Below are 71,936 nucleotides of genomic sequence, written 5' to 3'. Positions count from 1 at the left end.
GTTTTCCTTGTGTGGGTGTCAACCTTACAGACTGGCTCATAATTCCAAGGAACTAAAGTTCCCCTGGAGCCCTTTTTAAACATTGGCATCACATTTGCACAGGTTTTTTTCTCTGGCGACAACATAGTTCTAAGCAAGAGATTACACATCATGTTTAATAATTTTAGTATTTCCTTTAGAAGTTCTGGATGAATACCATCTGGTCCTGGGCTGACCTGGATTCAGCATCTGCTGGTTCAATTGCCAGACTAAATGAGTAAGAATTTGCTATGAACTCTTGACTCCCCTTTTGGAGTGGATTTCTGCATGAAACATATTAAGATCAAAGAATTTTGTTTTTCTAGGCATTTTTTTATATAGATTTACTCAAAGGCACAGCCAACAATCTTAATGTTTGGACAGTTCTGAGTTGCCTTTTTAACATCACTTCTCTCCACTGCATTTAGCTAATTGCGTGACAGATGACTCTCCATGCAGATCAGTATCATCTCATCATTTCCCTGCAAGCTTTAAGAGAGAGAAAAAAAGGATGCTGTTTAAATGAAATGCTTGCTAATCACAGAAGTAATTTTATTATTTAGGAGAAACAAAAACCTGAATGTCTGTCCCACTTGAACTTAATCATGCATTATTTGGGATGTTGGAAGTTTTAGGCAAGAACTTCCTTTGAGTTGGCTGCTTTATTAACAACACTAATTTATTAATAAAATTGGCTTTGTAAATTAAGAAATAATTTAGGTACCATAGTGTACCTGTGTAGACAGTTCAGAGAAAAGTATACAAAAAATTTTTTTCCCTGTATTCAAAGAAGGGGAGGCCTGCTAATCCATGGTAACAAAATAATCTGCCATTTTAATTTTTTTTTTTTTTTTTTTATTTTAGTCGTAATCCTTTTTTCCCCCGTAACATCAAATACTGAACACACTGGCTTTGCAGCCAAAACGGTTGCTGTGCTCTGTCATTTCATGCTGTGTGTATAATGCTTTTCTCATCCAAAACCAAACCACATCAATTTACAGTTGCCTCATTCTTTTTCCTGAAGAATAAGCATCTGTTCTCTTTTTTCATTAATTTGACAAAGATCTTTACTTAAATTTAAATAGGATCTCCACTTGTAAAATGATGAATTCGGAAAATCTTATCTTTATCTTGCGTCAAACCTACAAATAATTTTGGGTTTGTTGCCAGGTCTTTTTTGTCCTGGCAAATGAAATAAAATAAATGAATTAGAAGAAATATATATGGAAAGTCATGGTCTACTTCTGTTCTCGCTTGCCAGGTTTATGCTGGCATTAGGCCACTGATTCAGTGGAGTTACTCACACAGATACAAACTACAGGGAGATCTGGATTGAGCCACACTTTTGGAGAGCACACAAAATTCTTAGGAACACATTTATTCAAGATTTTTCAAGGTGATCTGAGCTTGAGTTCTATCAGTGTCTCACAGTAACTGCAATTAAGACCAGTTTATATCATACTCATCTGAACTCAATAACATAAGGGTGAAATTTACTTCAGAACACGTTGTTGTACCATCAGTGGTTTCTGAAATAGCATTTGCCAACCGCAGAGGGGATCGAAGGCAAACAAGGTGCTCTTGCTGCCCCTGCAGTGCATCTCCAGTGGTCATTTATGACAGTGCTGTGGCATGTAGCTTAATAAATGCCTGGAAGGCTCCACGGGTCTTGATAGATGATACTCCATCCGGACACATCTCAAGGTATCTTTTAACTGATTTTTGGCAGTGACCACTTTTCTGTCTTTTGAAGTGCCAGCTCGTAGTATTTGAACTTCTTGGATGTTTGCAGTATCATCCACCTGACCTACCTTTGAGACACATTACAGCTGGCGTTGATAGGAATCATAAACTTTCTATGAACAGCAGTCATCTGATTTGACATAAATTTGCACAAGTCTGCACAAGAAATTGAACATAAAATTTGCTTATATTTTGATGAATTCTCTGTTATTCAGTAGCTAAAGGGGCACATAGCCTCACTTTTTTCAGAGTAACTAACTGGCGAAGTCTCTTATCAACAACTGAATTCTGAGTATGAATTTTAGTCATTTGAGACAATTCAGACCATGAAGTGAGGGTAAAGAATAAGAAAAAGAACACAGGAAATAAAGTATTTGCAGTAGGGTATCTGGTTATGAGTTAGCTATCCAGAGCTATTTCTAAAAATTTTAGGAGATATTGCAAAATGTCTCTCCTTTAGAAGACCTTTCTATCATTACTACTGGTACAACATAGACAGCTACTATTGTCTATAAACCCCTACCAGCAATCCCTACAAAGAAACTATACTCCCTCCTTGAAAGTACTTAACCCAAGTAGGATTTTGATCTAATAAAAAGAAAAGCAAAATATTGCGTGATGTCTAGAATTTTGCTGGTTTTCCGTCATCATGATTTTGCATGGAAGGGTGCTCAGACAGTGTGACGATGGGTTGTCCTCTTCAAGTTCTGGGGCTCCTAGAATGAAAGTAGGATTTTAAATTAGGCTCAGGGCTATGCATTTCATTGTATGCAATTAAGAATTTTATTGTTTGACTCTTGTTCTTTTACTGTGACAATCTCCAGGCCAGTTTTTTGGTTAACTGGAACTCTGCTAGCTGACAGTTTGGACTAATTATTGAACCAAGTAAGATTATGTACAGGGAGACCATTGGGAGCAAAGACAATTTACCCCAGCTGAAGTTCTGTTTAGGTCTTCATTTGTGGAACGTTTATTTGTAAATTAACCAAATTATCTTCACATTTTGGACTTCTTTGATAGGTATAATGCTGTCCAATAACTGCCTGTAGAAACCTGTCAGTTATAATCTTTTGAGAAACTGAGAGAAGCAGGTCAAGCCCATAGTGATAACAAATACTCTGATTTATTTCAACTGCTGTGCTAACCTGTCCTGGGAGTATTTGATAGTATTTCCATACAGAGTGATTTCAAAACATTATTCAAACACTGAAACACTGAAAATAATAATTTCCAGAGTTTCAGCACAGATGGGCTGTTAAACGATAGTATTATTGGCCTTACTTGCCACGTTTTTGTCTATATAATTCTTAAGAAAACACACTCCAAGGAACAATTGCCGTAGTTAGTTTGGACTATTTGCCCATGTTTATACAATATTCCATTGTGCAGGGAGTTAATGTGACTGAAAGCACGCAAGTTGTAAATTCATTTTCATTGTTTAGTCTTTGCTTACATTACAAAACTGCTTTAAAGCTGCCAAGGAGAAGACTCAACTCTCAACAGAAGGGAGAAACAAAAGTCCAAGGACAAATTCTGCTCTGAATTCTCTATGCTCACTTTTTGATAAAGCCAGACTCAGTTAGGATGCTATGGTATCTCCAAATATCCAGGGGCTTATAAACCAGACAAACATATCAGAAGTTGGATCTTTGGGATGTAATCCTTGTATACAGAAAAGTTACATAATACACTGTCAATTTTGCTTTAACAAACATTTGAAAATTTGCAACTAATGTGGATGATTTCTTTTAATAATTTTTTGTGTGCCTGAAGTCATTATCTTACATTTGCAATTTCACGGATACTGGTTTGGCCCTTTCTGTAATCAACTGCACTGTACAGACAAAGCAGCGCGAAACAGTCACAGATCATACAAATTGTGACCACCATGTCACTTCTCAGATAGATACCTTCTTTCCAGTGTTCTCCTTTATTCTAAGGCGTTCATTTTGCAATCCTGCAATGTGGAGAAAATTAATAAATTGAAGTAGGAAAGGTATTTCTGATGAGACCATGATAAAAGATCAGTAACAATTAGTATTTTATTTTTACAAACTTTGCTTATTGAGGCTGCTGGAGAAAGTAAAGTGTTTTTTAAATATTTCAAGTGACATGCTAGTGAAACGCTCCCAGATTCTACTCTCACTCACTCTGGTTTTAAATCCAGCAGTACCAGAAGTATAATCTTGCTCAAACCATAATCTTACAGTCATCTTATCTCTTTAAATTTCATTTACATTTCAGTTAGAAAGCCAGACGTGTCAGCTGCAATTTTATACTTTGTAAAGACAGACCTCCCCAAAGTCTTCACTTAATTCTTAATGAGTGCTTATAAAAGTTGTTATTAGAAGTCAAATGGGAATGCTCTGGCAAAATAAAAAGTATTTATTTCATTAGCTGTTAAAGTGAGACATTTCATACTGGAATATCTTGTTCACAAGACCTTATATAGAGGAGGCTGGAAAATTAAAATTGATTCTGTGGGAAATATTCAAATAAATTCTAAAAAATCAGATCATGATATAAATTGCTAGATAAATTTTGATTTTCTGTTTTAAGAAGGAGTAGGTGGTAGGTCATATACAATATTATCCAACCTAAAATGATAGGAAACTTCTGTTCTGACATGTTACTAAATATCCAATGCCTTCTAGATTTAATGCTGTTTGAGAAGAAACTGGCAGTACAAATTGATATTTCTTTGATGAAATCCAGCTTACTTATCAAGAAGGCAGTAAATTTCATTTCCCTGGATAGTACAGGAGAATGAGAAACAAAACAGGACTCATTTACACTTTTCCTGTCATCCTTTTCATTACATGGTGGCTCAGTTAGTGACATGATAACGACTTCTTTTCCTCTGTTCCTTCTTCCATGCATCCTCATAAGCACTTCTTCAGCTATTGCCCTTCCTATCTGAGTGCATTTTCTCCTCCTTTAAGCCAAGAATTTGCAAATAGCACCTTAAGTCCCGAGGGTTCATCCCTTAGGCCGTGCAACTGGGCTATGTTCAGTACCTTCAACAGAGGTACTATTTCCAGTTCTAAGGAGTAAATAAATGGTTAGGTCTCAAAGACTTGTGCCTCTTGGATAAAGTTATGAAAGCTAGTAGTACCTTACTGCATAAGAATATTTTTTTTAAATATTTTAAATTTTTTAAAAAAGCGTATTAACTCATGTCACAGTTAAAGCTCACTGAAAGTTAAAACCATTGCATGGCTATGGATATTTGGGGGGTTTGGTGTCCTAAACCACTGACTGCGTAATGATGACAAAGCAAAGTGATTTTCTAAGTGAATATTTGATTATAATATCAATATGCATACATATATTTTCTCCTCCAAATTCCCTACCAAACCTGCTCTATAGAATATTTTAAATCTTTGCCCCATTCATATTCTTGTTGCAAACCTTCACAGTTATATTTGGGGAAAAAATTAACTACATTTTGAAAGCAGTTTCCTTCAAAGAATCAGTGTCATCTCCTGCTGTTATTTCCCTGTATGTCAGTACATATGTGGGAGGACAGGCTTATGTGTCACCTCTTTGATCTAAATCTTTATTATACTGCCTTTATTATTAATCTAATTTTACCAAAATGAAAAGCCTCATAAGCAAGGGTGAGCCCTTCTGCTGTTGAACAACTCCAATGAGGTATTTTAATGCTATATTTTCGGTTGATGCTATACACTCTATCCAGCAGAAATTTACCTTGCTCTACCCTCTATGGGTGCAAGCCTGAATGCAGTTTCAGAAAAAGACCAGGAAATTTTTATACACACTGGCTGCTAGTGTGTATCCACATACTTATTTAGAGCTGGGAACACCTTTTATCCCATCTGCTCTGGAAAATGTGTCCTTTGGTAAACAGTGGGTAGGAATGCTGGCCGCAGGGGTCCTTCCTATGAAGAACAGAAGTGATCAATGATAAAAGTCACTAGGGAGGGTAGGGAGGCATCCCACTGAGGAGGATGGACTATGGTACGCAACTGACAATCTTCAGCTCAGGCATGTGGACTCTGGAGCTGGATCATGGAAAATCTGGCTTTAAAATATTCCGCACCTTAGCTGTCTGATGTATCACAGTTATCTTTCTGACATTACATATTCCTCCAATTATATTGCTATATGACTGCTTACTTATATTTATGACTGATAGCCTCAGCTAGGGCAAATCTGTACAGTTTTGCTAAATTGTTTTACCAGCTTCTTAACTTGTCTCTTCACTTTCTTTTTTGCAATGAATACAAATAATTCCAACCTTTCTTCAGCCCTTTAGCACTATGACCTTTGTGAATGTTTTCTAATTTTCCTTCGTGGTCTTTATGGGAACATGTTACAATATAGATTGCAAGATTCAATCCTGTATCCTCTTAATTAACAAAATAATAAAATTTTAATGTAGTACCTCTGTCCTTTTTTTGACTTAGCAGATTTGTTGTGCATTGGAAAGATTTCTTTACAGAGCTCTAAACAGTGATGCAAAACAGAAAACCTGACTGCATTTGTATATTTAAATTTTTTTCCTTTCAGCATGCAGAGCTTCATCTGAAATCAAGTCACCTGGGTTGGTTTGTGCTCCCTACAGCTGGGTACAATATTTTGGTGCCATTTTTCCTTTAAGCAGATGTGTATACTAATTTGTATTTTTGGCGTTAGTGAGAGCAGGGTAGCCTGCTATTCAACGGCTCTGAATCCAGCCTTCAGAGCTGTGCTTTACGTATGTTTGCTCTCCCACCTCACTGTTCCACTCTTTTCAGGTGGTTGCTTTGAATTCTTGTGCATGTTCTTATTATGAACTTATTTCCACAGCAAAAAACCGATCATTTAGTTGTGTTTCATATATGCACAACAATTCTTGTAACAGGCAGCATTAGTGCTCAATGTTTTCAGATTATTTTCTGCAATAATATATTCCTGTATGTAAACAGAGAAACTGTGTTTAGAAATCAGGGCTCAGTTTTACATTTTGACTTAATCTCTTTTGAACAAATACAGGACAATTGCAAGTATTTTGATATAGAATCCTTTAGACCTCTGTCATGGCCTGAGATCTATCAGAGGAGACTCTATTCCATAGTCGGTGAAGATATTTATTCAGTGCCCCCTGCTCCCTTTCAATGGTATAAAGCATTTGTCCATACAAGGAAAGAAAAGCATTATCAGTGGAGACAAAACTATGAGAAACTTAGGAAGGTTCTGCTTGCTATGTTCAGTTCATTCAGCTTTTCCATTTTGTGGCACTTCTAGCCATCTTTTCAACAGAGCGGACATCAAGTTAAGGAAGCAGAAGTTAAGGTAAAGGTTATCTGAAGAATCCTCTTAGCGAAACTGAGGATCCCCGTGACCCAAACTAGAGTGCTCCTTTTAACAGTTAGGGTATCATCTGGTTATCTTCCAACTACATAACCATCAGGAAAGAATTACAAAAACCCTACAAGAGTTTCTAGATCCTCTTGGTTTATTCTTCACTTTTGAATCTTCTCCTTGAAAATGTAAATCTTCTATTTGAAAATGTAACAAACAAGGAAACCAATCAGCCTACTAATCCTTCATATTAAAAAAAAAAAATTACAAAAAGGATTAATCCACTTCAATTGTCATCAAATCTTAATCAGAAGAATAAAAAATGCCTAGAATTGATACCCAAGGAGAGATCCTTGTTCTGCCACTGAAGTTTATAGTTCTACTTCTTAACAATTAAGGAGAAGAAAGCTATTATTTAGACACTAAATAGTGTATGTATTCAAGGCGACCTGCTGGTTGTTGAAAACTTGCAACACACACTGACGTGACTCTGTAATAAATTGTATATATTCCAGGCAGCGAACAGAAGTGTAACAGACTACCTCAAAACATTTAGTACATTTGCCACAGAAGACAAATTCCCCTACTGCAATAAGTAGGATATGGTATCAAGAAGCTATTTCAGTGGAATAATGCTCAATACTGTATAATAAATAAATAAATAGAAAACCAGAGTTTTTTATATTTTTAAATAGTAGATATAAAACTCCACCACATATATTTTTTAGGTATTTTGAAAAAGGGAAAACTTCATGTCACAGACAAAACCCAGTTCTGCTTATATTTCCATCACATAGCATCAATGAAATCAATAGGTTTGAAAAGAACACAGAATCTCACCCATAGCATACCTATATACTGATAAACTCTGACCTGGAGATGTTAACTAAGACTCTCCTGAGACAGCTCTTTTTACTGCATTTCTTGCTTACAGACCAATTGGTTAAAGTTTGTAAGAACCTTGAAAGAAGTGGCTGAAGTAAGCTGTTACATGTGTACTGGGAAAACATTTGCTCATGAATGTTGAATCGTGTCTTTTAAAAGGTTTGGATATGTACAATAGTTGTGTAAGTTTCCCGACAGACTTGCTGACAGGTGAATATAGAATTTAAAAGTAAGATATAAAATATATGCCATGTATGAAGTGCATAAACTACTCCATATATAAACTGTATTTGTGATTCAGCATGTATTTTTCTTCAAAACGTGTCTAGATCAATAGACTCCATTTCTGTTTTAAGCCCAAGAAATCCTACATCTGTGTAATTATATCTTAATACGTGGTAAGTATACACATGGGATTTTACAAACCAGAAGATACAGAATGTTACTGCTAAAGCCCATGTCACTTGATTTATAATAAAACACATGAAAAATGGACTAAATCTAATAACACTAGAAAAATTAGGGACTTTGTGCATGTTAGTTGTTTTACATATCTGATAACTTGCAGTTGCTGTTATGACTCAGCTATGCTATTAAAAAGTACCAGTAATAGAGATACATGAGATCCATGATCCTCTCTAGGGAGGCTTATACCTATCTAAAGCCAAGGTCTGGTAGGAAATTACTTAAAGTCAAGAACTGAAGCAACATGAAACTCCTAAACTAGACTGATAATCTTTGACGTCATTGGTAGTCACACTCTCAAGTTCAGCCACGTATTAGATAAAATATATTACTTCTCATGAACAATAGTCTGCAATAAGAGATGTTTTCTGCCCTGATAAGTGAAGATACATCATCTAAGCTTCCTACATTCTTCAGATTGCATCAGTGGTATTTGGACAAAAAAAAATCTCATTACTCCACAGGAACTAATCACTTTAAATAAAGTATTGAAACTTGTCAAAATATACACTGCCACTTTTGGGGCAGTAATCTGAATAAAGCTTGGAATTGATGAGGGGGAGTCACTGACAGAAATTTCTTTTTTGTCACACCTCTCTGTTATCAGCTCCAAACAATATATCGTGGTTCTGACTGCACAAGGAAACCAGTGAATGTTATAAAGGTGAGCTTGCAGGATTGGCCCATAACTGAGATTAAAGTTTAATATACATTAGTCTAACATAAAGAGTGAGCACACTGAGCAAAGGACTGAATATGATGTTCTCTGAAAGAACCTGCTTGGATGAGAAATCCAGGGAGCACCTGTTTGAACCTGACACTTTAGTTCACAAGTGAAGTTCTGCTAACGGCTTGAGATGGAGGGTTGGGGTTATCAATTTTAAGCCCTTATGAGTTAAAATGGTTCCAAGTGGAGAAAGAAGAAATGAAGGTCTGGAGAGGAGTAGCTTTTTAGATGAAAAAATCTAAAACGGCAACAAAAAATATCCCGTTTACCTGAGAGGGGATAAAAATGCCCTGTTTTCCTGTCTGAAGGAAGGCAAATTCGGAGGGCTTTGGGGGTGGGGAGGATATATGTAGTTTTTGTCTGAGTTTAGTTTTTTCCTTTAATGTCTTATCCTTTTGTTTTGGCAGAAAAAAAAATGTTGTTCGGGTTTTTTTGGGGGGTGGGGGGTGGGGTTTTTTTTAAACCTGAGTTTCTGTGGCACTTGGACACAGCCATCCTTACACGTGACCCAGTCTGCCATTAGGGATTGCACATGCTGTCATTCTCCTGGCAGTGTCTCATGTAGCACAAAAAAAGGGAACAACTTGGAGATGTACACAGTATTTATGATACATCATCACGGTGAATGCAATGTGTAGCTCCCCCTGGACAGCATTAACTCCCTATTACTCAGAGTGTCAAGGAAAGGTAAGTAGCTTATCTACAGTAATAAGTGACAATGATTGCATGCTTAGTCCTATTCTGCACCATACCTCGTTCCCTTACCCTGCTAGCACTCACCGCATGAATGCACCCACCCTCAGCACAGGTAAAGGGGCAGCGTCCCCCCTCCAGTCCCTCCCCACCCCTGTTTCCCCAGCAGAGAAAGCAGCCCTAAGAGGAGACTTCATGACTTAGCATTTCTAGCAGCAAGAGAATGAAAGATGAAGGTGGGATCAGGGCAGCATGAGTGTTCTGAATTGTTTAGGGAAGAGTATCTTGGGAGCAGCTGACTGAAAGTGCTGGGATTTTGTTCAGCGCTGGTATTTTGGGATTGGGACTGCTGGGATTTTATTGACACTGCTGGGAATTTGTTGATTTCCCTCACCCATTTCTCTGTCGTACAAGGCAACTGCCTCCTTTGGTGATACCTCCAGACAGCCCTGGTCTTTGTTAGGTCAACTCACATAGTTGTATGGAAAAAGCCAAGCTTCCAGGCACTCAGTGCCTCCTTTGCATGTTTTTCCTTTTTACTGACTGCATTTACACTCCAGAAAATAAACTGGTCTTCAGAATCATTTGGAAGCATTAAAATGTGTTTTGTCTCATGGGGCCTTAAATATGACAGTATGATGTATCTGTTGCTTCATATCCTCTCCTCTTCTCAATCAAAAACCCACCAGAGGAAAGAAGGAGAGAATATGGGTGAAATATTTCAGATACTGACTATGTAATTTTTAGTTTCCCTTGCCAAATTCTTTACGCTTTCTAGAACTCCAGTGGCAGATAAATAAAAGGCACTTGGGATACCAGTATCAGTACAGCTAACTGCAGTAACTTGACACAAAATGCAGTAAAGAAAGGTATAACACTGTATAGCACTACAGCTGTAAATGGAGGTGGAATACGATGGGGAAGAGAATTGGTGTTCAAGGGTGTAGGACTGAGACAAAGAGAGAGAAAGACCACACACAGAGAAAAAAAACCAAATCAGAAAAACAGCGACACCTACACCAGACCTTCTGATAAAACCAGCAAGCTACCTCTGGTATGTGGTACCGGACATCATAAAACCACTCTGCGCTGACTGTACTGCAGTTGCTTCCTTGCAATTTAAAAGTAAATCACGATGAAAAAGCAGTATTTGTCAAACACTTATCACATGAACCAAGTTAAACCAGTCATGTGATACCAGGGGGACCTGCTGAAGAGTTGGTTGGGATTTCTGCCAATGCCTGTTATTTAAGTGGTATTTTTTAACAGTGACCCTGCATTTCTCAAGCTGTTATGCAGTAAGCTCCTTGTAAGGAAACAAAGAAGAAGCATGCACTTAAGCATGACATTTCTTAACTGGATATGGTAAGGATACACAAGAAGATGTTAACAGCCCTCAGTGAGATTCTGTAAAGATTCTCTCTTCATATTGCCTTGCTTTTTAGCTTTGATTGACATTTACAAGAAGTAAGTTTTCCTCCCCATATTGGATATGTAACTGACCAAAGAGAAACCCAGTGCATAGGAGGAAGGAAACCAGACTGGAAACAGCCTAGAAAAAAGTGGAATGAAGAGTGACAGATGTGCACATGAAGAGGGTAACAAAGGCAGATTTGGAGCAGAGGTAGTCAACTGCAGGAAATTACTCATCTGCAGCTGACATTAGCTTTTTCTCCTGTTTTGTTGACCTATAGAGATAAGGATGGCTTTTGCAGACCTGCAAAGTCTTATGCATTGCACAGGAACCTCACCTGATGTATCGTTTCCCCATATTCCCCAGGAGCAGGGGAACTCACACTTCTAACCAGCAAGGTGTCGTGGCTTCTGTCGCACTCCACGACCTGCCATCTGGCTGAACATGGTGCCTGCAAATCACAGCATGGAAAACAGCCAGACACCGTGTTGTGCTACCAGTAGGAATGGACTCAACCTCTGAGTCCCCACATATCAAGCAATCCTGATAAACAACACACTCACCAAACGCAATGTAAGATTGTCAGCCCTGTGGCAGTCCACAGGTTCTCTCAAAAACTGGAAAAGAAAATGCTGCTGAGCACTGTGCCAGGCAAGCGGGGAGGGCTTCCTCTCGCACGTGCAGCTGCAATGTAAAACTCTGGACTGCAGGCATTGAGCTGCGGAGCTTAGTGGCATTCCCTGTTTTTTTGCATATGCTTGTCTTAGCAGGTAAGGTTCCTACACAAACAAATGATCCTCCTCCTCAATAAAAAAAACCCCAAACCCCAAGGTGAGATACTGCCTCCATGTGAACTCTGCAGAATTTTATCATGAACTAGCACACAAAGCTATTACACTTAGTATGCTTGTTCAGTTGGGAATGTAGGCAAATATTTCATTAACTTCCAATACACGGAGAAAAAAAACATGTGCTCACTGTTGCCCCTAACTTTATATATGCATGTAAGCGCAGAACTGACAGAAAACTTGATGTAAATCAGCATAGATATTCAAGGCCTTGGTAGACAAGTGGGCATTTGATTTCCCCGTGCTCTCCATGAATTGAGAAGCGAGTTCTCCTCGGTGTTTTGATTTAGCATAAGTGACTTTTTCATGTTTCTCTACAGTTGGTTAAAGAACTTTTATCTTTGATCTTCTATTGTTATCCTTCTTTAAACTTCATTTTATCCAGAAATGCTCACAGATAAGTCAAAAAAAGACGGCAGACAGTTGAGTTCAGGTGCATTTTTATACCTATTATACCTAGTTGTTTTTTCTAGCAAGGTAACTGATGACGTCTATCTTCATTTCCTCACATAGGCATCACTCACAGCAGTGAAAAAGTTACAACCTGACATTTCAGAATCTTGAAACATTCTTTGTTTTACAGAGGTATGGCCATCCTCAGAGCTGAAAATGGGTATTAATACTTGGCTTTGGAGGTCAGTTATCAGCTTTTCCATGTTACCTCCTTGAACTCTCTTGGCTTATTTATTAATTATTCTGGGATTTTCAAAATTAGTATTTCAGCTTAGTAAAATAGTTTATTAAGTGAGAATTTGATTACATGGTCCTGTTACTTATGCACATAGGAATAGATTTTCCCAGAAGGACTAAGTGCATTAAAGTTCCTTGCATTTACATCACCCAGGGAGATGTACATAGTCCCACACAGCTGCTCTGCTTAAATGTGGGCTGTGTTGGCCCCTGGTACTAAGCCTGAATTAATGCCTTACCATGCAGAGCAGACAGGGGTAAAGTATTCGAGATTAAATAAATAATAAAATAATAAATGAATAAAACTTCACCTGAGTACAGGTCAACCAGTATCCCTCAAGAAGCACACAGAAAGGAGCCTTGGGGCTGACTGTGGATCACATCTGGATGTGATACCTCTGGCCCCAAAAAGCAGCTTGTCTCTCAAGCTTTGATGATACGAATCCTGCTACCTTATTCTAGTGCAAAGCCACTTAAACTGCAGCTAAAGATGTTTTTAAGCTAATCTTTCTGCCTGCAATTCAAGAAGATGCTGCCTTGTAGCCACCGATTACAGCAGCTCGGCTGAGGTGCAATAGCTGACTGTAAGACGAAGCTTAGTCCTTTCCAAGGCAAAGCCAGACAGGTTAATTAAGCTGTAAGTAATGATGATGTAAGATATTATTTAACTCGTTATTGAGACAGACCTGGAACGCTCATAGCCGTTTACAGTCCACCTGGCCTGGCAGGTGGCGATGAGCGAGTGACAGCAGCTACAGATGCCTTTGCAGGCTGTTGTCCCGAACCACCTCTGCCAGGCGAGCGGTCAGACACGCACGTACGGCTGAAGCAGTCATGCGGACTGCGGGGACGAGGACACTTTTCCCCGCAAGCCCCGCAGAGGCAACAGGCAGAGCCAGCAGGCCGGGCACCTTCCGATGTCTCCAACACCGGCACGTGCGGCCAGGTGCTGCACTCAGGCCGTGTGGCCAAAGCCCAAGGCCCGCGCGTAGGCTTTCCTTACGCTTCCTTCCCCCTTCCCTTCTAGCAATGACACACTATAAACGTTTATTTAGGAAACCGAAGCAGCACGTGAGGTTTTCACCAGAGCTTTAGGCAACCGTTATTCAGCCCAAGGCGCGCGTGGCCCGCGGGCGGGAGGAAGCCTGCCAGGTGCCCGGGGTAAGGCGGCTGCTGACGGCACCACCGGGGCGGTCTCCCCAGCTCTGGGGACAACGTGGGGCCTCCCGAGCTGAGCGGCGAGGGGGCCGCGGGGGGCCTGCGCCACACGGGGCAGCGGGGGGCACGCTGTCCCGCTCAAGTCACTACCGGCGGTGCGGAACCCTTCCGTGAGGCGTCGCTTTCCACCCGGCCACCGCCGCCGCGTGGGACCGCTCCCGCAGTTGCCTGGTAACGCCGGTTAGCGAGGCGGGGTGCGGCGGCGAAAGAGGTCCGGTGCAGCAGCCCGCCCGCGGGCAGGGGCGTCGCGCCGCGATGCTGGACCCGGACAGCGGGCTCTCCCTCACCATAGCGCGGATCGTGCAGCGGCTGAAGGGCTCCAGCCTCCACTCCCAGCTGGAGCGACAGGCCCGGGTGAGCCCCGACCTGGCGCTGTGCCCCCAGGCCCCGACTCCCTTTCCCGCTCTCCCTCCCCGGCCGTCGGCTTTGTTCCCGGCTGTCGCCGCCGGCTCGGCCCGTGCGGCCTCCGCCGGGGGCCCGAGGCCTTCCCGCCTTCCCTCCCTCCTCGACGGGGCTGGAGAGCGGTCTGGTTGTATTTATAGTTTCTCTCCTTGGGACTGAAGGATTTCGCAGTGAATATGAAGACTATACTTTTGAAATCTCACTGCTTCAAATAGTTCCTAAAATGAATGGTTGGACTTGATGATCTTGAAGGTCTTTTCCAACCGAAATGATTCTATGATTCTATGAATCACTTTGTCTTTTAACCTGTAATTTGGAAAGCTTTAAATACACCCCCCGCCCCCCCTTCCTCCTCCAGAGTCCCTCTGACAAAATGAGGATTTGGTGAAAGGAAGTGAAAATAAATGAAAACCTCACATGAAAGTACCTTTTTGTAGCCAGGAAAACAGTTGCTTTTTTCTGTTTAGTAGCTTATCTAGACTTGAAACCAGATTTTCGTATTTCAGCTGAACTTCATTTAGGGTGTTTCAGATTACAATTGTGTCAATTTTCATGACCATAATGACATAGTAGTGGTGCTATAATGATTATTGTGCATTACTGAAATATTTTGGGTTGGGCTTTATAAAATCTTGGGGTTTATTTATTTTTTTTGCAAACAGTGCTTAAAATTGTGCTGATCTTTTTTAGGATAGAATGTCCATTATTGGCCTTAGTTTTGTTGAGTTTTTAAATAAAGCATGACTTTGTTCTCTGAATGTGCCTAAAGCTTTCCTTAGTAGGTGACATTACTGCGTGCCTTTTCTGTTTTTTTGTTTTGTTTTAAAATTTGCTGATTTGGTCTCTAAATGCCTTTTTAAATGTCTGTCTGCTTTGCTCCTGTGGACTGACTGCTCTCTAAATACATGAATAAGCAAACGTGCACAACTTGAAGGGGGCTGGAATTATAAGAGAGTATAGACGTTGGGTTCTGCTAGGTGTCCTGCAGAGTTCAGCATCCCAAATAGATAGCCTGACACGAGTTGCGGAGAGTCAAGTTTAAGACCTTGTCCTCGATAAAGGCAGTGAACAGGACTCTCTTTTAACAACTCCGTTACTGATTGTAATAAAACCTGTATGTACTCACCTTTGCATTCATTCTTTTGTCTCTATCTCCCATAGGCCTGATTTCACAGTCATTTGATACTTTGCATGCTTGTTTTGAAACACGAGGAAGCTTGGTGTTGTCAGGACTTGGTGGGGTGTTTAAATGCTGCTGGTGGATTGCTATTCTGTACAGCCATTCTGGTACAGGTGGACACTCTGAGGACCTTAGCAGTGCCCTTCCATGGTGGTGTTTGATATCTGAAAGGGTAGTTAAATGCCTAAATCCCTCCCTGACTATATAGCATATCAATTTACTCAATACTACCAGAAACTCTGCAGAATCAAAGCATAAAGGTAACCTATAAAATAAATAAACCACAGTGTAATGACCACAGCCAAATCTGTCATGATAGCTTTGCAGAACACTGTTTTACAAATTTCTTGGAGCAGAAAAAAAACGTGTATATGTAGATCAGAAGATTATTCTAGTCATATGAAGTGCTAAGGGGAAAGAAAATAACGGGGCAATGAATATGCAAGTTGATTGTTAGAGTGGGTGTTTGGAGAGTTTGTAGTAGAAGATTAAATCAGAGCTGTAGTTCAGTGTAGTGATCTGAAAGACGAAAGTTTTTAGATACATCAGCTAGAGGATTTCTCAATGTAGAGAGTCATCTTTGGAACCTGTAGTTTAAATTAATAGGGCCAAATGTTCACCCTCTTTGTCAGGAATCTGTATGTTCTCCTTGATCCTGAATTTTTTTTAATTGACCTTGCATGCATTTATGTTCTTTCATGTACAGTGTAGACTTGTTTTATTTATAGTGCTTGTATAGTCATATTATTGCTATACTATGCAGTTGCAAAGGCCCTATCAGTGAGTTCCTTATTTTTCTCTATCCCTCAGCAGCTGTACAGAATTCTGAAGGTATCTGGATTTTGCTACTCTCTGTATTAAATTAAAGCTTGATTTCCCTCCCATTACGTGGGGTATTTCTGAAGTTGCCTTATCAAATATGAAATATTTGCTATTGCTGTGCATCACACCTGAACTCCAGTTTATTGATAGGATGTGATGGGGTTTTTTTGTCTGCTGGTTAGCATTCAGTTTCTGAACAATGCTTTGTCTGCACCGGTTGCAGTATTGATCTACAGGTGGTCCCTTTTTAGGCGATTTTAAACTATTTTGGGGGATGCATACTATATTTTGAGAATTTTTTTTGAGGCAGTGCATCAGGATAAAACTTACTTATTGTTTTGGATATTTATACTACAGTTATATTTTACCTTTACGAAGATTCCTCTTTGTCTGTCAGTGTAGAAAATTATGTTGCTGCTACTCATTCCTCAAAAGTATTTACTATCTCTGAAAACATGAAAGTCAGAATGGATCATAAGGTTCATTATAATATTGCCTGAAATTTTTGAGAGGTCATGTAGTCTCACAAACAGTATTTTAACTATTAACAAAAACTCTGTTTTGTAATTTTATCCCTTCTTTAATGTCCAGGAAGGAGAGCTCAAAACGAACAGTTTCTTTCATGAGTTAATAGAATTTTAGGGAAAGCACAATATCGCGACATTATTTGTGAGAGGTGATAGAGTAGCCCTGTGGTTATGAACTGATCACACCAGTGCTATGCTTAGCTGTCACTGACAGCCTGAACTAGTGTCAAGGACTGTGATACACAATCTCTTTGAAATAAGTTTGGCATGGGCATCAAACGATTTGCTGTCACAGATTTAACTCTGGGGATACCAAGATAATCACATTTTTGTCCCGAGGACTGAAGTAGATGTAGGGTCATATGCTTGTTAGTGGCAATTTGGAAAATAAATGTTAGGTTGATTTTGTAGGTTGAGTTTTGGTATATTGGTATTGTGCTTGCAGTTAATACAAAGAGATTAAAGCAGAAAAGAGTGTAAATATGCCTGTCATTTGCTTTGGACCTTCTTCTGAGCATATTTTGTACTGTGTTTGAAAGGAAAGAATAACAGTTATAAAGAGCCAAAATACTCGATAGTAGCTTTTCAACAGGTAGAATTGTTGCTGGGGTTACTAGGGTATCGGAGGAGAAATCTGATCTCAGTTTCTCAGGCACAACTTTAATTGTGTGAGTTTGTAACCAAATTTGTTTGCTTTTGTCTTAATTTTTCTCTTCCCTGTCTGAATAAAATGTTTTTAAGGTAAAAATTAGAGGTGGTTAGAAAAACTGAGACACGGACATCTTCAATCACAAAATGCAGCTTGAAAACAATTTCTTTTGTGAAATCTTGCAAAAATTTTGTTTTAGGGAAAATCTTTGTCAGTGAACTGACAGTAAAAATGGAACAGTTCAGAGACATGAAAAAAGTGCTACCTTTTTAACAAATTTTCATTTGCAGACAATTCAGAAACTTTGTTTTTCTTCATGTTTGAAGGAAGCCAGGCTTTATTAATCAGTTAAGATTAACCAGTCTTACTTTTTGTCCTCCGCAGACCTCTAACAGAAATCAGTCTGATTCTGAGTTGGCTGGAACCTGTAGTGGCCAGTGGTAAATAACAAGTAAAGTTAAAAAAACCCCTCAAACCAGCAAACAAAAGCCTCATTAATTTATTCCTAAAGAGCTTTTCTAAAACAGGAGGTGAAAATAAGATGAAAGATAGAAGTTCTAGATTATGTTTTAAATTGAACAAGAAAGACTCACAATACAAGGAATCCCTCCAGGCATTTTCTGTGTAGACGTTCTCAGATCTGTTTCTTGTAGGTATGTCTGTAGTGGGACAACTTGAAGGAGAACTTGGAGATAAACAGGGTAATGGCTGTCAAAGTAGGCTAAAAGTGGTAACTTGAGTGTAAGAATCAGCTCTGACACCCCCTCCCACCCCTGTCTGACAAATAAGTATTAAGTTTGGGAGTGAGAAAACATTTTAGGAGGTACCTGACGGTATGAACAAGATGTGGAGAGGCGACGTGCTAGGATATGTCATGATCAGAGTGATTGTCCAGAGGAGAGGACTCTGCCGTCACTCTTTGAGCAGGCCTGTGACTAGTGCCAGAAAGGTTTAAAGAAAATATTAATCAAAGTGAGAGGTAAGGGTCTTCACAAGACTTCAAATGGGGCAAAAAAGGAGAGGAGCTTGCTTTGGGAGCGCTAGGAACATTGCAGCTGGGGTATTGCCCAACTGTGTGCTTCTAAAGGGAGTACAGGTAAACACCTTAGAATAATTTATGTGGAGTGAATGGTTTGCAAGATATCCAAGGATATTATTTTCATGACATTTTTCTCCCAACAATTAAAAGAAGAAATTGATACTGATCCCTACTTAAGTAAAAGATCAAATTAAGGAGGAGAATGTTTCTGTGAAATGTAGCATTTATTTAATAAAACTTAGAAAATAAACATAGGCTCATGAGTCATCATAGATAATTAATGATACGTTTTCGTGCACTGTATTTAACAAAGGGCTTACTGTCCTCTCCTGATAGAGCTTGTACTTTGGTTTAAATGGTTCAGCAGTAACATTTGCGGTACAGTGAATTTTAAATTGAATGCAGTTTTGTGTATGTTGAACAGATTATGGAGTTTAGAAGCAGTGCAAGCTTGATTCGCAGATATTTTTTTTAGTCATGTAGATTACTAAAATGTTTTACCTTGTGTGTGTGTATTTTATTTGCAGCACTAATTTTATATTCAAATAAAACCTAGAAAATGTATTAAAATGTCACAATTATATTATTAAAAATGTATCCTGCATATCTTGCAGGAGAACATAACGTTTGAAGCTGTTTATTCCTGCATGAGGCTAATTGAAGCTCTCTGTTTCAACTGCTAGGTTATCTTTACTTGTATAAGAAAGTTCAAAATACTTTTTCCCTTAGTGTAATTACTGTAGAAATGTAGAAGGGTGGAAAAATTGACAGTGTAGTCAGGGTTTTACACTTACTGAAATTTATTTAGTTATGCTCAGAATGTTTCCTCTTTCTGTTACAGAAATGTATAAACCAAAACCAAAATCACTCCCTTAAATTTGTAGGATTTTAAGTGTTTAGAGACTGTTTATGTTGAAATTGTTGTGGTCATACTTGAAGTGGTTTTTAAGAAGTTGGGTTGATCCTGATAAAATCTAGTTATGGCAGACTGGATTATGTGAGAAAAGGTGAATATTTACTAGCTTTCATTGAATTTACTTCTGCTAAACTTGGACTATATTTGGGGTTGTGTGCTTTATCATGATTTGGGAAATAATAGCAATAAAAGCTGAAAACATTGTGCACTTGTGCAAAATCATAATGAACAGTAATAAATGCTCTGAGAGTGTACGTACTTATCTAAAACAAAAAGACTTTGAAGAGAAATTATGGTGGATAGCCTGTAAAAATATTTAGATTATATAAAGTTATTTGCAGAACTGTTTGCAGCAGGATAAAAATATGTGTTCACCTGATGCCGTTCCACATTTCAGTATAGTTGGATCACTCCTCTGCAGTGTTTATTCTTGTTGAGAGAAGAAATAGTTTAACACAGGAGTTACGCTGGAACACTTTGTTCTGTCAAGCCTCCTCTTTGTAGTACATTGCTGGTCCTCTAGCTATTTTCCTGTACTTTTGAGTTCTGTGCCTTGATGGCTCATCTGTCCTCTTGCATGATCAATGCTGCTCTAGTCATGATGATTGAATGCCATTTCCAAATTTAGATGCAAATTTGCAAATAGATTTGTCTCTGTGTTCAGTTGCTCTGCAAATCAATTTACTATGACCACCAACTTTTTCCAGCTAGGACTGTGCTATCCTTTTGCTTGCTTTCAGCCAGATCAGTGTTGAGTGTCTGGATTTTCCTCCGTCTTGGCATCCAAGTACAGAAAGCGCAATACATTTAGAGTATCGCTTATGATGGTGACCGCCCAGATTCCAGCAGGATACCTTGCCAAAATCAAAGGCAAAGAAGATGTACAGAATGGATTGCTAGTAGTAGCTTAGCCACCTTTCAGAAGGTTTGGCAAAATTTTGAAAGTCCCAGAACTATCCTTTCTCTTCTGTACAGCTGAAGGACAAGAGGGTGCCAAGAAATGCTGTAATGATAGCTTGTTTTATGAAGGAATGTCTAACATCCAGTTGCTTCTTGATTTGCAAGAAGCTGACCAAGACTGTAGATGAACATGGACACCCAATGCCTGAACCCTGGTGCCCTATCCATAAGAATATGCACAGTGCCAGTTATATGCGAAAAGAAACTGGTAGGCATTAACTTTTATTAAAAATCATTTGTTATTGCATGCTGAAATATGTTACATTCATCCCTGTCTCCTTTCAGAACTCTGTGTTGGCCTGACTGAGCCTCTGAATAGTGCGATTTCTTCCCTGGTCTGGCTGTCACTCTTTGCCTTCACAGGTTGTTCCCCTATATTGCTCATTCTCCTTTAACCTGTTTGTGATAGCCTCCTTATAGTACCAGATTTTTTTTTTTTTGAAAGATACTCTTTCATCAAGGTGTGTGTATTGAAATTGGAGTCCGTAGCTCTACCTGGGTGTATGCTGCCTTTTGATCATGCAGGAAATGAATTCAGTTCATTAGTACAAATCTCATCAAGGTGTTTTTTTCCCAATAAACCTTAGCCAGGTATTTTTAACAGTGTAAATCATAGTAATGCTTTTTATATAAATAAAATTTGGCAACTTATTTTTCATCCTACCAAAAACTCATAGGGGATGAAAATGCAAATGAGGCTTAGGCAGTATGTTCTACCAAGAAGTTTACAACAAACAAATCCTACCTAAAATATAACCACTTAAATGTATTTTGCAACATAGTACAATACAGAAATAAGTTAGATTAGTTAGTCCAAAGGGAAGATGAAAGCATGTGGGAGACCTGGTCTAGTAATTTTGGAACATTAGCTCTGCTAAGTCTCCTTGACTCCTCAATTTAGTTCCAATAAACACCCATATAAATCCAAAGAGGTACCATTCTGTTAAGTTACGGCAAAGCAATTCTGAAGGCATAGCTTTTCACCTACCAAAATAAGTATTTTCTTCTTTGGTTATGTTACACAGAGCTAGAGTATGTTCTTCTGTGTTAGGACTGGCTGCAGCCGCTAGCTGGACCATCTGCCAGATTCTCACCTTTCAGGTGTCTAATTTCTGATTTGAAAACTGATCAGCAATCCAGTATGCAATGAGTCTGTAACAGTAACAGTTTCTGTGGCTCTGTACCTCTGCTTAGCAGTGTAGGAATGTATCAGTCATAATCCAGAAGTAAACAAAAGTAAAAGTGGAAATGGGAGGAGGCTTTGGCAATTGCATCCTGAAATGGCAAGAGTGGAGACAGAAGTGTCCCCATAATTTGGGGGGGAATTTTCATGTTTCTTATATGAATATTTGTCTCAGTAGGGCATTTTGCAGTCCAGAGAAGGAAAAGAACACAGGGAAGAGGCTAAAAGTAAAAGTTTTGATAAATTAAAGATTAGCATAGGAATATTTAGGATATATACGAATATATATATATAGGAAATGGCCTCAAGTTGCACCAGGGGAGGTTTAGATTGGATATGAGGAAAAATTTCTTTACTGAAAGGGTTGTCAGGCATTGGAACAGGCTGCCCAGGGAAGTGGTGGTGTCACCATCCCTGCAGGTATTCAAAAAATGCATAGACAAGGCACTTCAGGACATGGTTTAATGGCCATGGTGGTGTTGGGTTGATGGTTGGACTCGATGATCTTAAAGGTCTTTTCCAACCTAAATGAGTCTGATTCTATTTGCTGCAGCAGGGCTAGGAATGGTGAAATAGAACTTGACTGAATAAATGGGTGTGAAGAGGTGAAGGTAACTGGTGGAGATTGATGCACTAACATAATCCTTGGAGAAAGTTTTCCCCCAAAGTCCTATCTTGCTTACTTTTCGACTGCCACCCTGCTGCATACCAAAGTGTCACTGTTTCTTTGTTCTGTAGCTGGGGAACAGGCTCTCTTGGGAACAGCAGTTTACAAGAAAGTCCTCTGTCGTGTCTTTTGGCCTGACAGGGAAAATAAGAAGTCATCTGTGTGGACTGAACTCCTTTATCCCCTTTAATGCAACACACTGTATCAATTTCCAGAATTTCCAGGAATCCACGAAAAAAAAGGGTCATCAATATGAGTATCAGACCTTCCTTAATGAGCCATAATTTTACAGATGTATGAACAGCAGAGAATTAAAATCCTGTTCTCCTGATTGTACTTTTGTCACTTCTTGCACTGTTTACAGTGTCAAGACAATGAACCCACTTTTTAGTAGATTGTAAAGCTTTTTTTTTTTCTTGGTGATTCATCATATGTCAATGAGTTGTATTTGTGAGGAGTTTTTTGCATATCTAGAAAGGACTTTGAAGCATGTGTACCAGGCCTCACAGGTAAACAGCCCATGGACCTTAGGATTAAAATTGGTCATATTTAACCCAGAAGACAAAGTTGAACATTTACAAAAGTGCGTGCAAAAATTTCCGAGGAACAGTAAGGCACAATCTTCCCAGTTTGACGCGTGTTACTTTATTTAAAATTCATACGGGAGAGGTACAAAACCACTGCCTTGCAGCAGAAAAAAATTAAACTCAGCCTGACATACCTCAGTCCAAAACTTTCCATCAAAGTAGGTTCAGAAGGAATCCGTCATAAAATACTCCTTGAGGCTGTTGCTTAAAAGGGTATTTTGTGAGCTGCCCAAGAACTCCCATGAAACCTTTTTTCGTTTCCCTGCCTTTAGCGATGATCCTTTGCCAGCTTTTACCATTGCGCTGAATGGAATACGTGTTTGTCATTTGATGTGAGAGTTATGCAACTCACCACATCTTATGGTTTGTGCTTATGTTCACCTTTCTTTCTCAGAAAGCATGCTTACAGTCTCTTTGCTATTGTGGTCGATAAACCAAATATAAAAGTGTTCCTTACCTGTAATGGCAAAGTGACTTAAAATAAGAACAGAAATGCTGATGCTATCAGTCTCTGCATTATTGGCCATTCCTCCTTTCAACTAGGGAAAATGGAAAGATTTCCTTAAAATTCTGCATTGTGAATTCATCTAGACCAACTTTTCCAGCAAGCTGTGCAGCACAGCAAATACCCTTTTCCGTGTATAAACTGTAAGGAAAATGATAGGTTTGTGGAGTTTGCCGGTTGTGTGTGATGGACCTAAAGCATGTCATGCTGTCAACAGCGCTGTTAGGGCTGGCAAACTGTGCAAGCTGGTGAAAGTTTATTTTTAATAGCAGCATAACTTACTGCAATAGAATCAGCATGTGATATGCCTACAGCATATTGCTGAGTGGCTTTTGGTAAGAGATATCTAACATTTCTAGGTAGATGATGTGGCCATATGCTTCTAGCATATGCCTTGAGCTGTCATGGCACTGGAGTAAGTTGCACATAGATCTTCCAGTGTTATTTTCAAGTTAGTAGCCAGGGTTGCTATTCTTTCCTAAACCTCTAGCTTTATCCTCTGGTGTTAAATCAGCTATGGCCACACTCCATGTTTAGGAAAATATGTTTTAGAAGTCACTTCATAGAAACTCCTGAGTTTCTGATTGTTGCCCTTTTGGACCTTTGTGGTCTATTTATTTTTTCCTCTTGGTCTAGCTGTAGAAGAAGAAGGAGATGCTATAGCAGCTGCTCCTGCTGTTGCTGAAAAATCTGCAGCAACTTCTGTGTGGTAGCGTCATGGTACGGTTGTACAGCTGGTTGGTGCCTAATTGTCTGTGTTGAGTGCATTTCATTACAAGAGGCTGTATATACCTGGTAGTCACAGCTGCAGTGGGGAATGTTTGGTCCGCAGTTTTTATCTGAAGTTTGAAGATGGAATTTCTTATCTGAAAGAGGTGAACTGTGGGAGGTTAAGTGAGAAGTTACGGAACATTTTCAGTTTGATTCTTTCATGTATAATACAGTGAGTGGCTTCTAGTTATTTGCTTGTGTACCTTATGACAAATCCTTTAATGTGTAGAGTCTAGCATTTGTGCTAAGTATGTGGGGTACTTGCTCAGAATATTAAGCATATATGTCACTGGGTACTCCCTCTCCCTTCTTCTCTCTTCTTCCCCACATACAGCTTTTAGCAGTGATGTAAAAGCAAAGGCATCGAGTGAGGAATAAGTTGGCTCATTTTTTTGGCTGCAGTTACCATTTTCAAGTTAGTAGGAAGCAGTTTGCTTTGTGTGTAACCTTAAGCATGTCTGTTTCTTATTTCATAACTTAAAATATGCAATTTACTTTGGTTTTAGTGCTTGCTTGATGCTTATTTATTTATTGATTTATTTATTTTTCATATTAGGTTAGCCTATACAAACCAGAAATTAAACTGGAATCACTAAAAGAAGATATTAAGGATTTTCTGAAGACGTCAGGTGTGTAATACTTCATTGATACATTTGTGAATAGTATAGATCTATGTAAGAACGTATGTGACACACATGATGAAAATAGTAGTTTGTGCAACTTGGTATCTTGTTGCTGGCAGTAGCCAGAAGCAGACATTCAGTGATTCCAGATTATTAAATGAGAGAGAAAATTAAAAGGGAAAAAGTTCTTGGGTTCCAGCAGCATTTTGAAAAACAAACTATGCAAAGAAGTGATTTTATCATTTTATAAGATACTGGTAATTTTTTTTAAAGTTCTGAATGATACAGGTGTTCAGTCATTTCTGAAAATGGGAATTAACAGTCATGGAGGTACTCTTGAAAATTTTACCCTTAGTTATTTTCCAATTTCCATTGGAAGTTGTAACCTATGTAACTCTATCATGTGAAGATTTGATGATAAGTGATATAAGAGTTATTATCACCAGGAACACTGTGTCTATTAATATTTATAGCTGTTTTAATAATATGTTGGCTTTGAAAAATATAGCATATAATTATTTAACAAAAACTCTATTGTAATCATTTGAACAGTAGATGGAAATAAAGGGTATTCAACCTTTATACAGACTTCAACTTGGAGGTTTTCCTATCTTAATTAAGTTAAGGTTTCTTCATGTCTTCCTGTCTGTCTGGTAGGTAGACATGAATTGAGATAGGACAGAAAACACCAGTGACTCTAAAGCAACATCTCATTCATGTTCCGTTAGCATTAATTCCTAAAGTTGTCTTCTGGATATTTTTCTATTTTAACAGGTTGGGAAAAGAAGCTTCAGAATGCTGTTTATAGTGAACTCAATGTGTGAGTTTATTTAGTATTTTTATTTAATAAGTTCTACTCGCATGATTTACTTTTGTTTCCTTTGTATATATAGGTGTATGATGTGTTATTATTATCTGCAAGATCTGTCATACCAAGGGTGCCTGCTTCATTTCTGTTTTTAAAGTGCCATTATTTCTTTTTCATCCTAGTGAGAATACTGGACTCAAGTACATTTTAAAGAATGAGTGAAACAAATATCACCACATTTTGTAGTTACTTTAATAATTTCTTTGTTGTTTTAATTCCAAAGGTACCAACAGTCATAATATAATTTTTTGTGTAGTTCAGGTAGTTATTGTAAATGAAATTTGATAATTTTCAGATATTTGTGTCAGCATTGCACATATTTGTTGTATTAATTATTTAAAAAATCTTTAAGGTATTAGATCTCTAGATTTACCAGATCAGTGCTCATCATGCTTGGGATATGGTCATAAACACACTGAAATTAATGAAATTCCCGTTTTATTATTGTTCAGCATATAACATATTCAACTCCTGGGAAGCGTAAGTTGCCTTTACGTTCTGGAGAAGTGGAAAGGTGAATTTGATAACAGATATAGCCCTAAATGCAACTACCTAATAAGAATTGTGAATGCAAATCTGTTTGTGCTAATTTAAATAAGCTTATTAGAGTTACCAGTTTTGAACAATGTGTCTTAGTAGTACGAGGGACTCGATTCAGCAAAATACTTGTAAATGTATCTGTTAGTAAGGATTCATCTTCATCATATCTTTCAAGAGAAAAATATTTACCTTTTGGACTAATGCAGATGCTTTCTTCCGAGTTCACGGAAATAAGCTGCAAACAATAACGACATTAGCCCTGGAAGATTGAAATTAACTAAGAATACCATGATTTCATGAGCATCGTGGTAAAGCCAAGAAACAGCATTGCTGAAATCTGTTAGTATTCATTCCATTTTATGCATAGGCACGGAGCTGTCCAGAACAAATCAGTGGCAAGTAAAAGAATGACCTTACCAGTTAAAAATGGGAAGAAATTTGGGGAGGGTTTCCCAAAATCATATGATAGGAACTGATTGAATACATTTAAACAAATAAAAATTCAGGCTAACTACAAGAGGAGCTTTGTGTAAATTTTGTTTCCCGAAAGACATTTGAGACAGTTAAAATTAAGCTGGATAAAATGTTTGGCAATAACTCATTGGAAATAATCTGCATTACTGGAAGATAAATTAGTGTTGTGTTTTGTTTTGGTTTTATTTTTGTTCCAGCTTTTATATTTTGGCATAATGCAGTTTATGAATGGATATTCAACTTTGTTTATGTCAACACCACAAAATTCTAATTGCTTTGGACATGTACATGTTCACTATCGATTTTTAAAAGGAAATCCTCCAAAAAATATATTGTCTCTTGAAAAAATATAATATCCTGGATAGTAAACATTCCAGGGGGTCATAAAGATGACATGAAGTGAAGAGGATCCACTTTTAAAATACCTGATTTGTTCATAGAATTATTTGATTTTATTTTACAAATATGTGTAATTAATGTAATTATGTAATTAATACTTACATATCTTTATATTGTTTGTGTCCATAGGAGAGAATGAGGAAGAAATACTTCTAAAAATATTTATTTTTAGTTTTGATCAACATACACAGTGGTTTTACTAGTGGTCTCATGAAAGAAGTTATGTTTAGGTTTACAAATACAGGATTAATTAAACAAAATAAAAATCTGAACATTTAAAATGTACTATACTTTCTTTAAGGTTTCCTTCGCCCTGTCATCCTGCAGCACCACCTGAGCACATGAAAGAACCGTTAGCTTACATGAGGAAAGCACAGGTTGGTTGTTATCAATGTTACTGTCCATATCAGATCTTTGATTAGACTATTTGAGATTTACTCTGTATAATGTTACTGTACAATTTCTAGGTTTTATACCTTAGGAAAAACACAAATTTGTAATTGCATTGAAGTTAATAATGGTGTTGTATATGTGACGTTTTACATACATAGAAAAAATGCTCAAGTAATTCTGCATGAAAGAAGTAGGATATAGTGGCAGGTAAGTGAATATTGTAGAATAGAGACAATGTCAAATATGTCGAGGAGAATTTGATTTTGTTGGGAAGAAGTGTAGCTATAGGTCATTTCACTTAGGGTTACAAAAATATTGTTTTTAAGAGACATAGGCAGTTTCACAATGAAAGACAACAGGCTGCAGAGACAGTGAGGTCTTCAGAAGGAAGAGATATATTTAATACTTAGGAATGTGAAAGGAAGATGAAAAGTATAGAGCTAAGAAGCTTAAGGCATATTGAAGGAGAATAAGAGAAACTGGACTATAAAAGGTTAAATGAGGATTTTTAGTGTCAGGAGAAAAAATATTTTTGCTTTGTTGGTTTTATTTTTTGTCCAATATATGCCATTTGAAATAAATAAAAAAAATCCACATAAAAGTGTAAAAAAAAAAAAAAAGGCTTCAAGAATATGATCTAACGAAAATATCTGAGGTAAGGATAAAATTGTGTTTAACTCAGCTGTGCCTAGAAATATATTGCAGTGTTCTTTTACAAGTTATTCAATAAATTGTGTTACTTTTTCAATCACATTGTTGCTTATTGCAGTAAGTCTTATCTTGCTGTCCTGGATTTCAGTCTTTAACATTTGGGGACAAAGATTGTATTAAACAATTTTTCTTCTGTGGTGTGAAATGTAATGCCACAATTTACTGCCTGAAAATAATCAGTCTTATCAGTTTCCTTATGGGAAAACCACAGAGGTGTATCTATGTGTATGTTTGTCTAAACCAGTTTCATTGGTTATTATTTTATAAAAGTGTATACAATACTTACGGTAACCAATGTTTTTAGCTCTATGTGAAAGCAACTGTTTTTCTAATAGTTTAGGAATGAGTAGGAGAAGTCCTTTCTTTACTAGTTTCAGAATTTCATAGCCCTATTTCAAAGGGTATTATGCACCCATATCCTCTGGGGTGGGTTAACCCTGGTAGGCAGCTCAGCCATTTGCTCACTTGCCCCCAGCAGAATGGGGGAGAGAATCAGAAGGGCAAAAGTGAGAAAACTTGTGATAAAGACAGGTAAAGACAGTTTAGCAGGTAAAGCAACAGGTACGCATGCCAGCAAAGCAAAACAAGGAATTCATTCACAATTTCCCATCAGCAGGCAGGTGTTCAGCCATCTCCAGGAAAGCAGGGCTCCATCACGTGTAATGGTTACTTGGGCAGATAAACACCACAACTCTGAACGTCCCCCCTTCCTCCTCCTTTCTCCCATCTTTTTCATTCAGAGCATGATGTCATATGGCCTGGAATATCCCTTTGCTCAGTTGGGGTCAGCTGTCCTAGCTCTGTCCTCTCCCAACTTATTGTGCAGCCCCAGCCTTCTTGCTGGTGGGGAAGCGTGAGAAACAGAAAAGGCCTCGAAGCTATGTATGCACTTTTCAGCAATACTTAAAACATTGGTGTGTTATCAACACTGTTTTGGTCACAAATCCAAAACACAGCACCATACCAGATACTGTGAAGAAAATTAACTCTATCCCAGCCAAAACCAGTAGATCCTCTTTAAAATCCTTTCTTGAAATACAACTCTTCAATAAAGACATATGAATCCTTTTCATAGAGAAATATTGATAAATGGTGATAGTTGTGAAATAGTAATAAATACACAGTTAGGGAATTAACATGTTTTCTAAAGCCACTGAGGTACATGTGAGCGTTTGATTTTCAAGATGCACACACATTTATCACTGTAGGTAATAGGTCTGTAAGAAAACAATTATGATCAGAGCAGTTGAATCACAACTGGGTTTTATTTTGTTACTCTTTTTGAATAAAGAGCAATAAACAATGTAAAAAGCTTACAGAGTCAGTGTTTCTGTGATTTTGGTTGTTTTTTCAAAATCTTTGGAAATAGCTAAAATGCAAATGCACAGGTTGCTAATACCTTTCGGGAGTGAGCTAATAGTGGAAACTTACGAATTTACTTCCATTAGGTATCGAAAATCTAATTAATGTTTTGAAGGTAGAAGACTGGTTTTGTTTTATTTGTAGGTAGATTTTTTTTTTTTCACCTTATTTGTCTTTTAGCATCACAACAGTTGGAAAAGAATATTTTGAAGCTATCAACAAAATTTGTCCTAGTAGAAAAATGTTTTCCATATACATCATATTCGATTTTTATTATGCACAGGCACTGTTTAAGATGCTGTTCCAATGTTATGAGCTCATTGACTTTTTTATCCTTTTCTGTCTTAATTTTGTTCTACTTCAGAATTCTGGAAAGAAGGGTAATAGTGTCTGAAAACCACCTTACTTTGATATCAGTTATTGGAATGACTTTGAATCAGTAATTAAAACTATATTAGTATTTTTCTAGACTAGATATTAAAATGTTAATAATTAACCCTTTTTCTCCTCAAATTGGTTCTGTTTTCTCATTCTTAGGTAGTAGAATGAAGTTTTTGTACAGTATTCTCTTCACTACCTCAAAAGAAAAACAGCTTTCTAGGAAAGGATAGAGCATTAATGGCAATGAGTAGTAATGCTGTAAGTCATTCATGTAGTTGTGGTATTGTCCAGTGTAGAAAAAGTACTGCCATTAATATTTGAATATTAACGTGACATACTGTCTATTTTCTACTCGTGTCTGCTGGAGAGCTGTTCCTGTGATTGTGTTGAGATAGATAACTGGGTACAGCTGCTTTAGTCTGTCATTGTTTAGGTCTTTCCTAGGTAGAGAAATATTAGGTCTTTTTTGTTTGTTTCCTGAAAAATGTCAGATATAATATTTAGAACCTTTCTTTAAAACATCAGGTTATTTCACATCTGGTGTTTTCTGAGCTATTTGGTCTGGTTACAATTTTGGGGAGACAGCTCACCTCTTCCCACCTTGTTAAACAGCAGAATTATTACTTAAAACTTATGCATCTGAATGTAGACAAAGTGTTAGCACTAGGTTCTAGGATTAAAAATGTGGACTTTGCTAATTTTCTTTACATGCCCAGCAGAGGCTAGTGTGAAACATTCCCTTATCATTAAACTGCTCTGTTGACTATTTTCATATCTACATTTTGATGAGGTGAAATGATTGAAGACCTCTCTGACTGTTTGTTTCGATTCCAGAGTTCACTGGGAAAGCCTTTGCTAGATTTAGGACAACTCTGCTGCAAACAGCAATGAAGAAATGAAATGAAAAACATAAAAATAAGAACTGAAAGGGCTAAAGAGAAGCATAAGAAGCTGAGTCCAAAGAAATGTTAGGAATTGTGTCCACAGTCTGATAGCAACCATGAAGCTGTCTTTTAATTGTCATATGTAGATTTTAGAAAGTTCACAAGCCAAACACAATATATCTCAACAGGAACTCTTATCATAGTAGTCCCATAATATGCAATTCATAAATTTGCACAGTTATGTTTTAATCCATACAGGTCCTTTTTCCTGGTTTTAGCTGTAAGCTAGGAGCTTGTTGTTTCAGGGTTTTGAGAGAAATGTTGAACAAGTAAACTTAAGGAGGAGATAGGTTGATAAAACATGATGCCCCAGCGTCCAGCTACAAAGATAAGGAGCACGAAAACAGGAAAGGAGAAGCCAGTTCTGTATTGGAGTAGGTCTGCTTGGCTGCAGCAGCTGCTTTCCACAATTGGAGTGGGGAAAGTTCCTGCTTTCCAGAGCGAAGCAGTGTTCAGTTAACTAGCTATCTTCAAAGGAAGCTGAATACTCTACTGGCTCTGGAGAACCCATGTTGTTTGAGTTAGTAATACTTATTTTTGCTTGATCTTCTTTAAAGTTTTGTTCCATGACTTCTAAATTTGTCTCCAATGAAAAAAATGATAGGTTTATCTGAAATTTGTGCAAACATAACTCTGGGTGATCTGCAATACAGTATGCCTTCCTGAAGGTAGGGTAGCTATTAAAACTAGGGTAGTGGATTGCATTCACAAAAATGGGAATTCTGATGTACTACTTCAGGAAATCGTAAGGGTAATTCAGTGTGTTCTAGTTGAGTAGCATCAGCTGGTTATCTAAAAATACAGGGACCCGAAAAGATAAATTGTTCTCTGGTGGACTGCACTTCAGAGTTCTGGGGAAATAGAAGACTGTCTGTGTTTTAACCTGTTTGTCCCTTGCTTCATTAGAGTCTTTACCTCCATGCTTCTAGCCAAATCTGTGAAGATTGTACTGAAGTGGAGCTTTGCTAAAGCAAATCCTTTCCTCCCAGTACCTAAATTTTCCTGTGTTCCTCTTTGCTCATTTTCAGATCTTGCATTTTGAAGAAAGTCAATACATAAACAACAGACTTGATTAGAAAATTACCTTGAAGTACCTTGCTATATTTGCTGTTGATATTCTGGTAGGTTTTTAGGCTAGCTGAGGTCAGATTCCCCATGTTGTACATGCTATACAGACACACAATCAAAAAAAGCATTCTGACCTGTAGGTTTACAGTTACGAGCTAGAGCCCTCCCCAGTCCTATTTAAAATATGAGTAACATTACAGTTGATTTCAATAGGAGCATGGGTACAAGGAACTTTCTAAAGTGTAATAGAGATTTTCCTATCCGTATCCTAATTTCTCCCAGAAGAGTTAAATAATCCCTAAAGGACAAAAACCAGCTAAATTATTAATTTTCTTTCTTGAAAGAGACTGGGGGACTCTAAAAAAATTAAAATGACAGTACTACATATTCTAATGCTGTGACTGCTGAAGATCTGCTTAAGACCTCCTGGTTTCTAAATGTCTTTGAGAAAATAGACTTGAGTGCTTGAACAGTTGATAAAGAAAAATGGTGTTTTCTTTGAAAAGTATTGAAGTCAAAAGAAATTTGATAACATTTTTATTATTCCTGAAAGAATTTCTGTTTCTTGTTACAGAAGTTGGAGTAGGGGATATTCAGATCTCTTTTAGATCATGAATTGATTTGGTTTCTTTAGTCCTAAATTAAGTTATGCCTCTTATCAGCGGCCAAATGAAAAGTTCATGAGCATCAGAATGAGAGCAGAATGAAACCAACACAGTTTCTATATTTCTCTTCTTTTTGAAATTTACAGGTTTTGATTAGAGAAAATGTACCAAATGAAATCTGTGTCCAGACACCTTGAATTCTACCTGCAGAGTAGGTCTTATTAGGTACACTCTGAAAGAATCACATTTCTGTCTAGTCTTCTAGAAGAAAGAATTTTAGGATTCATTATTGTGGAAAAAACTAACTAATCCTGGCTAGTTTATGCAGTTGTGACATATTCCTGTTTAGTTTATTTGTTCTCCACCCAGTTTCATTTAACTGCAGTGAAAGTTTATAAATGACTTTGCTACAGGATGATAAGATAATTCTGATTTGTAATAGACATGTTTGAAATTGTTTGCAAATTGCAGTACTGCCTTCCTCAGTCTCAACTATTTTACTGAAGGTTATCATTGTAACTATAGCAATCCCAGCAATGTATTTTCTTTGTGTTAAATTTCTTCATAAAATTAGAGGAATCATCTTGAAAAATTTATTGTTCCCATCAATTAAGTGACTTTATGAATTCTGCCTCTGGCTTTTATTTCAGTTGAGGACACTGCATTCTGTTTCTGCTCACTGCAGGTAACTCTGCTGTCCTGGGCTGAGGGGAGGGTGTCTTGCTTGGAGAGGCTGTGTAACCCTCACTTTTTTTTAACTTGGTTGCTTTTATTTGAACATCTTTTACCTGGCAGAGCCTTGAAGGCTGAATTATGGCACAGTTTATGAGCATCCAGAAGTGATTTATTACTAACATGTTGCATCCCCAAGGCAATAAGCAGGTTAGTGACTGCTCTGGCAGTTGTCAGTCACACCAGGAGAATCAACCTCTGTCACTCCTTGGAATGAGCTGGTTTTCGGTCTTGCAAAGTTGCCATCTTCCTCCCCTGTGCTTCTTTTGTAGCTTTTATGTCTTGGACCATATCCGTGCTTACCCCCCCCCACCTTGCCCTTAATTTTGATCTTGATGATTTCACTTTGGTTTTTAAACTGCTACTAACACCTCTGTATTCTTTCTTTGTTTCCACTTTCCTAATTATCCTATATGGCTTAGTAGTCTTTGTGCTCTCTCACTTCTCATTTCTTCCAGCAACAAAACCACACTTCTCAGCAAAATAGGGTACTGTAAATGCCCTACACCAGCCCTCTGCGAGAGAATAGCCAGTTTGTGGCATAGTGTTGTGTAACTGCAGCATTTGGAAGGCATTTGAATATGATAATACAGTTACATAAAAATATTATACAGAATATTATAAAAAATACTGCATTTTGGAAAACATTCCTTACAGTCAAATATCAGATCTGTTTTGTTTATGCAAGAGAAGGTAGAGCGATGACTTGATTGTGAGAAGAAATTTTTGGTGAAAGATAGCTATTTTGTTTGATGGGAAAAGTCATGAGAGGATCTTGTAAATGGAAGCTAAAATGAAACAATTATAGGCAAGATATAATTTTTATTTTTTTAACAGAACATTTGAACATCTGCCCTTCCCTTCATTTGCTTCCTGTCTAATAAACTGCAGCCTCTTTTGGACAGAACTTTTAAGTTTGAGGAACATGTGGTTAGACAGCAACTAACTGTTGTAGAATTTGTGTCTAGAGCAAATTACAAATAATAAATAGAGCTAAATGACATTAAGAGGAGTCTTTGCATTCATTTGATCGAGGTCTGACTCATTATCCACAGAAAACTAAATTAAATATAAAACCCACCAGTGCTGCTGTAATCACGGAAGCAAAATCCTCAGTCAGTTGACAAGGAAGTCAATACTAGTTGGCATTAACTTCCTCTGAATTATCTGCGGATTAGGCACCATATGGTAAGTTTGAAGTCTATTGCAATAGTTGGAAGAATCTGATTGCTCTTTAAGCTGTCCACTTGCTACTGAGGTATTGTCTACTTCTATTCTCTTTGATTAGAGAACAGTTTCCTGAGCATTATTTTAGAAGAACTATTTTTTTGAGCATTACAGAATACCAAATTTCTAACTTTTTTAACTTCTGGAAACATCTAAGGTACCTTTTGTGGTGTACATTCTCTTCAGGTCACAAAGTGGAGAAGGCATTCGTTGTACACAGTTGATTGCCCTGCTTATATGCGTTTGAAAAATCTGTTAAGTGTTGATATAAGAGGAAGCTTGATCATTAGGCATATGTCAAAAATCACAAATTGTGAAGTACATGATTTTTGGAGATCTGAAATATGAACAACTCATTTTTCTGGTTCTTTATTGTGATGTAAATGATTAAATCTGTTTGCTCTGTTGTTTCCATTTAAACAAGCATGTAAATATTCCCTTGACATTTTTGCAGATGTCAGTCAGTGACTCTTGCTATCCTTTCTTATATATGACTTTAAAAAGCTGCTTGTTATTTCACGATAGATGCAATTAGAGGAAAAAGAAATTCCGTATAATTTAATTTTTTAAATGTGTGTTTTAGGGAAGCTGGGAGAAGCGAATTCTGAAAAGTCTAAACAGCATGTGCACAGAACTCAGTATCCCACTAGCACAGAAGGTAATGTATTATTAACATTCCGTTGCCAAACTGACATTTTTTGGAAAGTAAGCCTCATCTTGCGCACTTGTAATGTAATGTTCATTTTACATGTGGTTATCAAGAGCTGCAACGCCGGTATCCAAATAATTTTAATACAGAATAATTTTCAGGGATAGTGGCAACGTATGCATCAGCTCAACTTGGGAGAAGATGAAGTCTATAGGTAGATCTTCCTCTTTGCTGTTACAGTAATTATCCTCTTGAGGGAGCAGCATGTTGCAAAGCTAATTGCTGTGTTCATTGCTCTTAATAGAGCATTTTTGTGTGCAGACTCAGCTGTGTAACTTCCAGCTGCATAGCCTGTACGTGATATAGATACACTTTGTGTGCTGGAGGAAGCTATAGTTGAACTGGTACTTTAGGAGAGAGAGATACTGGTACATTGCTAATTTTGTTTGTCATTCATTCTGCTCTGTTTTGGTTTGCTTTTTATTAATTTAGAGCTTTAATTTTAAAGATCATGGAACTGGGGAATAATGTTAGAATGTTTTGTTCTTTATCTTTCTCCTGTTGTATATCTATGATGGGTAGCAGAACCTCTATGGTTCATCATTTGAGATAAAGGATGCAGCTGTGTTTGCTTTTCATGACTGTCCCGGGGACATGAATTTGATGACAAAGTCCAACAGCTCTATGGAATTAGCAGTAAATCTTCAGTAATATGAAGCTGACTACTAAATAGCCTAAAATTCATTAGTAAACACATGAAACTATTTAATGGGCTTCTTTTTTCCTTGAACTGGAACTTGGACTTTCTACAGTAGAATATACCTTCAGGCTGGGGATAATTTGTAAGCAAAATAAGTTTGTGTTGCTAGTGCAATCTATTTTTTTAAAGTGTTACATTAATTTATGTATTTGAAACAGACATGTTTTTACTTATTCTGTTAAAAAAAGAAGAGTTACTTTCTTGTGCCTTTCAGAGGCCTGTAAGTGAACAGAAAGAACTGCTTAATAAATGGAATGAAATGGGAACTGATGAGCCAGGTAAGGTCAACTAAATTTATGTGCAATAAATTTTTGTACATAGCAAAATAGCATGTACATCTTATTTGTCAGTCAAAGATTAGTGTAATCACTTCAAGGTAAACTGATTTCAATCTTTTTTCTCATTGGTAATGTGTCATTATGCATAAATAAATATTCATTTCATTGTTATTTTATTTCAAATTATTGTACTAACTTTGAGTCATCAGCGAGAGGTTAAGGTGTAATACTCCTCATTCCAGTGCTTTAGAGATTTATACAACTAGGGCATAGCTCCTCTTAGTGTAAGCTCAGGCTAATAGAAAGAAAATGTTCAGAACTATGGATAATTACGTTCAGACATTTTATTAACAAAAGGCAAAAATAACACTTGCACAGAATAGTCAGTCATATTATCCTTTGGGAGAGCAAGCTAACTACCTTGTTAGTTCTTATCCTAGTTCCTTAAAAGAAATGGTTTTGCAAAGGTACTAGTTCGTATCGCAGTATCACCTCTGTGATGGCAAATACTTTTCATGCATTGTTATGACTATTCCCTATTTTTTATTTGACAGCAGTACATTTAATTCAACAATGTATGCTGTTAAAAAAAGAAACCCAACCTCTTTTGAGTATCATATCTCTCCCATGTCTAAGAATGGTTCAATCTAAAGACTTACATGGAATTAGTAAAAACTTCCTGTTCACCTACTTGGGGTTTACAAAACTAAGGCACTAACAGTAGCATAATCTTGGAGAATATGTGGTGGTTGTAGTCATGATATCTGTGATAATGTTATTTTAATCTTTGCTTTAATATGTTATTTTGCTAGATTGTGTTACAGGTATGGGAAAATTGCATGTTTTTTTCATCTCTTGGTTTTAACATAGCATCATTGAAATCTTATTTCAGACCTAAGTCTCTTCCGGCCTGTTTATGCACCTAAAGATTTTCTTGAGGTAAGCATTTATGAAATTTTGACTCAGCCATTGTCTTGCATCCATTATAGTCTTTTATGTGAAGGGAAAAATAATTATTAAATGTGTTGCAAACAATTTGTCTTTTATAGCAAATGAAATTTGGCATGTTTTTTACAACTCCATGTTTTGTTTACAAAACAAAATGCTGTTGTCTCTTTTTTTTAACTGCAGTTTTAAATTGCACTTGTGATAACCTTCTCTTTCTCCAAAGAACAGTTTGGAGCTAACTTTTTTCCTCTGAGAGCAATTCTCCAACTGATTTCATATATCATTTTACATCTTTAAATTGCAATACGTTAAGCTGATAAATTACAATATGTGAAGCTGATAGACTGTTTGGTGGTAGATAGTAGACCTGTATGCAGCTGAAATTGTGGGTCATCTATGAAGACTGTGAAAGAACAGACATTAAACAGAACTCTCTGGAATTTGGAGGCTTTTGTCTGTAATCAAACCAAACCATTAAGAAAATGGTGACGGAATCTTTAAAGTCAGAAATGATAGTATTACTCATTATTTTATATGCTTCAAGCACAGAACATCTTAGTAAAACAGAACTTGCTTTACCAGCTATGCCTAGAATAGGCACGGACAATGGAGAGTAAACATTGTTGATGATGGTGAACTTAATGGTGACACAATAGGAGATTTTGATTAAAATATGATTGAAAATAAAATTTAAAAAAATCCGTATCTGTATATCCTGTGAGTTACACAGGAAACAAATCATCTAGAGCATGATGACAGTGTAGAATTATAGAGTTAAGATGGCCTCCTAATTTACAGAATAAAACCTAGAAATCTAATACTGAATTTTCAGTCAGAATTAATGTATTAATATTTTGATGTGATTCAGTGCAACTTTAGTGGAATGTCTTTTGTAGTGATACAGGAGATTTATAGTATTTCTGACTTAAGTGTAAATTGTTTCATGGTTATGAATTGTGAATGCATTTCTGAATCCAACAATAAAATTTCTATCCATTTTATTACATTTCTAAAGAGCTCCTCTTGTTCAGTTAGTGATAATAATATTGGAAATTTTTAATTTATTCTGTTTCCATCACTGTACTAGCAGCCAAGTTGTGTATTTAACCTGTAAACAAATCCATCTTCATTTTAGCCTTATCCAGTGACCCTCATGGTCACTCTTTTTCTTTTACACTGTTCTTTCCAGAGTTTGCAGTTTCTTACATTAATCTTTAAATTTACAAGTCTGACAGTGAGGTTATATGGTATTAGAATACTTACAAGATGGAGAATTGTAGAGGTAAGATGTTGTGGAAGAATTTCATAAGAGCTGGAAACTTATCTGAGAAAGAATCCTTGCCAGCTCAATGTTGTAATATCAAAATCTATACCCATGGAATAACAGTATGTAAGAGACTGTAAATTCCTTCATAGATCATACTTACTTACCTTGATGTTATGATTCCTTGTTCTTTAAATTTTATTCTTACTTTAGGTTTTCAATTCTGTAATTTTTTTTTTTCTTAAATGGAAGAAGATATTTTGGTGTATTGTTATTTAGTAAGAAATTATTTAGTAGCAAATTATGTAGCACTTTGATAGAAAGCTACATAAGGTTGCCAGTGTAAGAATATGGATAAAAATTCTTCCAGAAAAAAGTACTACTGAAGAATATCCTGGATATTGTAGCCATCAGAAATATACTCTTGGTGTTCAAATACCTTTGATGAGGAAGAGAATTTTAGTCAAGAATTTACTAGGTAGCTAGTACTTCCTCCCATATATCAAAATTATTTCTGCTTTTTTACTTCATAATTTGAGCTTACTTTTCAAAGTAGAATATGTTTGCTTCCTTAAAAATTTTGCTCCTTTTTGATTTTGAAAATGTTGAGATATAATTTGGTAATTTGGGCCTACATATATGATAGTTGCAGGAAATGGTTTTATGCTGAATGTCCTGTTTGTAATACTGATGATGTTAAGAAGAGGGCTGAATGTAAATTTCCAAATATGTGCAAGGAATGACAGAGCTGTCATTTTTAAGGTACTGATGAATCTTCGAAACCCAAATTATGAAAATGGAGAACAGCCTAGTTTCAGAAGTCATCTGGGGCTAATTCAGGTTCCTCTAAAAGTTAAAGATATTCCAGAATTGGTAAGTATATTTTTTCTCACAAGAGGTTTCTGTAAGAATTATTTTGCCTTGCTAATGAATAAGATTCTCAGCTATAAGGAAGAATATTAGTATGGTAAGTTTCTCCTTTTGAAAGTGAAAAATCAATCCAAATATGTAGTTAAAACACAGGGCATAAAAAAGTTCTTTGAAAAGACATTTTTAATGAAAAATGAAACATAAACAGTAAATTATCTGCCAGTAGGAAAGCTTTCATTTTATGCCACACAGGTTTGATTTGTGCCAAAAATACACTTGTGTACATGTTATTCACTTACTCTTTTTTTCTGTACAAGAAACTTTAAATATGTAGTTTATCTTAATTCTACAGTTTTATTTGACACTGTACAAGATCAGTAACCTGACAATCCATTAGCTTCTGATTTTCTTCTCAAAGTAATTTTAAATCCCTTTATTGTCAGATTGTACATGAAAGGAAATGCTTGGGTACCAGTATTATAACTGGAAAATAAGAGAACTCTTCTTAATGCTTCACTGATAAGGGTCTTAAGGATTTTATGCTAGTAGAAGAACTTGCACCTGAGTTGGAAAAGAGCTGGGAATTAGGTGTCTTTAACCTGGTCTTTCATTCACCACTTTATTCCATCCAGGTGTAGCTCATAGTTGATGTGAGAATTGGGGCCTATAACTAAAACTAGAGTAAGAATTGATGTGAGATTCTTCTCTTTAAAAACATGAGCTCATATTTCATATATATATACACACTTAAAAGAACTATGTTTGGTTTAGAAAAATATTTGCTCTAAGCCTTTCAGAAGAAATCTCTAGTGATTTAGAGAATTAAACATTGTTAATTACTGTTTTATGGTTTTGTTTCTTTTCAGAAAGAAGACTTCAGTGAACTAGGCTTAAATATAGGACAGCTGGGTATTGATGATTCAGCACAAGTGCCTCCTGGTTAGCTAATGCTGTGCTTCAGTCATTTAAATAGAACACTAATGAGTAGAATACTTGGCAATTATCAAGTAATTTGTGTATTTTTTCCATAATAAACCATAAATATTTGTTCTGTAACTATGATTGTAGTGATTTTCTTTGTAAAATATAGCTAATAATAGAAAACATTGCAAATATGAAGGGTCAGATTTGGAGAAGATCTAAAATCATCACCGTAAGTTGAAAATATGTTAATTTCAGTGTGTTTAAACACTTCAGGATCTAGAGAACAAAATTGCCTGTCTCCAAAAATACAGAAAATATCAGTAAATGTTAAGGCAACTAACAGATAGGCATTTATAGAAACATCTTTTAAATAACTATCTTTGAGGAAAGATTACAGAAAAAATCCATATATTAATATTCAGTAGCTTAAATACTGCATAATTTCTGTTGTTCTTCCATGTGTGCCTTTATTCCTGTAGAAGTAGGATTTTTAAATGGTCTTCCCATATAAAAATGGAAAATACTATAGGACCAGGTGATTTTTCTTTTAAAATGGAAACTTACCTAATTGAAAGTCTAAGTTCATTTAGTATAGTGCTACTTCGGTATTTGTGTCCTTCAGACAAGAAAAAATTCTGTAGTATTATTTCGTCTTAGTTTTTGAAAAAGAACATCGGTGCTGATGCAGATTAATTTTTAGTGACATTAGCAGTAAAAGTCAGCTGAATGTCATGGTGTGTAGTAAAAATATAAAATACGTTACTATCTGGAGTATCTTATTTATTTATTTATGTATTTATTTATTTGACATTCTTTTCTATTTCTTTACTTTCTAGAGTTCTTTGAAAATGAACATGTACGTGTTGGACAGAAAGGTATGGATCTGTTTTCATCTGTGATAAAGTGTGAGTAGTTAGGAATGCATTTAGTAAATTTCTATCTCAGTTAGATGTACCTCTTAGAATTTTAAGATTTTAGACAGACTAACACAAAGCATTGTCAGTAATGCCATTGTAATTTAGACAGAGACAGTCAGTAATACCGTTGTAATTTAGACAGAGACAGAAAAGCAAGCATTTGCAGTCTACCAGTAGCTACCAGATAAATAGCTCCATATATATTTCATTTAAAATAAAATAGGAAGCATAGAGACATAACTTTTTTGGTGATAACTTAACTTATGCCACCACTGAATTTCGTTTTAAACAAAAGACTCTGGATTCCCTTCTCTGCACACACAGTTCTCATTAGTGTAATGGGATTTACGCCTGTGCGTCAGAACAGAGTCTTTTTAATGGTTATTTGCAATTGCAGAACTTGCTAAATATTGCAGTACTTAGCCACTATGGAAAATTCAATCATTTGTCTGTGTATCCTGCTTTTTCTGAAGAAGTTCCGGGGTTTTTTTGTAGGTTAAGAAGTAACCTACAAAAGAAAGGGAAAGATAAAAAGGAATAATCAATCATTCATTAGCTCAAGTTTGCTCATAGAAGAAACATAAAAGGAATGTTTGAAATCCATCAATATCTGCTCCTTACTGTCTCTTGTGATTCCTCCTAAACATTATCACCATTGAAGAAAAAAATAGAATGGATACCATCCTGAAAGTCCTCCATCCCCTTTTTTTTGTTGCAGTAGCAAAACGGTGACCTTTCTTTTTTACTTTTCCTTTTGTGGTCCTCTTTCTATCCCTCATCGTCTGTTTTCCGATCCAAGAGCAACTCATTAGGGTACTATCCATCTTTGTGTTCTTTTCCTGTTCTTCCAAATAAATTCCCCATCCGGAGTTCCTGAGCCAGTCATTCAACTCTGCAATGTAATTCTTACTCCTCATCTCTTGTCTGTGTAGAGCAGCCTCTATTACAGAGATTGTCTTAGCTTTTCCTATATGTGAAGACACAGAATTTTGTAAAAATGTAAGTTAAGAGTCTCAACCATAAACCGAAATCTCAGTTCATGCGGTAGGAATCTTACTGCCTGCTCTATGGGGTGTTGGTTATGACTTTGGTTGCCACTGATGTATTGATTTTGCTTTTATATTAGATGTATTGCCAAGTCTGAGGAATTTCCTTTATTGGATTTAGTAAAAACCTGTATATAGCAAAGCTACTTTTTAATATTTTGTGTCTCAGTAAGAAACAGTAAGGTGAACACTCATGGACAACGAGATGAATCACAGTCTTTTCCAAAGTTTTGTGAGGAATGTAGGAATGCTTTTTCTTTTTGCCCTCCTTGTTTAGGAAAAAAGGATCACACACCATCTGTGTTACAGCTCTGCAGGCTAAACAGAAAATTGGCAGACTGGTTTATTCAGTATTTAAGAAGAGAGGGAAGGAGAGAGGAATCAATTAAATAGATTTATAATTCCAAACCTCATCCTTCTAAGTCATGTCAGGGCAGATATTCTGAATATTGAATTTAGTGAAATTTAGAAAAGCAAGTTATTTCTGAGAGACTTCAGAAAAATCAGAGGATGCAGATTTGGAAACTTCTGACTACCAGTACAACACCAATCTAATGCCTAGATAATCTCACAGAAATATTCTCCCAGCTCTCTCTGTGTTGTGAAAAACATTTTAGGTATGAGGGTACAATTAATCACATAACCTCAATGGGAAACAACACTTCTACCAGATTAGGATAGCTAAAGATGCATGTCTTTCAAGCTTATAGGTTTAAGTAAGGAATGAGATAATCTGCTCTAAGGTATGTACAGTACTGTATTCAGGATGAGGCCCTTGTGACAGAGTAGCCTAAAGCTTCACAACAGTGACACATCTAAGCAAACCTGTCAACAGTAGAGTATTTGTTTTATGTCAGTCTGAAGGAAAAACAAAATCTTTTGAGAAAGAAAGTCTTTATTCTCCAGAGTACGTTTACCAATAATGAAGGAACATGACAGTACGCTCCAAGATGGAAAATTCTTGCCCCACAGTTATCTGTGAACATATTCGTATAGTTAACATAAAAATAGGGGAGACACATAAAAACGGAATGAGTGGCAATCTCCTATTTGAACTGAGATACCACTCATAGTTAAACAGGAGTATTTTGTGACTGTATACAGCTGCTTGTTCTGCTTGATGCCAGCCTCCTACTGCAACTAGCCTTGATAACAGTCACAGGTACATACTAAGAGGTTACATACTAAGTGCTGTTCTGCGACAGCCTTGCTTATTAGTATCAATTGCCTTGTTTCCCAGGGAACTACTTCAAAATTGCATTGTGGAAACCAGACCTTTTAGATATTTTCCCATTAGCTAATGCTTACAGCATGGTAAACCAGTTTGTAAAGTTAAAAATTAAAGCATTTGATAATTTGATAAACTTTGGAAGTTGTAAACTACATCAATTCATTACCTGCTTTGTTTCTTACAGTTTTAGCAGAGCAAGATAGTGCTGCAGCTCAACAGTATGTTCGTCAGGGTTGTCCAACAGCACTCCGAGCTGATTTGTGGGCCCTCATTCTCAATATTTCTAATCAGCCAGAGGTAAGGAGCAAAGTGAGAGTAAAATATGAAGACTAGGTGAAAACACAAATGTGCAAGCATGTATTTTCTAGTGATCTTTTTCGAAAATAGAAATGTTCTGCTGAGTTGTCACAGAAATTGATAAACATTTTATGAGAAATATAAAAATACCTGTAAAAAACTCTGTGCTGTGGTGAAGTCTTTCAGGGTCTTCCCTAATTTTTTAACAGATATATGAGCAAAATACTGTAGAACGAACTATTCAATTGATCTGGCTAGCTCCTGAGGCTTTCCTGTATGGTGCTGACTTTTTCAGAAGGGGACAAGAAAAAAGTCCTGGATAGAAGACTGAACCTCTCTTACCTTTGCTAAGTTTTATAAAAAGATGTGCTATGCCTTTTTCGTGGCTATTTGAACCTGTCATCATATGCATGTACATATCTTGTAAATTGCTTTCTGTATTATTGCAGATACTCTACATATGTACAATCAAAAAGACATAAAGAGGAACTAGTAAGATGTGGATTGTTTCCATACTCCCTTGTACAGTAGCAGTTTTTCATAGTACCTTATATTTGACTCAAGTCCTCAACAATGAAACCTTTTGCAGTATCCGAAGCCATGCTATAGTCAGTATATCTAATATACCATAAAAAGTTAAATCCCTATTTAAACCTTTACAGAATTGTGAATACTTTGATGCAAGGCTTTTATTGCAATAAAAAATAACATGCATACGTGTAAATTTGCTCATAAATCTGAGAATTTTACAGTATCTCATGTCCTTTGAGGATGTAGCCATTTTCTTGTAATACTGGGGCATTTATTGGTAACTGCATAGTACAATCATAAGATCTTGCCCTAAAAACAAATTTAAATCTTGTTCATTGGCAGCTTACCTAAGGAGTTGAAGTTATTTGGTCTGGTATTAGAATTACTTAGTTTAGGAATATTAGAGGTGTGAAATTAATGTTGTTGGTTACCTTGCATCTGTTTATATTCTGTTAAATGCTGCATGCTCTAAGAGCATTTTTATCTTAGTGTGGATAATGAAATAATTGAATAAAAAAGCCAGGCATTCTGTTTTGATGACTGAAAGTCAAGATAATAATCAGAAAAATGATAAAATATTTCATTTTATATTCATGTAAAGCATGAGTTGTTATGGAAATAGATTTATTAAAATCCATTTCCTGAAATTCACATGGACCATTTTCAACAGTTACCTTTTTTTAAGAGGAACAAGCTATGGCTGCCTATTAATATATTTGTCAGCCACACCGTTAGGGCCTTTAAAAGTTAAGTCTAGTTTGCAGTTGTTTTTAATATGTGTTTATACTATGCATGAAGTCTGAGTCTTTTAGACATTCTCAAAAGGTTAGTCTCTGCTGTGAGGGTATTAACTCAATTTACTGTTAGGTAATGCTAACACCCTGAGACGTTCTTGTTGCATATACTGAAAGTACTGCTTTATTTTTTGTAAAGTATAGTAAAGCCTTTTTCAGATACATGTAGCTGTTTTATGATCTGCTGTATTTCATATAGATTTTATTCATTTATCTAACACTTCTTTACCTCTTGTGTACAGTTTCTCTGCTGAAGTTGAATTGTGTGATTGCAGAAATTTCTTGCTGTAATATTTCTGATTTTCAGTTTAGACACTATTACATTTATAGCTGTATGAATCTATAACTCATAAGGACCATGAATTTCCTTTCTTTAATGTAAAACATTATGAGGGTTTGGTATGGGCAGCATTGTGTGTGTTAGCATCCAATATTGTTGTTTGGAAAATTTTATTCAGTAAAGCTCAGCCTCTGTATAAAGCTAATATACAGCCAAGCAAGGGATTATACTAGCAATCTAGCATTGTAATTGTAAAAATGATAAACTGTAAGGTCTATATGCAGGATTATTTAGAAATGTGTAAACACATTTCCTGGCAATGAATTGTTTGTTAGTTTTCATTTGTAATGGTACATTTTAGAGAAACTGTGTTAAAAGAGCATTTTTAAGGTTGCAAAGTCAAACATTTAAAAGCTGAACAGTGTCACAGTTAATATTGTCTGTGCAAACAGTCTGATTTGCTGTGTGTATATATGTATATATATTTTATCATATGATCTTGAATCACACAATTACAGTTTTTCCTGTGGGATGTCTGCCTTGTTGATTGCACAAAATGGATGGCACACACTTACTGAGAATCTGTTTAATTTTTTTTTAACTTCTGTTCAGTGTGTTACCCTATTGTTTACTCACTGCATGCTATTCAAGCAGTGCTTAAAAACAAAAATTGTTCATTAACTTACAGGCTTTTTTTCCCTCTAATTTTTTAAGTTAATGGGTTGAAAATCAGTCTCAATTCTGAAAATTCCAGCATGCAGAAATTAGTAATGCTTTGCTTTACTACAGCTTTTACTGAATGTAGTTTCCTAGGTTTAAAAACTTAATAAATAGGTGAAGTGACAAGTTCATAGTGGAGCATGAGGTAACTCTATGCCTTATCAGTAGGGTTATTTAGATTAGGACCAGTAGCTGAAGGTACCCACTGCACCATTCAAACAGCAGAGAAGCCAGTAGCAGTAATACACTATCATCATCTTTGACTAGAGAAGGATGTACTTTACAAGTAGATATCGCAGGTGTCTGGTAAAAGGAGAATAAGTTTTGGATCCTCTTCCAGGATTTGCCAGGAGGGACTTTCTGTAGCTCTTTTGTCCATTTTCTCTTTATGTAATCTGTTTAGTTTTTTGTTTTGTATGTGTTTCTGGTACTTGTGTTCCAAAATCTGCAGCTCACCTAATTAATGCTTGTTGCCATTCTTTAGGTTTCATCCGATTCCCACAAATCTTGGTGTCTCCTTTCGAGACTCCTCAATGTCAGTCTTTCTTCATATTCCTGGTTCTATGCTTCACCCACCCATTTCTTATATTAGATTTGAGAGGCAAGTATAGATAGTGCAATCAAATGACGAGGGTAACCTAAAATTTAATCATGAGCTGCTGACAGTTCAGCAGTGAGAGTGCAGCTCCCCTGTGCCAGGGATTTTGTGACAGGCCACAGGTGGACTGTGCCTGCACAGAGGTGGCTGAGTAATCCAAACCTTAATTTCAAAGAAGGTGAATCACCAGATTCTGTTTAAAGTAGCTTTGCTGGGTACTGCTGGAAGATACTGTTCTCTCTTGCCTGTGAGCTACTTTCAGAGCTCCCTTTTCCTTATGCTCTCAGGTGGATACGGTGTGACTTTTTTGGGTGGAAATTTTGGTATGTGGCTTTGTAAGGTCAGGAGGGCTGGGCACTGCAATCCTGAAATGCACTTTCTTTCAACTTGGAAAGATGTTTGGAGGTGCAGTATAAAAAAATATATATAATTTTGAGAAAAGCTATAGTCTATATAAAAATGCAACACATTTTTAAAAAGGAAAAAGTTTACAAATCAAGGTTAGGTTAAGATTTGGCATACAGAGAAGAAAGGTTGAATCAGATGAAAATGGTATGATTCTGATTTTATAACTGAAGAAAATTTCAGGCTAAGAATTGTACCACATTTTTGGACATTCCTGAACCTTGGTAGTAGTTAGTTGTCTCATCTGGAGGAATAAATGCAGCCAATAAAATAGTAAAATGAGACTTGAATCTTTCTTGAAGCCTGAGTGAAGCTCATAAAAACATTCCTCACTGTGTGAGAAACTGATCACTGAGCAAGAGTCATGTGGCTTGAAAGTAAATCTGTAACCAATCTTGTTTATGATTCAGTTATAAAGAATAAATTTATTAATGCAGCATGAATCAAGCCTCTTGTCTTACTGAGAGGCATGGGCAAGATTCTCTTGTAGACAAGTTGTGGCTGAAAAATTGATGTGATTCCCAAGCCCAGACTTCATTTTGCATCACAACAGTCACAATTTAAGAGAAAATGAATGACAAGCAATGATTTAAAGCCTTTATTCCTCGAATGGTTATGATTGGTTTTGCCTTGCAAGTATCTTTTCAATAATTTCTGATTTGTTTCCCAAACTTTTTCTCATGAGTTCTAGTTCAGGTGGACAGCTTGACCTTTTGGTCTTTTTACTAAATTATTGAACTCTCACAATATAAATGTAAAAGTATTGTTTTACTCTGCTAATATTTGCAATGTAAATTTGTTATTCGTTTTTTCAGGGTAGAGTTTTGAATCGTGTTAGAAATTTTAGTTCATGCTGAAATTATAACAGCAAGAGCAAACCGTGTTTGATTTTTTCTGAGTAATGACCAAGTTGTCCTAGTGGGTTTTTGTGAGAGCAATGGAGAAACTATTATTTCTGAAAAAAGAAAAGTTGATGAACTGTTGACCCTTTTCATTTAAAATCGTATTGAAGAAAGTAGTCAACTGAATTATAAAGAACTTGTATTCAGTTTCTGCAAGTTGCTGAAGAGTCTGAGCCCAGTTGTTCTCTCTTTTAAGACAGTGCCCTAAACATCAGGTTGCTTATTCTTACCACCTTTTTAATTGCTTGAAATATTTACCCCAATTGAAACAAGTTAAGGAGGAAAATGGGAAGGGTATGTGTTTCAGAAAATGTACATCCTATTGGTTAAGGCTAAGGAATTCAAGTCTCTGTTCTAACTCAGACAGTACTTGCCCTATATGCTAATAAGTAGATTGTTTTCTAAAATCAGTACAGAATCTGAAGGGTGGGAAATGGAAAGTTTCTACACTTTAGCTTTGCTAAAACGAACAGAAATGTTACAGAATGGTTTAAATACATGCGTCATTCTGTGTTAACAAATAGCAAATCCTCTGTTCTGGTTAAACCTATTTAATTTAAATTTCTTTCAGCAGTCTTCTGTTTTTCTTCTGTGGAGGGTACTGTTCACTGGCTATTGGCATAAACTGTAATTTATGCATAATTGCAATTAACATGATTCTTTACATTTCAGTTAATGCAGTTGAATTAAGAATAGGAAGCTGATAAACATTTTAAGAAATTAACAACATATCATAGTTCAGTATGATGCCATAAACAAAACTGCACTGAAACCAGCACTCTAAACTCATGATGTCAGTACAGTAGAGCATCATTTATGAATTTTTTTTCTTGTACAGAAATCTGTTCTTCATACATTCAGTAAAGTCATTCTTTGCATACCAAATCACTAAGTCTATTTTAAGTGTGAATAAATTAGCAGCAATTAAACTTAATACCACGTTATTCTGACTGTTAAGATGAATGGACCATGTACTTCAGTGATTACTTTTTAGTTGTGGTTTTACAATAATTTTAATAATAACAGGAAAATCTATAGACTCTTGTAAGCGAACGTAAAACGTAATTGAATGGCTTTCTAATTCAGGAAGGAGAAGGTTAGCACAAAACACTGGGTTAGTGATAATGTTAACTTGTGGCTTGGAGCCACTGTGTGACCTCAGGTGAAAGTATTTTAAGAAGAAAACTTGTTTCTGCATATAAATTTAAAGTGTGATCTATATGTGTGTAGCAAAAGTTTACTCTCTTCCTTCATACCACTTTCATTTCCCACTTCCAACCAGCCTTTAGCAATTGTTCAAGGCAGTTCTAGAGAACTAAGAACTAGGAAATGATAACAGGAAACCATGAGGTTATTAGAATCTCTTTCTCAAGTTACGATAGATTAGTAGCTGCATTATCTAGTACCCTTGTAGTCATGAGTTTCATTGTACCATTTCTTAAGCAGGAGTACTTGCATGTACACCAGAAACAGTTAATCATGCAGTCTGCTTAGCATGAAAATGAAGTTTTGGTTCTGGATTTTTTTATTAGCTCCTTCTGTTCTAATATATACAACCATTTGAGATGGCAAAAAAAACTTTAGACATTATTAATTTGGCAGCGTTACACTTAATTAGACTACAGTACTGATGCTTTAAAATTGTGACTTGAATATTAGAGTAGTTCTCTGTAGCTTCTAACAACAGAATGCTACATTCATACTGCAAATAATTTGCATTTAGTAAATATTTATGTCTGATCCTTCCTAAAGAAATAGTGTAGTATTTATACTTCCCCTTTTTATTTCTCAGAAAGAAAAATGTAAATATATTCCCTGTGGTAGTTATCAGTACTTAATAAATACAGCTTTTGTCCTCATTTCAACTTAACAGTTTAATAATATATTAATTCTGATAGTTTCTAAGTGTATACTATTCACCGCATCTCAGTTTTGGATTAATACAAAGAACAGTTACAATGTTCCCTAGCTTTCTCTTTATTTTTTTCCATTCTCTCCCTCTCAAAATCTCATCTTACTTCCCATTGTTCTTTAAATCCTTACTTCAGACTTACCCTTTTTTTGCAAGGAAATCAGCAGTAAATATTATGTAAAGCTTGAAATATACAAGTATTTGTGTGGTGTCCATAGAGACATATTGAAATCAAAATAGTTTTGTGAAGTGGGAAGGAGCTTTGGGACTGCTGATTTAGTTTATGAATTACTCCAAATTCATCTGAAACTGTGTTACTCAATCTGAAACTGGTATTCAATTGTAGGCATAATGGCAGAGAGGTATTTAGGGATTTAGGAATTACATGATGATAGTGAGATATTTAATTCTTTTTTTTCCTCTGCAAGCTCTAAGAAGAAAGGGACAGAATAAGCAGAGAAGTGTTTAATCTGTTTTTTCCCCATCGTTTCACCCCTGTGTATGTTCTGTAGACATTCAGGAAGTACTTGGAATTTTTAAAAAGCTCTGAGTTCTTTGTATTCTTCAGAAGATATTTTTATATATTTATCATTTCATCTTTTCACAAGTTTAAACTATTTAGAGATTCATATTAGATTAATATCAAAAATTTGCAGCAACGCAGTAATGGTAGAAGATACGATGAAATCTACTGGTGGAGAGGTGCATGAAAATAGGGGGTAACAGAAAAAAAGTGTAATGATTTTGAGCATTGAAAAGGTTTTGGGTATAGAGAGACCCAAAGGTTGGAAGATACAGATCCTTGGTTTGAACTAGGTCCTTCGTTCACATTTTATTAATTATCTAAAGGGGAGCACATTTTATAATGTCTCAGCTATCTGCCTCATTTCTTAAGGCTTGAACTAGAATAAACTGTGATAGAATGCTTCATAAATTGTGCAGTGGGTTTTTCAGCTGAATACATGCTTATAATTTTTTTTTATTGTTAAAAATTGGCTTTGTTAGTTTACAAATTAAAGTTTTGTCTCAGACTGATGATGATAATATTTTTTATTTTAGGATATCTTGTATTATGAACAGCTTAAGTCAAATGTGATTCAGCATGACCTTTTAGTGGACAGCCTGATTTACAAAGTAAGTAATTCACTAAACAGTGATTAAGTGATTTATATACTCATCACACCAGTATCTTGGTTTTTTTAACAGAGAAAATGTTAGATGGTTTGGTTTTAAGGAGTATAAGAATAATTAGTGTGAATTTATTATTGTAAACTCTCTCCTTGTGCCTGTGTTGGCTCTTTTGTAAGACATTGGTTTGAGTTGAGGTGTTAAGTCATAAAGAAGCAGTAACTTCATTTGAAGGAATAACTGGTTTTGTGAGGAAGAAAGCACTGGGATCCGACCGCTTCCGTTTCAGGTTTCAGGTTGGAATACTTTAATCATCATGTTAATATAGCATTATTTATTTTTAAAATATGGAGTATATGCCTAACTAGAGCTCTTTTGTGATTCAATGGTGAAACAGTGTCTTCTACCGCTGTGTCAAGTTTAGCTTCTATGGGAGTCTGAAAAGATCTTTTGGCTTCAGACTGCTGTATTTTTTTATTACAGGATGTAAAGCTGACAGCAAGCAACGATGACTACTATTTTGTATTTGAGGATTATTTATATCAGGTATGTAACTAATTTTTTCTTAGAAAAGCTAGAAGGTATACTCCTGTGGGATTATATCATGTTTGGAGTAAGGACTGCCTTTGTGTTTCATGTGTAGGCAGAGTACAGTGGGGCCCTAGACAGATGCATCTGTTTGCTGCATTACATGTACTTTCCCTTCTGAATAACAATCTTGTACACTTAAACAGATTAAGCAGGATAGGCTTCTAAAACTCCTACTCTGAAGCACCCTACACAATGTCTTTCCAATGCAGTAAGCCCGAAAATACGGAGTCAGCCATATTCTTCCCCTTTCCAGGTTTGCAATAATAAAATTATTAATAGCTGTGGCATACAGAGGAATTAAGACTTGAGAAGTATATTCAGGGTTCCAGTTTAAAAAAAAAAAAAAAAATACTGCTTTACAGTGACCTACTGCAGTAAGCATAAAAGATATTGTCTTGACATATTTTTAAAATGAAGACATTGATTCTGCATAAGGTAGTGATATGTATGGTTACTTTTAGGATTGCTCCCATTCCAAAGCTGCTTCTAGCAATGGGGAACCCAGCTAATTTACAAAGAATTATCCTCATTGCTGCCTGTCAAATGGCCTGAAATAGAAGGAGATTACATTTATGAATTTCCTAATATGTAGCTGATTGCAGTGTCAATATAAATGTCATGCAGCAAACTTACCATTTCCACAGTGCTTTCGATTTCATTAGTCACATCTGTTAGGTTAGACTTGCTTAATTTTTTGTTTTAGAGCTATGTGAAACTAAATGATTTCTTCTTTGATGGCAATATGTCAAACTGCTAATAATTTAACTAAGCAAGAAACTGTCCTTAATGCTGCTTAGTCCATATAGATACAAAAATATGCGTTACTATTTAAGCATACTATTCAATCATGTCTACATATAATATTTTAGCATAATAAGCATTTAAACATTAATACTTAAAATTATAACCTCATGAAATTACAGCCTTTTTTACTTAAAAATACTTACAATATTAAGATCTGTATCTGAATTTGTTTCTGAATTAAAACTTGAAAAGTGACTACATAATGACAACTCAAACATTGACACTTATTCACTAAAATACTTACATGTAGAAGTTTTTCTTGATTTAAGGGTCAAAGATGATCTTCATTATTGTAACATTTTATCTTCATCATGGGATGTGAAGTTCTTATTTCTGCTTCATTCATTCTATAGACTACTAAGGCATTTTAATTAGTCATTAACTGACAGTTCCAGTGGACACAGGATTATAATCTCTGAAGGAGTATGAACTAGTATACAGTATAATCCTTTGTTTTAAGACCATCAGAAACAGATTTTGTTCATCATTCTCAATATATAGCACAGTTGAACTAAAAGAATGATTACAGAATGAAAATCACAGAAAGGACTAAACTATCCTTAGTAATTTGAAGGAGAGTCACCAAAAATCTTTGAAAAATTAAGTGGCTATTTTTACTGCAAGGCTTTGAGGCAAAGAATATCTCAAACTTCTAATTATTAGTTGCTCTAGTTTTGATTGGTACTTTGTGGTATTCCTCAGACTCTTTTCTAGAAGAAAGTTATTCATTTTCCTTGATAATTTTCTCTTCCAACCTAATTTGCAAATGCATTGCTGCCAAGTTATTTTGTTCTATGGCCCCTGGAAAAATTCTGCAGTATGAGTCACTCTGATATGGAATATTATTTATTGATTTCATTTGATAACTGGAATTAAATATTGGCTGAATAAAATAGGTAATGAAAATGTTAGTTTAAACCAGATAAATTATTTCTATGTTTGCATTTGAGTTTGTGGGTTTTTTTCATGACTAGTTACTGCCTCTACGTTTTCTAAGGCATTAAGCACAGTGTGACATTTGTCTGTGTATTACTTAACAGATAAAGCATCCATCAAAACCAGAAACTTTGGGCATAAAATAACAATGAGGGTATTTGCTTGGATTATTGTTACCTCTTTAGTAGCATGCAACCCTTTTCAGGAAGAACACTGTGAAATTAAGTAATTTATTTCCTTTAATATCTTTGCTTTCTTTATCCCAAAGTTTACATGTTTTTATTACCTCTTTATTGAAATAGAATACAGTTACTTTTAATATTGTAATTTCTTTTTGATAAAAGCTTTGGCTTTGTTTTTTTTTTTCCTCAGTCCTTTGAATTCAGTGGTTTTCTTTTCAGTTTTGATTATAAATACCTAATAGTTTGCCAAACATTTCTGTACTTAAAAAGAGGTCTGTGTCATTGTTTTCTTTAGTGTTATCATTTTTGTGAATAGGAAAAATAATACATGAATTAATAAATTTGTAAATTCATTATTTCAGGCCACAGGTTCAATTTGAATACTTTAGTCTTGCATCCTGCATAATGAATACATGCAAAGAACCTCACCCAGCAGTTTTTAGGTGTAGTCATAACTTACGTTTGAGCTAGAGTCTATCTCTTATGAAGATGCATAGTCTTAATTTAAAGACTTCCAGATACTGGTACTGGACACTGTATTCCTAAAAAAGGGGGCCTCAAATTAAGGTTACATTCTTTCCCCTATGAGAGAACATAATTTATGTCCCTTTTAGATTAGTTTCTTTTTCTTTCACCTCAGTTAACATATACAGAGAATTACATTTGCCTGTTTATTGTTATTGTCAGCTATATTTTGGCAGCTATGAAAATGATTGTGTACTGTGCAAAAATAATATTTAGCTTAAACTGTTTGAGATAAAGAAACTATTTATTTTTTAAAAGATGTTTGTATCTGAGAAATAGTTTTGAGGTTCAAAAGAAGAAAAAGTCTCAAAATATGACCTGCTTTCCATAAAAAATGAAAAAAAAAAGCAATGATATTCAGATGTCACAGTGTTTTGGTTTTGCATGTTTCCTTTTGACAAATGCTGATATCCGGAAAATGTTTGCAATAATTAGTTGAAGGAAAAATCCGTTCATTTTTATTCACAATAAATTATGTAGTGAAACACTATCTAGAATATTTCCACTTTTGTTACAGTTAAACAAACAAACTCTTAAAACCTGCAAGAGCAGAGAGGGTTTAAGGTATGCGTTCAGCTCTGGGGCCCCCAACATAAGAAGGACATGGACCTGTTGGAGCGAGTCCAGAGGAGGGCCACAAAGATATCAGGGGGCTGGAGCACCTCTCCTATGAGGACAGGCTGAGAGAGTTGGGGTTGTTCAGCCTGGAGAAGAGAAGGCTCTGGGGACACCTTATAGCAGCCTTCCAGTACCTAAAGGGGGCCTACAAGAAAGCCGGAGAGGGACTTTTTACAAGGGCGTGTAGCAATAGTACAAGGGGTAATGGCTTTAAACTGAAAGGAGGTAGATTTAGATTAGATGTAAGGAAGAAGTTCTTCACTGTGAGGGTGGTGAGGCACTGGAACAGGTCGTCCAGAGAGGCTGTGGATGTCCCATCCCTGGCAGTGTTCAAGGCCAGGTTGAATGGGGCTTTGAGCAACCTGGTCTGGTGGAAGGTGTCCCTGCCCATGGCAGGGGGGTTGGACTAGATGACCTTTAAAAGGTCTGTTCCAACCCAAACCATTCTATGATTTTATGCAAAAGTCAGCAGCAAGTTGAACTCTGTCTTACTTCTTCCCTCTTGTGTACATTCTTGGTAGTGCAGTCTTTTAGTGTATGAAAACATGAAAATTTTAAAGTACAATGCTAATTATTACATTTTTTACAACTGCATATAAGATGAGAGACTTTATTGTTAATTTTTTTCTAGGAATGCTTTTACTATTTAATTTTATACTCAATTGCTGTGAATACTGGATTTTTCACTTGTGTAAACAAAAAATACAAATAAGTTTTACAAAATACAATGTGCATTTCAGAACTTATGGATATGAGGTGAACATTATAATCTGTGCTTTTTGATAGAACTGAGTATCTTGCAGGCATTCTGTAAAGATCCTGGGAACAAAAGCGATTGTAAGGATCAGTCTGCTGGAACGGCACACGTGAAAGTGTAAATGTTTTGTTTGCTTATTCACTTACTAGGACTTCCCCAGGTCATAGTAACTGAATAGAAAAATATGTAATAGACATGAAAGCAGCCAGTTGCATGCGCAGTCACTAATGATGTGACAGAAGGGGATAAACCTGTGCTGAGAGACAAAGAGGAGGGTTGGAGAATGTGGATATTTTACTGACAACAAATGAATGTGAAGGTAAAATCATAGCAAGTTCAAAGCGAGCCTGGAAATTTGAACAGGAACGTAAATTTAGTTGGTCAAGAGCTTTCAACGTTATTAGCTCTCTTCAATAGCATCTAATAGGTGCTAATTAAGGCAGGTCCTTAAATCTGTTTGACATTGCTTTCTTGATCCAGTAAGTCAGCTGATTTTTATATGCTGTCTTTTCTACAGGTATTACTCTGTTTTTCCCGAGATACATCTGTATTGGAGCACTTTACTTATAGTAGTGCCACTCCACCCAAATCATACATACGAGGTAAAAGGAGTTGTTTTAAAAAAGATTGTATAGATTTTTGTTGACTGCTGCAGTAATACAGTATGTGAATTTGCTTTATATTCATTTACACCTAGTAGACTACGTTTAAAAGAACGTTAATAAAAACTTCATATATCCAGCTGACATCTGCACAGATTCTGACAGTTTAGAAGGCCAGATTGCAATGTTGTTCTTTTACTGTAGTTTTCTGTGTATAATTCTCCAGTGTTTTACCACAATAAATTAAACATAACTATGACAATATGGTAAAATCTTGACATCTATCTTCATCAGAGCTAGAAATTTAAGTACTCAACGTTGTCCTCGGCACCTTCAGTAAAGTTAGCAACTGGCAGTGGTGATAGGGTGTTATCTTCCCAAAGCAGTGAGTTTTGCAGATATTTGTAGACAAGACCAGAACATGTTGCTGAAGAACTGTGGTCTCTGTTCGAAGGTCTGGGAGAGCAGAGCTGTACCAAGCAGTCTTATACTGATTTTTTTCAAAGCATAGCATCCTCCAGAGTGTTAGCTTACTTTCAGATGTTCTTTGGCTTAAGTTCTCATGTGAGTCTTATTTTTCTCAACAATCTTAAATTCATTGGTTCAGTCCAGTTGCCTTCTCTGCCACCTTCTAACGCCATACTTCTGGACTCTTTCCTTTGCTTCTTAGATCCTCACCTGCCTTGGCTTTACCCAGAGGTTCCTAATTTTGTCTTCCTTCTTGAATCATTCAGCCATCCAATCACTTTTTTTTTTTCCATGTACCTTTACCTTCTGCATTCCCATTTTCTTCCTTGGTCCCTCATGTCTGTGTATTTAGCCAAATGTGATCCCCATACCAAGTACTTTTTTTGAACAGGACCTCTGCTGACTGTTTTTGTCTTGCTGCTTCTTATGTCACTAGAGGCAATGTTTGTTTTCTAATTTTTTTCTTCCTCCTTTATTGCTTTGTAGGTCTTTTCTCTCTCTTTAACTGAATTAGGGAGTTTTCTTTACCTTCTTCTTGACACAAGCAAAGGGCTCACCTGACAGCAGAACAGCAGTGGGATCCCAGGTCGTGCTTCAGGCACAGAGCCATGGCAGCCCAGAAACACGACTATGGGGAACATCCTACCTATTGCTAGACAAATCTGGGGAATGAAGTTGCTGAAATCTAAATCTCTGCTGAACCTGGGCAGTGTAAATCTGAAAGGCTTGTAGGTCCTATTTTTGGCTAATTTTCCAAGAGATGTGCTTTATGCTAAAAATACTCTCCTTCCAGATTACAACTCCTGGCTGCACAGCAAGCAAACTATTGAAAGGAACAGTAAAAAATATTTTTTAGTTTAATGAAACAACTGATTTCTGTAATTGGAAAATACTGGATTTTATTTTCATGGGGTAGTAGGCAAGCGCTTCGCAGGGTAATTTTGAATTTAATTCATTTAATTCATGCTACAGGAAAATATCTAAGTCCAGATTTCATTGAACCTGACAAAAGTTCCCTGTGCTAAATTCTGTGCAGAGTGAACAAAATACACAGATATCTAATGGATCTCTGAATATTCTATAAATTTTCATGTAAGTAATTCCATTTTCTAGTTGAATTTTCTCATTTTAAAACTAAAATAATTACAGTTTTTAATTACTTGTAATTATGCTTAAACCCACTTAATAATTTTTTAATAGCGGGTTTTAAATTATTAGGTTCTATAGTTAAAATGCAGTTAACTAATATAACATGTTTATTTTGCAGGGAAGATAAAAAGTTATATGGTCAGTCTGTACTATCAGCGATTGTCTTGACTTAATTAATCTTGTATCCAACAGATTACTTAAATGTTTTTTTGTTATATCAAAACTATACCATCCGTCTTCCTCTCTGTTGCAGGCTTAATGAAGCCTTGAATATTTTTTATCTGTTCTTACATCTTTTTAAATGCCTTTCTGTCCCTAGGTCAGTCTGCCACAGCATGGCAGACTCACCCCCTTAATCTTACCCCCTCATAGAGCTTCACTGTCTTCAAGGTCTGCAGCAAGCACCTTTAGAGCTCCTAAGACACACCCAAATAAAATCTCTATGGGATAGCATTGCTGAAATCTTCCTCCTCTTTTTTACTTTTGTCATCCTCCCTTATTGGTGCTGCATTTTAGTTTTGTATCTGACGCCGTACCTGACTTATTGCATCGCTTGCTCGTTTTAGACAATATCAAATGGTCAGTAATGTAATTAGTTATGATTTTATAATTTTCACTTAGAAACTACGTTTTTAATTTAAATCTTTACACCTTTTCACAGTTTAATCACATTTTAATTGTCGTTTGATGATTCACAGGAAAGCTCGGAATGGAAGAATATGCTGTTTTCTATCCTCCAAATGGTAAGAATTATGCTATTGCCTCCTCTAGTGGTAGATTGGAAAGATACAGGATTTTTTTCTCAAATACATGATAACTTCTTTTTCTATTACAAATTATATTTCACTGTTATTCTGCGAAATTCGTTAATTTAAAGGAGTAAGCTGGACTGAAGCTACTTCAAAACCACATTCAGCCTGGTGTTAGTAGTCGCATACGGAGTTTGTCTAAGTGTGTGGGAAGGAGAAGGAAAACAACTTCTGGTGCAGCAGCTTGTATTCCAGTCTTGTATCACCGCTTAGAGGATCTGAATGATACATGCTGAAACTGTCTGACCCCCAGCTTTTCAGTACTCAACAAACCACACCTTAAAGTCTTACCCTTTCAAAATTTGTGTTCCTTTTAAAAATTCAGACATAACTAATCTATATAATTTTAAGTTAGTATCATTGCTGTTGTTGTTACTTCAGTTATTCAGATTCTTTTTTCAGCTCTTTTGACCATTTCAATCCCTGTCTATTGAATCCTTTCCCTGTTTTTGCGCTGCATTTGTACTTTAAGTTCAAGCTCTTTGCTCTTGCTTTCAAGGCCTTACGTCACCAATCTTAAATCTGTGTCTCTGGCCTTGTCTTTTATCTCTTCTGTGTTCCAGTGGTGTCAGTTGTAGCACACACTTTCATTCCCCCTTCTTCCATTTTTGCCTCTGCTATTCTTTGCAGCTTTGTAGCCATGAAGCATTATCCTTATGACCTTTTCCCAAAGCAGCTCCCTCTTACTGGTCCTATACGAAAATTAATGAACGGGAGCTAAGATCAGCTGGAAAGGAGGAGAGAACTGTCATGATACAACTGCCAAGTCCTCTAAATGTTTTATCTGAGTACTACATGAATTACTAGAGGTCTTGGCCTCCTTTTTTCCTGCTCACTCCTTGTCAGTGTGTGACATTTACAGGTTGTCATTTATCTGAAATTAGGTTCTGATTTCAGCAAAGCTTATACGTAATAACTTCATGGGAATGAAGCTTTACTCGGCTTTCTAGGAACTATGGCATGTGTTTAAGCATGTAGTTGGTTGTACTGAAGTAAGTGATACAATTCCTGTACTTAAACGTTTACAACATTGAGACCTAAGACTGCAGGTGCCATAACAAGGAAATATTTCATTCCTATGGTAGGCAGAATAGAATTTAGAAACTTGGGGGAAAAAAACATTTTTTTACATGGATAAAAAGAAATATAAAAGAACAAAAAAAGAAATATTTTTGTTTTGTAGGTGTAATTCCTTTTCACGGCTTTTCTATGTATGGTAAGTGTGACTTATAAACTCTTAAAACCTCAGGACTGCTTTTTATCATATTGCAGTTTAAAGCTGTATGTACTTTTCTGCAACTTTTAAAATTGTGTGTATTCTGTTTCTTTGTGTATGAAGACTGTTGTGCATGTATATAATTTTAAAAATTCCAGGCTGTTTCTATTTGCTTATATTACAGCCCACTACCGTGTGGGAGTTCCTTCTTTGAGAGCTAATAGCTGAGCTATACATCTTAATGTACATGAATAGAAGGATAAAATTTGTTGACAGAGTGCTCTTTTCTTGTGTTTCACTTCTGGTTAGACCAAGTTACCTGTGAAAAGAGTTTTTAAAAACATGAATTATGTGAAAGGCCTGTTGCTGTATCCATTTGCCTAGAACAGGTGTCAAAGGAGCATTAAATAATAGAATGGTTGCTACTTTACTGCACAGAGGAAAGCTCAAATATCAACAACGTTTCTAGGAGAAGAGCAGAAAGATCTCTTCAGGTCTGAGATGTAACAAGGCAGCTAGTGCAGAGATACTCCAACAATGTGAGACTTGGTTACAGCTTTTCATTTTTTTCCTTCGATTTATCAAAGGTGTTTGTGGCATCATGGGGCAAGCAGATTTTAAGATTATACTTAAAATGCTATGTTTTGCTAATAATAAAGTTTAATCATCACACGATCATTAAAATCAGGCAATTTAAATATGAAATGAAATCTTTAAGTCTTTGAAGTAATGAACAGCTTAGTTACAAACTCTTCCTTAGGTACTCACTAGGGGGCTTTCACTTTTTCTGTGTGAAACTGCTTTTCAAAATGTTTGGATTTGACTTTGCCCTTGAGAACAGCATCTCTCAAACTGGGTGTGAGCTTCTTCCCTCCCTGCTGTCCTCTGTCTTTGCAAGGGCTCAAAAAATGCTGGTTGTGAGAAGGAGGGAGGCTGAAAAACAAGGCAACAGAAACACAGTAGTGTAACTCCAGGCTGTGGGTATGGTAGCTGGGACCAAGCAGAACATCCTGTGTATTCCATGCTGTGCTGCTATAGGAGGAGGTATCTGGATCCTTATGTAAATCCTATACACTTTTGCATGTTTGCCTGCATACGCTTCTAGGGTGCCAACTGTCAGGCACTGTTCTGTTATCTTCCTGGCCTTTATGTACATATGCACGCTGCCAAGTCTTCCACCTCCATCTTCAATCATTAAAAACATACACACTAGTAACACTCTGCTTTTCTTACCCCTATGTAAATACACATTTCTGTGAACATCTCACTCTACCTTAGCACCCCACCTCTCATACACATATGCCACTATTTTCTGTTAAGCCACTTTCTCTGATATATATATATGAAAATGAATTCACACATGCATACACCCAGATATATATAAGTATCTATATCTGTGTGCATGTGTATACACATGTATGGAGACAAATGTATCCATATCCCTAGCTTTGTGTAAATAAACCTGGAAGGGAAGGTGAATGTAGATAGAGACTATGAGTGTGTTAAAATCTAAGCTGTCATCCATAATGGATGCACCTGTGAAATGAAGCAGTAGATGTGATGAGTGGACAGATGAAAAGGCTGTTTACAGAAATGTATATAGAACAACTGACTGTGAAACATGCATTGAATGAATGGAGTAGCAATCAGAGGGAACTGATTATGTTTGTGCAGCATATACCCACAACATATTTATCTATATGCTAGACTTTTACAAAAAGAAAAAAGGGACTGATTGAAAAAAAAGTTTTGAGAACTGCTGCTTTACAAATGTAGCCAACTCTTATTTTGAATCAGGTATACTAAAAGACTTCTAAACAGTAAACTACCAAATGTCCATGGTTTTCAGATCTTGTAAGAAATAAACAGGTCACTATCAGTCTGTCATACTTATGTGATGTTATTGTGGCAACCAAAAGCTATTTTTTTAATATTTTCAGTTTCACAACACCCATCTTCAAGCAGCAAACTTACTCTGGTCTTACAAATGGGGAACCAATTCGGAAATGGTCACTAGCCCAAGGGCACATTGGAAGTTATAGACTGTTGAATCAAAAACTTGCACTGTTTAGCATATCGTTTCCCTACACCCAGAGAAGCTATCCTTAAAGTGTATTTCTTATGCTTTGGAAGCCAGCACTGTAGTAAGCAGGTTCTAATTAGTTTAGATTCTTGAAATTTGTACAACTCTTACCTATAATGTATTGTATTCCCTTTCTTAACTTTTCACATCAAATGATAGACTCTATTATAAAATACTTATTTCTAAATAATTGGTTTAGTATTGTTTTTGTAAATTGTACCACTATAAATTATTTGGTTTTTTCCTCTTACTTCATGCATTTAATCATTGAACTCTTTTAGCAGTTTACAGTGTTGAGTCAATTATAATTCTTTTATCCTTTCAGTTGCTCCACTTTGTTTTCTGTACCATGAACCTTCCAAATTGTATCAGATATTCCGTGAGATGTATGTGCGTTTTTTCTTCAGACTCCATTCCATCTCTTCTCATCCCTCTGTAAGTTCATTAGGAATTAAAACCCACTCACTTGATATTCTGTTTGCTATGGAACAATAATATACAGTGGCATGATTTTCTATGCGATTAAAATATAACGTTTTACATATAATAAAATATTTCAGGCAAGCTTGGAAAAATAATTAGGTAACTCCAGTTTGGATATTTTTGTTTTCTACGTCAATGTTAGTCTTTGCTATAGAATATCAAGTACTTTATTAAAATTCTCGTTTTATGCGGGTGCAGGGGTTTTTTTGAGAGTCAAGTCTTTTTTGTAATAGGTTTCTGAGTTCAAGAAGTCACATAAATGCATACTCACTTTCATTTTAATTAATGATATGTAAGTGCACACTTAAATATTTTCTGGGGTAGAGGGACTAAAATATAGTCATATATGTACAGATATTGTTTCAGTGATATTAAGTTAATGTCTGTTTCTTTAACTCAAGTATCTTTGTGTGGCAACACATGCTTTTTAACACTAGTAGATGAATTTAAATAATTTGGTTATGTTTATGACCAGGACCAGCTGTCTTGAATGTAAGAGAATTATAGAAATTGGCTTATCTTCTATTTTTGAATAATAAAACATAGTAAATATTTTTTTTTTCTCCTTCACAAAGTGCTGGATAGTTATATTACGTTTTGAAAACATTTCCTGGTTAAAAGAAAATCCTTTCCTTGATATACCATTTCAAGGCTGTGCATTGTGCTTTCAGTCATTAATAGCAGGGAAGCGGGTCAGACAGGAATCTATTCATTTTCATGGTAATTTTTAAAAGAAATTTTAAAATGTGTTTACATTTCACTTTTTTTGTAGTTATCCCCATTGGTGTTTGTTTTTAGTTATCAGAGGGATACTATTTCTCACATCCTCTGTTTTTTTGTGCAACTGAGGTCTATTTCATCCAACTGGAAATATTTCAAGTAGGTCATATTATAATAACCCACTAAGGACTTAAACCCTGATGTACAAATACCATAACTAACTTAGAGCTGAAAGGGACTATGACAACATATTATGTTGCTAATACATAACGTAGAATTGTAGGAGCAAGGCTTTAGTGACTGAAGGCATTAGAGCTGACTGCGCCCTGCTTACCTGAGCTGTGTGTATTATATCATTAATAGTGTTTTATTGCTTGAATTAAAAATTCATGCATACTTGCGTGCTGATACTGTTTTCTCAGATTTGACAGGATGAGTGTTAGTATTCAGGATATGGTCTTGTTTCATTAGGGCATTGTATCATTGTGTTTGCTGTTTGAGACTCTTCTACAAACCCATCTCCCGCAGCTTTTTTATCACCTTCGAGAAATTGGGGCTCAGCCGTAAGTACTTCTTTCTGACTTGTTATAAATGTTGCAGATTCATTGCTCTGAAAATGCTGTTCTGTAGTGTTTTAATTTAAAAGATACGGGAAATTATTCAAAAGTGCAAACATCAATGTGCCATTTTTCCTTGAAAGTCAGTTGGAGTCCTTTGTCTAACCTGCATGTATGTGCTTTGTGCATTTTTTCTGTATGCTCTATGAAAAAGAGGAGAATTGCTCTATGAGAAATGCTGCATTATTCAGCTGAGTTTCAGTTAGTTCCATCAGATCTGACATGAATAAGTGATTTATTTCCTAGGGAACAGAAGACACAGAGATATGTTATTTACAGCAGAACCTACTGGAAGGGGAGAGAGAGCAAAAGGCTGTCATTCTATAGTGTACTCATGGCATGAAGTTCAATAGAACCTGAAAATCTTGCTGTTGTAATTGGTATCCATCATAATAGCATAATAGGAGAAAGGATGAAACACTGGGGGTGATAATAGCTGAGGATCCCTCTAATGTGATTGTTTGGCCAGAATATTTTAATGATATTAGTATTTTGTCAAATGAGATGCTAAATAGTTTTCTGATGGCTGTTGCAAAGGAAAATACTGATTATTAATGCAGCAAGAGAAAACGGCCATTCTTCCCGGAAGAGTAATGCAGAAGAATAATGAAATATTTTCAGTTTCTAGAGGATCTGTCTGATCATTATGGGAGACAGAAATATAATAACTGTTGTTTATCACTTGTTTTCAGGCTACGAATCTCATTTAAATGGATGGTACGAGCATTTTCTGGTTATTTAGCTACAGATCAGCTCTTGCTTCTGTGGGACAGAATCCTGGGATACAACTCTCTAGAAATTCTTGCTGGTAATAGAATTATTTTTACAAAACATGTTATATCCAGGTGCATGTAAGGCAAATACATGTTAGCTTCAATGTATTTTGCGACAAGAAGAAAATAGTTGCTCTTTGAATGCTGAAAGCCGATTACATATGTGTCAGAGAGTATAACTTTTAGAAAACTAGAATTGCATAAATACTGCATCTCTAACAAAAGTATGCAAGGTAATTTTTTTTTATGATAGCACTCCAAAAATGCTAGGCGCTCTCTGAACAGAACATAGGATGTTCTCCCAGCTTCAGTGGTAACAATAAATTAGTTCACCTTTCACAAAATACAAGATTCATGTTAGTCATTTATGGCAAGTACTTCTTCAGTACTTGCAGCAACTGAGAGTTATCCTGATTTTGCTGAATTTCTTCTTTCAAAGTCCCATCTTTTAAGAGACTTCGAAAGTTTTGTACTTACTTTTTATAAAGGAAATAGTGTCCTAAGATTTATGCAAGGTTTAAGATGGGAGTTCTAAAGAAGACATGTATCTTCAGTTGGGTCAGTTTTTAAATACGAAGTAGGTGAGTAGAAGAGAAAAGGTTTTGGGTCCATTTGTATGTATAAGACAGCTATGTAGAGACATATAATTATATAAGATAGTACAAAATAAATGAACTTTTTTTAATGTTATATAATACTCACAACTGAAATATTGCTGTTTAAATAAATTAGAATTATTGGCTTAGAAACTAACTAATTGTAAATCACCTTGTCCCTTTTAATTAAAAGCTAGTCATCTTAAACTCAAGCGTTTTCATCCAGACTTGTCTGAAAGAATGTTGTGTTTTTCTTGTCCATTTTAAAGAGTGGCCAAAGAAACTCAAACACAGCCATCCATTGTATATTATTCTTCAGAATAAAAATAATTACTCTAGGGGAGTGAAAATTGGTATTTTACATCAAGATTAATTCTAAACACTAATTAACAGGTCAGCAACTTAAATATTTGGGCATTTTCTTTCAGTCCTGGCAGCTGCTGTGTTTGCTTTCCGAGCAGTCAACCTGATGGAGGTGACATCACTGGCTGCAGCTGAAGTAAGGATAAGTTTCAGTTAGAGGAGATTGAAATAGTTTCTGATGCTTTGCCAATGAGAGTAACTTAAGCTTCACATGGCACGTGGTACACAGTGCAAATCTTTCTGCCTAAATTCTTACCTTAGATAAAAAAACTAAGGAAATTGTGAACATGCAGTACATAATACTGCTTTTCCGGAGTAAAAGGAAATAAAAGAGTACATTTGCTACAAAAATGCAGTGTTATCAAATTATTTTGTACAATTAGATTTTTTTTCTATTTTAGTATATAATCTGTGTTTGTGGGATATACTGTTTTTAAAATATTGTAGAGGTTTGTACCTTTTTTCTCAGTACGTTTTAATGTAGTTGATTCTGTGCTTTTTGATATTACAGAGATTTTACAAGATTACTTTTGTCAGTATTGAATCTGAAATTTCAGTATGAGTACTGCCATGGGAAATGAAGAAAATTAAGTCATTAAGATGAAGATTATTGTTGTTTATCTCTAGTCATTTGTTAAAATATATTTTTTCCCCAAAATCCGGTGATGTATTTTTTTTAACTTTGAGAACTTGTGATTACTCTTTTTTTTTTTTAAACCTACTTTCATGAGAAGACATTGACTATTTGAGTCATTACATTGGACTTACTTCACAAGTACTAGCCAAGCCACAGGATAAGGATTCTTAATTCCCAATTATTTTTAGAAGCAAGTTGAAATGTTAGACCCTTTATTCACCCATGATGCCATGTATATTTGAAGTAAGGCTAAAGGCTAAAATAAAGTTACTTGGTTTATATACGTAAACATATGCTTTTTCTTTGAAATGTTAGAATGAAAAAATAATACAATAAGGCACTAACATAAAACAGCATAATTTGTTTCTAGCCAGGTCTGAATCTAATTACTGTTAGTATTGTAGTCAGTATTTTAATCTTTTTCTGACTTCTTGACTTGCTTTAAAGAAATTTGATTCAAATGTCAGGTTTAACAAGCCTTTTTGGTTTTTATCCTAGGCTGTACTTGCTGACCTTTCAACCCTGAAAGTTATGCCTCTTCTTCAAATCTTCTTGTTTGCTACTGCCACTTGATCTGCTTCAACAATACTGGTACCACAATTCCAGTCTTTCTTGAGAAGCCGATCATCAACTATGCAATGTCTGCATAAAACCAAAATTAAACTGTATGTATAATATTCATTTAGCAATCATGATCTTAAAATTTTCTAACTAAAACCAGTAACTTTGCACATGAGTGTGTGCAGTGCATGCTACTGAATTTCACTGTAACAGCAATGGTTATTACTTGTACATTGAGAATGGCTAGTTGTGCAAGTAACAATATGAGTAAGTGTCTAAAATGCATGTAATATTAAATTAAATAAAGTAAATGTAATGCGTGATCTGAGTTTTGTGATGTTAATGTCAGAGTTGTAAAAGCTCTCTTTTAATATGAAATTACTTTTTCAAGCTCACAGCTTAGAGGATATCAGCTCAAATACTGTCAATTGAGAAAATAAAGGTACTTCAATTTGCTAGAATTTTTTCTCATTTTCTAAGAAAAAGATAGGATCATACACCAGCTCTGCTATCTCTATCTTATTTATTCTCTTCACGGAAATTTTCTCCATCTTCTTTCTCATGCTAGCTACTTCCGTTTATTCTTTTCATACACAGAGATGTAGTCACGCATTCCCCATTCATCTCTGGTTAGGTATACAGCTATCTCGGGTGTCTTCTAAACTCCTACCCAGAGTCCCATCAAAGGCCCCGTGTCATAAAATATGTTCCCCTGCAGAGAAGGCCTGAGCATAGCTTCCTTCAGAACTTGTTGGAGCCAGTCCTTGCATGAGCCAAAATATTCCCCTGAGAGCGATGCCAAGAGGCCTTTTGCCGTGCCCCACACCCTCTTTGGGAGAGCAGCGCTATGCCTTTGCCAGTTTTCCAGCCTCTCTGATTCAACAGCTCAGGCTTCAGTTCAGAATCCAAACTCATATCAATGTGTGACGGATTGTCACTACACTGTCAGGCTGGCTCATCGTCTGTTAACGATCATACCTTTTTGTGAGGTCTTCCAGCTTTTTCTGCTGATTTGTTTAATACCAAAGTTGGAATCAATAATCTGATTTGATTAAGCGTATCATTACCTGAAAAAGGATCAAAGTCAAAAGAACATAATGGGTAATACAGCCACTGCGTTTGCCATAGGACTTCTATCTTTGCCTAGTTTACATACATGTAGTTGTCATCATTTGTCATACACGCTGAATATATGACAGTAAAACCATGATTCCTTCATAGTTTGCTCAGAAGTTGTCTGAAAAGTGATCTAAGCTGTAGTCTCAGGTAGGTTTATGAGCTTTATGTCTGTAATTCTTGTCTCTGTCAGGATAATGAACTAAAAGAAACCTACTGAACTTTTATAGACTGCTAGTAAACTTGTAAGGCTAATTTTAAAAGAGGTAAAGTTGTGGACTCAGTATGATCACTTCTTATATAACTAACCAAACTGCTTAACAGATATGATGTACTGAATGAGACTATTTGGGGAAATTTTGTTCTGGATAACAAAGAAAATCGATCTTTTCCTTAATATTTGCAAGAAATTGTTTTAACTGTTTAACTAGAAGCTTTTCTATGACATTTAGTTTTTAGAAAGAGGACATGTGACAGCTTTCCTCTTTACAGCAAGTATTACCCTGTTTTATATATGGGGAATGGAGGCATAGAAAGATTAAGTGATTTGCTAAAGATTACAGAGTAAATTCCTAAAAGAGGTTGAGCAGTCTCTTCTCTCCTGAATTCCTGTTTATGCTTCAGGATGCTCAGTTTGTGTATTAACCGCAAGACCTTATTTCATCTTCAGAACAACACATAATGGACCTTAAAAATGCATCTCTAAAAAATGCAGCATTTTGCAGTTTTTAAAATCCATAAGATTGGGTAGCAATTTAGAAATCATAATGTTACAAAGCAGTCACAAGGATTGTGGCTCAGTAAGGTCATTACAAGGTTACTATGGCTTTTTAGGGAATTAAAAGTATTTACTAAATAGCAAGGGAGATTCCCTAGAGGCCTGCTGACCCTCTAATTCCCATCGCGCTGTGCAAGTAAGCACACAGTGCAGAATCTGAACATTACCCTAACCCATTCCATATTGGGATTTTTGAGCAGTATTTTTTCTATTTTTTGTATTTTCAATAGTTTTGAAAATGTTATAAGTAGGCAGAGATGGAGACTGTTGGGTTCTTGTTTGAACAAGCAGTTCTATAACTAAGAGAATATGGTCCTTTTTCCTCTGACTTGGCATCTTGTTATTCATCCTAACAATCTCGCGTCTCCCTTGTGTCCCCTCTGCCTTCCCCACTGGAGTACTTCAACTCCTCTTCCTGACCTCCGCCCTCGTTTCTCCTGAAGGCTGGAGAGGGGACCTCACGCTCTGCGGCTAGTGTGGGTCAACACGCGTCTTCGGCTAGACGGCTCGTGCTGACTGCCCAGGCTGGCTGCTCCATGAGCCTGGCTGGGGTGATGCTGTGCCTCTTGCTTCAGGGCTGGCCAAAGGCTTCATGGACTGCCTGCAGCTCTTGAGCCAGGTATCGTACGGACCAGCTGTAGCAGCAAATCTCTTTAAGACCTCTGCTGCCTTTTGTCAGATGTTTAAGTTGACTGTTTTGAGACATGTAAAGATGCGTATACACACGGAGGGACACGTATACAGGAATAATGAGTATAATTTCTTTAAAATTTTCTTTCTTTAAAAATGAGGTTAACGTGAGATTAACAATGAACCAGATCCTCTCCTTAGACTTCAAGTATACTGTTAGATCTTTATATCTTTTTCTAAAGTCTGTTTTAAAAAAATTGCTTTTACTGAAGAGGTATTGTTTTCATGTTCCCCTCAGTTTCTCAGTTTAGTTCCAATAAAATATTGTGTTTCAGATGCTGGCTGATATTTGTATTTTTAATCTCCCTTGCTTAAATAACACTCTTTCATTTCAAATATTTTTAAAAAATATTAAAATAACTGGTTTCTTTCATACAGCTAGATACTTTCTTGTATACATAGGTAGTATCAATTATTTAAATTTTAATTCTTTACTTTTAGAGACCAGTTAAAACCTGCTGATGCCTGTAGTCTTATCATTTGACTTCCAAATTTCTAAAACTCCTTTTTCATTTTTGCTGTTTTAAGTAATGGCCAGATTTTGATAGTAGAATCATATCTAAGTTGATAATTACATTGATTTAAACAGGCTCAGCTGAACCTTCAGTGGCTCAATTTAGCCAAATTGTTTTTCTTGCTCTGTTCTTCCCGATCTGAAATCAATATAAACAAGACATTTTAGTACAAGAACCAACTGTCTCCATATTTATAGATAAAGAACAATTTTTTGCTGCTTACCTTAGGGTTCTGGCTATGGTCTGTCAAAGGTTTCTTGTAATGTCAAATAGACTTTAAAAAATGCAAAAGTAAATAGGCTTGTCTAAAAATGTACCCAAGTGATCTTTGTTCAGTACTTCCAAAAATATATTGAAACTTAAATCTTGATGGCTGGGTAACGGAACAATTGAATAACTAGAACAGTTTCTACTTCTTAGTGGAAATTTTTTGTCATAGCAACAAATTTTATTATGAGAAATGGAGAGAGTATGGAGACTGTAAAACAGTTAGATATCCCAGTAAAGGGAAAGGGCTGGAGAGACACCAGTTTAAGACGCATTTCTACTTGTTAGCGGAAACCAGCGAAAAAAATACGCCCAAGCATATGCCTCGTTTACTGTCTTCTAACGAATTTTATAGAACTCTTCCAACAAGACTGAAGGGATTTCACTGAACAGAATTGCTGTATAAAGATCAGTTAGGGGAAAGCAATATAGTGAGCTGCTTATTAAGACTAAATAAGCATTTATTTAAAAGATACTGAAATACATTTCAAAACCGTGGGGCCGTATCTTCAGCGAGGAAGGGGAAGAGCCTTTCCACGTATTTTAACAAATCGGTAAAATATTCTGTCCGGTATTTTATGTGAGGAAACGGGGCAGGGAGGGAGGGGAAGGATGCAGCAGGGGTGGCGGGAGCTGCTGGGCTCTTCCTTTTCCCTCCTTTCCTAAAGGCTGTTCCTGCCCATGCCTGGCTGCTGGCAGATGCTGCGGCACCGGCCGCTTTCATCCCCAAAGCCCACACAGGAAAGACAATTAGCTGAGGCGCATATTCGAGATCAACAGAGCTTTGTGTTTTGTACAGCCAGCTACAGCTGGCTTCCTCCGGCCCGAAGAGCTTGCTTGGTGTGCAGTTACTGGGCAGGGGAATGCAGCAGGACAAGGGCCAGGGCCAGGGCCGTGGCCGAGGTGAGGCCCCCCAGGAATGGCCGGCAGAGGGGGATTAGCCAGCCTTCCTGTCCTCCTGGGCAGCACCGGCAGGAGACGCGGGAGTAATTAAAAGTAAACCACCCCTGGGAGTAATTCCCCCTCCAGATCGCCATATTAACGATACCGGGTTTCAGAAGTACTGAAGGACAGTTGTGGCGGGGTTGGGTTTTGTTGTTTTGGTTGGTTTTTTTGCAGCTTTAGGACCCAGTACAGGAGGGAAAAAATGCCCTTTCTGGAGGCTTCAGGCTTTTAGCACAAGGCCACACTTGTTGTGAGGGACTGCATGTCTGTGAGCAGTTCTGCAAGAGCCATTTATTATAGTAAATAACCACAGAATAATCCAAACCCTCTAGAATCCAGAATAAGCTGTGCTGCTGATGGAAATCACTGAAAGGTTTTTTTCTCCACACTTCATGCTCAGCTTTTTCAATACCTTAACAAAACTGTTAATGCAGGGAAGATCGTATTGATCCAGCAGTGTAACAGTTGTGCTCTGCTTTAAAACAGTGTTAAAATGTCTCATCTTAGTATTTTTTGAATTAGGCAATTAATAGTATACCCACCAAATGATGGCCATACAGACCAATTATGCTTTTGAGAAGCACCTGGGGATACTTGTGTCTTCTGAGGATGACATGCAGTGCAACAGAAGTCAGCAGATGTTAATGGGGATAGAATGAATATATGGTTAGAATAGGATGTTCATCTTGGGTTCACCATGTTTTGTAAGACTGCAGCACATAAACGGTTGTAACACAGTCTAACTGTGCTAAATACTGATTGGGGATCAGCCTTAAAATAAATATGGGGGGGTGTGAAATACTGCTTTTCGGCAAACCTTTTTTTTTTTTTTTTTGAGTCTTTATTTAAGCCCAGGGAGGTTCACCTGATTCTGTGTCTTGTCAGACATCACTGGTTACAGAAGGTGAACTTCAGGGTCTCTGAATGAGGATGTAGCGGGGCCTCTATTTGCCCATATTTCAAAATCAGTGTGTTGTTCTAGATGTTGGACTACTGATATGTGCAAACAACTATCTCTAGAGAATTGGCTTTATGAAGGACCATGGTGCTTTGCCAGATGACATTGTATTTGGCTGAACAGTTTGAACAAATTGTTTCTTTTGGGATTATGACCAAAATAAATGGAATATTTAACAAA

At 36.3% G+C, this 71,936-nt stretch overlaps 1 protein-coding gene across 1 annotated transcript; it reads left to right on the top strand.

The window, feature by feature from the left end:
• Positions 1-14,192: 14,192 nt before the first annotated feature.
• Positions 14,193-66,815, top strand: TBC1D19 (TBC1 domain family member 19). Its single transcript, XM_052780297.1, has 21 exons — positions 14,193-14,362; positions 24,773-24,845; positions 25,614-25,659; positions 27,422-27,497; positions 35,127-35,201; positions 36,167-36,230; positions 37,123-37,169; positions 39,205-39,315; positions 40,179-40,251; positions 41,073-41,111; positions 43,615-43,727; positions 50,929-51,003; positions 51,481-51,543; positions 55,928-56,012; positions 58,328-58,372; positions 59,622-59,654; positions 62,063-62,172; positions 63,412-63,503; positions 64,250-64,365; positions 65,355-65,425; positions 66,425-66,815. The coding sequence occupies exons 1-21, from the start codon at positions 14,264-14,266 to the stop codon at positions 66,497-66,499; spliced, it is 1,581 nt and encodes a 526-aa protein (XP_052636257.1). The 5' UTR covers positions 14,193-14,263; the 3' UTR covers positions 66,500-66,815.
• Positions 66,816-71,936: the final 5,121 nt, after the last annotated feature.

This window comes from Harpia harpyja, chromosome 2, assembly GCF_026419915.1.
Source record: "Harpia harpyja isolate bHarHar1 chromosome 2, bHarHar1 primary haplotype, whole genome shotgun sequence".
Classification (NCBI taxonomy): Eukaryota; Metazoa; Chordata; class Aves; order Accipitriformes; family Accipitridae; genus Harpia; species Harpia harpyja.
This window is presented reverse-complemented; position numbering and strand designations above follow the sequence as displayed.

Excerpts from the sequence above, each read along its gene's own strand:
- TBC1D19 (XM_052780297.1), top strand. The coding sequence starts at position 14,264 with ATGCTGGACCCGGACAGCGGGCTCTCCCTCACCATAGCGCGGATCGTG. Across the intron at positions 58,373-59,621 it reads TGTTTTCTATCCTCCAAATG|GTGTAATTCCTTTTCACGGC; the intron begins GTAAGAATTATG and ends TTTGTTTTGTAG. Across the intron at positions 65,426-66,424 it reads CATCACTGGCTGCAGCTGAA|GCTGTACTTGCTGACCTTTC; the intron begins GTAAGGATAAGT and ends TTTTTATCCTAG.